The sequence below is a fragment of the Pangasianodon hypophthalmus genome, chromosome 26 (assembly GCF_027358585.1).
Source record: "Pangasianodon hypophthalmus isolate fPanHyp1 chromosome 26, fPanHyp1.pri, whole genome shotgun sequence".
Lineage (NCBI taxonomy): Eukaryota > Metazoa > Chordata > Actinopteri > Siluriformes > Pangasiidae > Pangasianodon > Pangasianodon hypophthalmus.
In genome coordinates this window covers 10896411-10967841 of record NC_069735.1, presented here as the reverse complement: position 1 = coordinate 10967841, position 71431 = coordinate 10896411, and the positions used below count along the sequence as shown (strand labels likewise).

The 71431-nt window shown below is 38.9% G+C and overlaps 4 protein-coding genes across 5 annotated transcripts in view; 3 read left to right on the top strand and 1 right to left on the bottom strand.

Moving 5' to 3' along the window:
* The window catches only part of lipt1 (lipoyltransferase 1), a 1357-nt gene extending 1053 nt beyond the window's left edge, over positions 1-304 (top strand). Inside the window, exon 1 of the mRNA XM_026932101.3 lies at positions 1-304. This exon is cut by the window's left edge and continues 1053 nt beyond it. Within this exon, the coding sequence (XP_026787902.3) occupies positions 1-242 (242 nt within the window). The 3' untranslated portion in view covers positions 243-304.
* A 1037-nt stretch (positions 305-1341) lies between these two features.
* eif5b (eukaryotic translation initiation factor 5B) lies at positions 1342-21665 on the top strand. Its single transcript, XM_026931840.3, has 24 exons — positions 1342-1484; positions 6027-6149; positions 7007-7082; positions 7700-8345; positions 8544-8755; positions 8960-9110; positions 9938-10030; positions 10121-10207; positions 10312-10380; positions 11546-11847; positions 12132-12239; positions 12353-12463; positions 12590-12657; positions 12878-13019; positions 14152-14283; positions 14698-14880; positions 15149-15310; positions 15410-15541; positions 15928-16059; positions 16452-16528; positions 16689-16853; positions 17576-17714; positions 17813-17974; positions 18933-21665. The coding sequence occupies exons 1-24, from the start codon at positions 1450-1452 to the stop codon at positions 19038-19040; spliced, it is 3615 nt and encodes a 1204-aa protein (XP_026787641.2). The 5' UTR covers positions 1342-1449; the 3' UTR covers positions 19041-21665.
* An 809-nt stretch (positions 21666-22474) lies between these two features.
* On the bottom strand, positions 22475-28398 carry LOC113537595 (uncharacterized). The gene is made up of 7 exons (XM_026932163.3): positions 28225-28398; positions 27473-27608; positions 27341-27377; positions 27015-27220; positions 23683-26104; positions 23480-23542; positions 22475-23406 (listed from the first exon to the last, which is right to left on the bottom strand). The coding sequence occupies exons 2-7, from the start codon at positions 27604-27606 to the stop codon at positions 23314-23316; spliced, it is 2955 nt and encodes a 984-aa protein (XP_026787964.3). The 5' UTR covers positions 27607-27608; positions 28225-28398; the 3' UTR covers positions 22475-23313.
* A 4185-nt stretch (positions 28399-32583) lies between these two features.
* Positions 32584-65278, top strand: arhgef7b (Rho guanine nucleotide exchange factor (GEF) 7b). Of its 2 annotated transcripts, XM_026932043.3 has the most exons (22): positions 32584-33045; positions 36937-37020; positions 45188-45272; positions 45415-45545; positions 45925-46126; positions 49022-49110; positions 52336-52430; positions 53771-53866; positions 54286-54408; positions 55094-55232; positions 55436-55495; positions 57530-57676; positions 58012-58098; positions 58196-58265; positions 58398-58525; positions 59004-59210; positions 60290-60380; positions 60507-60596; positions 62746-62925; positions 63624-63723; positions 64174-64228; positions 64848-65278. In XM_026932043.3, the coding sequence occupies exons 1-22, from the start codon at positions 32881-32883 to the stop codon at positions 64968-64970; spliced, it is 2547 nt and encodes an 848-aa protein (XP_026787844.2). In that variant the 5' UTR covers positions 32584-32880; the 3' UTR covers positions 64971-65278. The 2 variants fall into 2 exon arrangements, with proteins under 2 accessions (XP_026787844.2, XP_026787845.2); XM_026932044.3 differs by lacking the exon at positions 62746-62925 and having other exon boundaries at positions 32591-33045.
* The last annotated feature ends 6153 nt before the right edge of the window (positions 65279-71431 follow it).

The following is a 71431-nucleotide window of genomic DNA, read 5'->3' as shown; positions in this document are numbered from 1 at the left end:
CCAACGTTGGACTGGAGATAGACATCAAGAATGGGGTTGTAGAAACATGCGTGATGGATGTACCCCATGACTGGCTGCCTGCAGACTTCGTGAAAGAGTTCTGCTCCAGTTTGACAGGCGTCCGGTTCTGTCCGAATGAGTTCGCTGTGTCTGTAGCAGCTTTCCTGAGAACTATCTCATCTTCACCTCAGCATGCCCAAAACACACTCAGCCTCTATGAGAACATTGTATCAGTAATGTAAATAAAATAATATAATATAAAAATAAAATAATATTTGAGTTGTTGCACATGATGTGTTTATGCATTCTCACTTATTTGTGTTGTGTGCCAAACAGTGCAAAGTACCAAACCGCACACAACGATCAGCTTCAGACTGTAAAACTCACACCATCAGCACTAACCACTTGAAATCCAAGCACCCGAGACACATGTTAATACTTGAGCCATGGATAAATCAATTAATATATATAACACACACAATATATTTTAGATAATAGACAGTACATACCTGTGGTCTGATATAATCCAATAGTCTTGTTGAGTCGAGTGCAAAAGTTTACACCCCCTTTGATGGAACATAGGCTTCTTTTATATAGTTAATCCACAAAGCATTTACTTAATGTTGAAACCCCACAATTACAGTAACTGGGTTTGTGGCATCAGTAATTAGAGAGCTTAAAAGTCTGACATGCTCAAGTAGATTTTTTTAAATGGACCTCATTATAATGGAAGGCCAGTGGGATCAGGAAAAAGCTATTATCTATTTTTTTTAGTCTTTATTAAGATCTAAACCAAAGTATATAAAAACACATCTCATATCAGGCATATCATTACCAAAGGTGAAAACCATCATTCATAAATAGGAATAAATACTGCAGAGGAGGAAGAGAGATTCACTAAAATCCTAGAAGATATGTGGAATGAAATATGATTTGATAAATTAGCAAATTAACAAAAGGTATTTATTTATTTATTTAATATTTACTTATTTAGTAATTAATTAATCAATTAATTATTTAATTAATTAATAAATTTTTATGTTATCATTATTTAATTTATTTTATTTAACATTTATTTATGTAATTATTTATTTTATGTAACATTTATTTATCTATTTATTTATTTATTTACTTACTTAATATTTACTTATTATTTATTCATTTAGTTATTTATTTAGTTACTTGGTCTCCTGTGGTTCTGTATAGCCCAGAACCGCTATTATAATCGGTCAAATCCCAAATCGCTCACTAGCTAGCGCACTGCTTTACTCGTAGCACTCACTAACATTTCCTACACTATGTAGTGCACTATGGTAGGGAAAAGGCAGTGATTTGGGGTTGTGCAACCCTTCAATGGGCGCATGCGCAGTGCTGCTCCAATCGACCATATGCGCTAAGCAGTGACTACACACAGCGGTGCTAAAGTGGGGAAATAATTACAGAGTAATCATGGGAAAGAAACAGAAAAATAAAGGAGATGACGGGTAATGTATATTTTAGTGAAGGACAGCAGTGTGATGCGCTCGTTGTGGAAGTGAAAGCTTTGTAAGAGCTGTATGAGACACGGTTAGATAATGTGATAATGTTAGCGCTCTGAGCCATGGGCTTCATGTGGCGGTAGCTAGTTAGCTTAGCCTCTGTAGCTAGGCCTGTGCTCTGACTTGACCAGCTGACGTTATACCGGCTTTAGGGTGTTTCTGTAAAGATGCAGGCGAGGAGTTTGAGATAGTATTTGACCTCTGAGAGTGTGTGTGTGTGTGTGTGTGTGTGTGTGTGGTTCAGTTATATGTCAGTGCTGTAGTAGGAGTGAGGAAAAGCATCTGCTCTGGTCACCTGATGTTCTCTCAGCAGTAAAGAGTAACACTAATATGAGTGCAGCATCATCAGTTTTCACTGGACTGCTGTATTGTTTGTACACCAACACACTGCTGTCCCTCTGCTGCTCTTCAGCAGCCCCTCAGCTCGTTTTCTGCCTCCATGATGTTGCAGGGACTTGTTTCCAGGACAGTCTCTGTGCTCAGAGAGAGAGGAAGTGCAGTTCACATGTTAAAGCGCTGTGACCTGACGGTAAGGCGTGTAATCTTTCTGTTGTGAGACCCAAAGGCACAGTCAGTACCGCCACCTCTTTTCAGGGGCAAGTAGCTAACGCGTGCTCAGAAGTCGCCAGATTGCGTCACGGACTAATTTGCATATTCATCGATTTCGTCGTGACTATTTGCATATAAGACTGTGTTGATATGAAAAATCAGGATTTTGCGAAGAAAGTAGAGTAGAGATTTATCAGAATCAAATATAATAATTATAACTTGTTATAGAAAGAGGCCGTCTTTGGTCATGAAACCACAAATTGTTTACGTATTTACACATACTATAATTAATATTAAGAAAACAGACAAATGTAAGCAGTGATAATGAGGAGTCAGGAAACAGACATGAAGGAAAACAGTTATGGATGGAATAACACTTATTGTAAATTTAGCCAAGAAGAGAGTTTTGAACCAAGAACTAAGAAATGCGCAGGTGGAACAAACACTGCAGATCAGTGATTGGCTGTCGGGAACACTGCCGATCAGTGATTGGCTGTCGGGAACACTGCCGGTCAGTGATTGGCTGTCGGGAATATTGGCTCATGCATGCACAACTCAGTCAGGCTTTACACACTGGTCATGAGTTGACCAAAGCCACTGTGAATGCAGGACATCTGCATAAAAAATAATCAGATTTGTTGCTAAATGGGTCTAAAAATCTATTGAGAAGACTCAAGTGATATACAGTCATGGGTGTAATGAACATGAATGAGGTGGATTAATGAGAAACTAAAAATAAACAGACTAAGTACACATTGTCCAACCAAATTACACAAAAGCACAAATGACTGAACCATTAGTTTAGTGGGTTTTTGTTTGGACGTCAGGGTTACAACATTTCTGTTTTTTTTGTTTGTTTGTTTGTTTTTGTTTTTTTAAATAGAAATCGTGAACGCTGCTGCCTGTCTGCCTTTATGTGTGTGTGTGTGTGTGTGTGTGTGTGTGTGTGTGTGTGTGAGTGAGTGAGTGAGAGAGAGAGAGAGAGAGAGAGAGAGAGAGAGATAGTTTGCCCCCTACATCATTCATGTTATGCCATCGATGAGAATATGAATTTCATTGTCGAGTAATTGATAGATATTAGATTTTACTGTTAGATATTAGATACTCAGAGTATCTGCTGACACTGATTTCTTTAATAATTATAGAAGGTGATGTGCTTAATATGAGAGTAAACCTGAAACACACATTGATGTCATACATAAAAACTACAGACTGAATTGGAAAATCTAGTCCTCAACATTGTTCATAGTGTGACTGTTTGCTTTTCCTGCTAACTTTCGGTCCCTGTCATTGAGGCAACCTTGTAGTTTTTTAATACAGGACAGCGTGTTACAGTTACTAAGCCGAATCCAGAACTGTCCTCACCCTGCTCGAATGACTGTGCCTTTTTCTTCTTTGGTGCTGGTGATGAAATCACTTACCATGCAACAGCAGTGTAAGAACTGGTAACTTCACTGATAAATCTTTGATAACAGCTAATTACTCCCATAGTCTCCAACGACAGTAAATTCATCTGTAATTTCTCTGCTGTTGCAACAGATTTTTATTTTAATGGACACACACTGATGTCACTAGCTAATTTGTTTCACCTAATTTTTTAAATCTTGCACTGTCTGGTAGGGATGCAGCCTGAAATTCTTAAATAAAAAAAAAAAAGCCCCAACTTTACTTTTATTTCATATTGGATTTGTTTACTATAAATACGGTAACTCAAATAACCACTCTTTACAACCATGTTGGCCAGAAAAGCATCTCAGACACTTGTATATCCTCTTGATGTGAAAAGCTACTTACAGCATGTTTAACTAGTTAAGTGAACGTTTTCCTTATTATACTGCCACACAGTTCGGTTACTTAGTACAAATGATGAGACAAAATCACTTCACATCACGTAAACCACCATTTTTCTATAAAAAGACAGAAAGGATAAAGGATTTTACTCCTTGTCACTATAATGAAATTTGGATCAAACCTAAATTAGACCCTGTTTGCTGCTTCCATTTCAAGCTCAACCACTGAGCCAACAGCTGTATGAGGTGGGGCAAGAAGCACCTCAGTTTGTACACTCATGGAGCAAAAATGAGCTTCGTTTAGCAACATCGAATCATTTCACGTTTACAGACACCGGGCTAAACCACAGTGAGACAGATTATGCCACGATACACCGCTGAGCATTGTTTTTATTTTTATTAAACAATAGCAATGTATGCCTAATTCAGACTTTCTGGAATATGAAATATTTGTAAATGCCACCTCATCCCTAATTAATACTTAATTTCCAGCCAGAGAATAGGCTGGTACTTGAAGAGTTAACCTCCTGGGATAACCATGCAACCATATTTCCCGTACAGTATCAGTCATTTTTATTAAAATATGAACAAATGAACTAAAAAAAAAAGATAGCTAATTTAGCTAATAAAGATAGCTAATTTTCTCTGAAGGTCTTGAAGGCCCTAAGGGTTTCCGTGTGTTTTGCAGCAGGCTGTATTTTTGCTGCTCATTGGAGTGAATAAATGTACAGCACAAATTTGTTTTCCAGCAGACTCGCCTTGCTTATCAAATCCATGTAGGATCCAGTCGCACAATGTGATCAAGCACCCTTCTGTCTGTCATCTTAATCTCACTATTATCCGTCCATTTATTCTTTTACTGGTGTGTGTGAGATTCATCACCCAATACGTGTGTGCTGAAAACAGCAGTTTAGTGTTTGTGTGTGCGTGTGTGTGTGTGTGCGTGTGTGTTCGGGTCCTGCCCTGTCCTGTTGTGTCTCGTGCTCTCCTCGGTGAGGTGCTTTCCATTGCTGATGCAACTGGATGAAAGGCTCCTCTATATAAAGGGCCCTATGTGTCATTTCCTTATTGCTGTAGGAGCTGCTGTAGGTAAGAACCTGTGGAACTTCACCTAGGCTTGACTAGTTTTAATGCTAAGTAAAAGTCTATAACTCTGTTAATCTTTCGGTCAGGTTTAATTGTTATGACTTGGTCTGATTTTGTATAAAGATGCAGTTCTTGAGATTAAAGGTTGTGCAGAATGTTTGCCAGGTGGCTTAAAATTATTATGATTTATACCACAGCGCTGTTGAGTTCTCCAGTCTGAGTGGTGAGAAGGTGTTAATTCATTTTCCCTAACAGAAGCTCTGACAGTAGTGCCAGCTGTAATTCAAACGTTTCGTTTATTTATATTAAAGCACTTGTTCAAATACATTATTGTTTCTAGAACAACCCATTCAAACATTCAAAACTGTGTTGGTATTTAACAAAGGAAAAATGTATAATTGTTCATATGGTGAAGGTTTCTGTAAGTACATGTTTATTTCAGACATATGGAAGGAGTCTCCAGCGTCAGCGCTTTGTACCAGTCAGTCGGTTTTCTGAAAGAGGAAAAGGCTTCAGGACAGAGGAGTTTGTGCTTTCTGGTTTCTTAGTAATGTGACAAACTGTGATTTTTGTCTTACTGACTTAGAGAGAGAGAGAGAGAGAGAGAAGAAGGGCTAATGGGGCAATTAATGTATATAGTTGTTATAGGAAAATAATTCACTTCAGGGTGAGAACAGTAACTCTGCGTTGCACTGGGCTGTATCACACCACCCCGTTGTTGATTATTTTATTCCTTACATGATATTGATAATGTGATTAAATCATATCAGAGTGTACTTTCCAGAGTTATCGTGGGTATCATCAGTATTTTTATAAAAAATTACTAAATTAATTTATGTAATTAGTAAAAGTATTGTCTTTTTTAATGCAACACTATTTTTTTGGTGTGTTAGCAAACCTGTGTGTGTGTGTGTGTGCGCGTATATATATAATATTTATATGTATGTCTGTGTGTGTGTATAAATTAATAGGATATAAATGATCATTTTTAAAATTACAAAATGCCCAGTTAGTAGTCTGTTGGTGAATAAATGACATTTCATTTGATATGTTTTGTCTAAAGTGCCAAAGACGACGGTGTTGACATTGATGCCTTAGCAGCTGAGATCGAGGGAGCCGGCGCAGCAAAGGAACAGAGCAAAGGCAAAGGCAAGAAAAAGAAAGGAGGGAAGAAAGATGACTTTGAGTAAGTGTTTCTGAGTCTCTGCTCTCTTCTTTTTTTTAACCCCCTAAAGCACTGTCACTATGGCTACATTCACAATGCAGGCCAAAGTGGCCCAAATCTGTTTTTTTTTCTTCAAATGTGACACAGATTTGTCACTTACACAGTGAATCTGACATTTTCAGTTCTGATTTGGGCCACTTTCATAAGTGGTTCTGAAAACCGATACATATCCCAAACATGGCAGTGCGACCTCGGTTTGAACAGGCAGATTGGAATTCATGTGACTTTTACGTCAGTCCACTCGATGTTCGTCATAATTTCATGCTACTGGTAGGGAACGCTGGAGGATAACAGTGAAGGAGGATTTCAGTGGCGGGATAGCGAGGTAATGGACCTCATAAACATTTGGGGTAATGTTGCTGTATGAGCAAAATTAGAAGGCGCAAATCGCAATCGCTCCGTGTTTGAAGAGATCTCGAAAGAAAGAAAGAAGGAAAGAAAGAACCTGGCTGCGGTGCCAAAGGAAAGTTAAAAGTTTAAAGAAACCAGTGACACCAGTCAAGTGGCAGTGGCTGAATAACATAACTTTTTTTTTTACAGCAAGCTTGAACGCATCACATAACACATTGTTCCTTTGCACATGAGGTTTAAATAAATAAAAGTTTAGGAGCATGATCTGTTTAGACTACTGTCAGATACAGGCCACCATGAAAACATAGTGGGAGCAGCCTAACAAAAAAAAAAAAAAAATCAAAATGGTCAGTAAATTGGATTTGGGCTACTTTTGCCCGCTGTGTGACTGTAGCCTATGTTTACTAATCCAAACCAGAGACAGGTGTTAGTCTAGTGCGCTGATGGTTGATGGTGGTGTTTTGCAGTGAGGATGACATCCTGAAAGAACTGGAGGAATTATCACTTGAAGCCCAGGGTGGAAAAGCAAAAGAACCAGCAAAGGTAACTCACAGAGTGTATAATATGCTGTGAAACTGACATAATGATCTCTGATGTTACAGGACATGGGTATTCAACTAAGATTTAAGGTCCAGTTGCCTAAAATTCCATGCCTCTAAAGAGCTAGATTATGTAACTAACATGACTGAAAGGTGACAGCAGTTACATATAAGTGCTTAAGACAGTTTGATTGTGTTTTGTAGTGTACTTTTTTTTTCTTCCAAAAATAAACAAGCCATGTTGTCAGATTGCTAAACAGAGGGAGCTGTGCTGTGTTGAACTATTGGCTTTTTTTTTTTTTTTTTTTTTTTTTTTTTTTTTTTTTTTTTTTTTTTTAAATAATATATACATCCTCTGCTCTGTTTTTTTCATGTATTTGTATTCTGCCAGTTGAAGACTGCGGTGTAGGAGATAAGTGTTCATTCCAGTAAAGCAGTCATATAACGTATATAAATAACACAATATTTAAGCCTACAGGTAGCATGGGGTGGATTGGAGAGCTTAGCTAATTAATTACAGTCATAGTGTTGTTATATGTTTTCACATAAACTCTTTTAGCCAGTCAGAAAGCCACAGGCTTGTCCCTAATGATCTCATCATCTTCCTCCCGCTCTGTCCAGAAATCCGACTCCATAGAGGACACCGAGGCCGAGCCAGCACCAACCAAGGCGGACAAGAAGAAGGCCAAGAAGGGCAAGCGTGAAGACGATGAGGGTGAAGAAGCTCCGGGTAAAGACGACATGGAGAACGAGAGCAGGACGAAAGGCAAAAAGGCACTTGCGGCTCCCGTTGCTGCTTCTGCTGCTTCAGAGTCTGACGACGAGTCGCAATCCCGACGCAAAGCCAAGGCCATCAAGAAGGGCGGGCGGAAGGGCGTGTCTGACTCTGAGGATGACGACGAGGAAGAACGTGCAAAGAAGGGCGGAGGAGGTGAAGAAGAGCAGTCAGATGACGACTCTCAGGCCGCACGCAAACAGAAGAAGAAGGCAAAAGCGAAAGCAAAGGCCGACAGTGACAACGACGATCCAGAAGACGACAGCTCCTTCAAGATGAAGACGGCGGCACAGAAGAAGGCAGAGAAGAAGGAGAGAGAAAGAAAGAAGAAGGAGGAAGAGAGGGCCAAAATGAAAGCAAAAAAGGAGAAGGAGGAAGAGACCGTTAAGAAGGATGCAGCCAAGCCTGCAGGAAAAGGTGCAGCCGCTCCACCCTCGGATGCAAAAAAGACTGAGGTGGAGGAGCTAGACGGGGCGGAAGACCAGGGCGAAGGTAAGGCTTCTTGTAATGCTTACTCACAAAACACGGTAGACATTCTTATCTTCATTGTTGTATATACCTACTATTAAACATTTCTCTTGCCAAATTTGCTTTGAGTGTGTTAATACAGATGTTTAATAGTTTTCTTGCCATTTAAGTTCAACTCCATGCCTAGGATTTAGAGCATGTAAAAAATTGCCTTTTCCTCAGATGAGGGCGAGGGTGAGAAGAAGAAGAAGGACAAGAAGAAGAAGAAAGGAGAAAAGGAAGAAAAGGAGAAGAAGAAAGGGCCGAGTAAAGCTGCAGTGAAGGCCATGCAGGAAGCCCTGGCTCGGTTGAAGGAGGAGGAGGAGCGAGCCAAGAGGGAGGAAGAGGAGAGGGAGAGACGCCTGGCCGAGCTGGAGGCGCAGAGGCTCGAGCAGGTTAGTCAAACACAGCTCTGTGTGAGAGCCAGATTTTGGAGAAAGCTGGATACACTATACATGTTCCACAAGCTCCACAAGCCTACCCATGTGTTTAAACCATACATCAGTCATATTTCAGAAAGTTTTTCTCCAGTTGTTCAAATGTCACTGGTCTTGCACAGAGATAATGACTGCCGCTCCCAAATGTTTCCTCTCTCACAGGAGCGACTGGAAGCAGAGAGGAAAGAGAAGAAGAAGCAGAAGGACAAGGAAAGGAAGGAGAGGCTGAAGAAGGAGGGCAAGCTCCTGACCAAGTCCCAGAAAGAGGCTCGAGCCAGAGCTGAGGCCACGCTCCGCGCGCTGCAGGCCCAGGGTGAGAAAGAAAGGCACAGAAACAAAGAATGAGCAGTAACAGGAGTGCATTTTGTACACGAACATCTCTCACATTTTAGCTGATAACAGTGTATTTGTCAGCATATTTACATGTATAGTATTTTTATCCAAATGCAGTCTCTGCACGAAAAAATCGCCTTAGCTCTGGGTGTTTCTCTAATGAGGTCAGTTGTGCTGATCCAATTTAGTAGAAGTTATCTTGGACCTTGGTGTCTGCTGAGAACGTTCTAGGAGACCTGGTTATGAAAATGTTGCAAATAATAGTAATGTTTTAGTATTATTTAATCAGATAATGCATCTCAGAAACATTTCAAATGAGTAGTCTCGAAGCTCTGAAATTCAGAAAGTCATGGACAGCATTCCAAAACTTTTTCAAAGTTTTTTTTTTAACCAAACACTTTGTTAAGCATGCTGTAAGCTTGTTAGTGAACAGCTTGGTGTCAGCTAAATAACTTAACGCTCAGTAGTGTCACATACACAGCAGTTTGATGAAAAGTAACATTTTGCAGCACATATATAGTATTCGAACATGTATTTTTTCCTGGATAATTCCCGTCACCACCATATAGCCCTGTGATCTTTATTTTATATATTATTACTATTATTAGTAGTAGTAGTATTGGTATTATTATTTTATATATGCAAAATAGGCAATATTCTGCACTTCAAAAGTTTTGTACTGCTTAAAATGATCTGTATCGTGCAGTCCTGGTGCTACACATTATAGCTTTTTGTATGCATGTTTCCTTTTTTTCTTTGGTGTGATAAATATGTCTTTATGCTCATTCTCCTTGCTCATTGTTTAAGGTGTTGAAGTGCCATCCAAAGACTCTATGCCAAAGAAGAAGCCTGTTTACTCTGACAAAAGAAAAAAGAAGCCAACAGCACACACTCCTGAAGGTAATGTTTCCTAAAACTGTACAGTTGTGTTCAAACCCTTGCCTCGTTATATAGTGGAATATAGCTGTTTATTCCTGTTTGTTCTGCCAGAGACCTCAGAAGTAGCTTCACCCACGTCGGAAGTGGCTGAGCCGATCGCCATGGCGATGGACGTGGACGCTTCCAAAGAGGAGCCAGGTAGTTTTGCACACTTACTCTTTTTCATTCCCGGGCTGATGAGTGCAGTATTTCAATATTTCACACAAGGGCAGGTTGTGAATATTTTCGGTTTCTTTTTGCAGAGGCTGAAACTAAGGCTGACAGTGCAGACCTAGATGACTGGGAGGCCATGGCCAGTGATGAAGAAAGAGGTAAGACCACAGACAACTAGATACACTTCCAGGGTGCTTTCACATGTGCGCCGTTTAGACCGTTTAATCTATCCTTTGTTTTACACTGTGCAGACCAAAACAACTGATATGAGATTGCCTGAGCGAGGTAGTCCAAGCGAACTCTAAGAAAACAGTTCAACCCTGAATTGACCCAAGTGCAGGAAGTTAGCCAAATATCCTGTGTATTATGTGTTATAGGCAGCATTTAAAAAAAATTTTTTTAATAGATATTACCTATTCACTCACCCGCCAAGTGCAAACTGAACCGAATACCAGTGCCGAAGTACTGCAGCAAAATGGCATGGACTGGACATGCGAGCCAAAACAAACGAGATACAAAACACAATAATTTATGCTAGTTATTTATTATTTAATCACATATTTAGTACCAGCACTGTTCTCCATTTCGTAATATTTCTACATGTATTTGTGAAAGATTTGTTTACCTTGTCCTTGTCACTTTATTTTTAACCGATGAATGGAAGAGTACATTTTTCAGCCCTTTCATTTTTTTTTTTCTTTTGCTTTTTGGTTTGGTTTGTTTAATTATGTGCAGTGTAAAACTAAATGCATAGCAAACGAACCAAAAAACTATCCATATTGCTCTGAGTTGAACTCTGACTAATAGGTGTGAGAGATTTGTCTTGAATGTTTCTTACTCACAACAGTCCCATTTTAATACTTTTCCTCGATTCAGGCTTAAAAATCTGTATTGAATATGTGATTTGTGATGGGTAGGTGGGTGAGTAGGTAGGTAGGTAGGTATGCCAGGCTTTCTTCACTGTCTTCACTATAAAAATAGTCCAAAAAAGTGATTCTTGGATTGTTGAAAGGTTTTTAATCCAACAAACTGCACTGTACCATAATTATAAATGTGGACTGTTTTAATTTTAACCTATTGTTGGAGAAACTCAAAATTACGAAACTCAAAAATAACATTGTAAGGGCATTATTAACACCCTTAAACCTTCTGAAGTGGAGCTGCGATTTTTGGTGCTGGAGCAGTGACCAGTAGAATCAGCAAAGCTCCAGTTTGCTAGTGCCGAATGTTCTGTGAAAAAGACCTTAAGCATATGGAAAAAAAATCTGCCAACATTTATTCCCAGTAAGATTAATGTATCATTGTTTTTCATGTCTGTCTCAGAGTTGAAGAAAGTGCACATCGAAGTGAAGGAGACAGCAGCCACTCAGCCAACCCACAAACCTTCTGCTCCTGCCGAACAGGAGAACGGTAGTGAAGAAGAGGAGGAGGACGACGAGGATGATGAAGAGGAGGATGAAGAGGACGAGAGCGAGGAAGATGAGGAAGAGGAAGAGAAGGACAGCCAGACAGCAAAGGACAAGAGTGGGAAAGAAGAGAGCTCGGAGTCGAGCAGCGAGAGCGATTCAGATGACGAGCGCACCAAAGAGGAGAGGATGTACGATAAGGCCAAGAGACGCATAGAGGTACAAACATAAAAAAGTGTAATGACTACACACACAAGGCCAAAGAGATTAAAAATATATATATATATATATATATAGATATATATATATATATATATATATATATATATATATATATATATATATATATATATATATATATATATTTATTTATTTATTTTTTGGTATGCTCATTATATTGAGGAATAAAAAGTGGATGGAACTGAGACTACTGGCAAATGTCACTGGTTTTTCTACCTGATTCTAGCTTGTTTATTTTTTTTTTTTGTATGTCTGTGTTGCAGAAACGGAGACAGGAGAACCTAAAGAACATTAACGTGGACAAACTGAGAGCTCCTGTGGTCTGTGTCTTGGGGCATGTAGATACAGGGAAGACAAAAATCCTTGACAAGGTAGGTGTGTGTGTGCGCGCACATGCTGTATCTACCAATTCCATTCTTGGTTCCCACAGTGTACAGTGTGAGTTTATCAATACAACTCAGCTCTGCTGTTTTTATATCTCCAGCTGCGACACACACACGTACAGGATGGCGAGGCAGGTGGAATCACTCAACAGATTGGTGCCACCAACGTTCCCTTGGAAACCATCATTGAGCAAACCAAGATGGTGAAAAATGTGAGTACCTCATGACACACTCATGTACAGTACTGAGGAATATTTGCACTATGTGAACACTTTCTAGACAAATGTTTAAGATATTTTCGTGTCCCTGGTTTGTGTAGTGATTTTTTTTTTCTTCAGTTTGACAGAGATAATATAAAAGTTCCAGGAATGCTGATTATCGACACACCAGGACACGAGTCTTTCAGGTGAGCACCAGTCGACAGCTTTGTGGATTCCTGATTGGTCTGATCATTTGTTGTGTATATGAGGTTAGTCTGCCTCTGATCTGCCTTTCTTTCTATCTTTCTGATTTTTTGTTGCGGTCTTCGTTTCTGCTTTTCTGCTTTGTCTTCCTTCTTCCTTCCTCTTCCTATTTCCTCCTCTCCTTCATCCCGTTTCCCTTTTTTGCGCTGTTCATCTCTGCAGTAATCTGAGAAACAGAGGCAGCTCCCTGTGTGACATCGCGATCCTGGTGGTGGACATAATGCATGGACTGGAACCACAAACCCTTGAGTCCATCAACCTGCTGAAGGAAAAGAAGTGTCCCTTTATTGTGGCTCTGAACAAGGTGGGTCTCTGGTGATCTGAGATCAGACGATCACAGAGCAACCTTTGCCTAAAGCCCTATTCAGATCAGACTAGTTTTACATGAAGAGGTGGGGTAATATAATTATTCCTGGAGTGTATTGGGGATTCTTTTTTGTACGGATTGCACTTGCATGTGTCTGGAAAGGTTACGCCAAAGTATACCTTCTGCAAAATGACCAGTAGAAATAACTCCAGATCATATACTGTATATCCTGTCCGAATGGACATGTTGGTAAAGATTCAGTTATATCCTGTACAGAAGGAGGTTTTGCGCTTTTTTTTGTCAGTATAAATAAACTTCAGGAGGGTGCCGGAGGACTAGTGGTTAGTCCTCGGCACTACCTGCACTACACTGCCATGGCCCGGGTTCGATTCCCGGCCAGGGAACTGACCCCAGCTACTGGGGATGCTCAGGACAGTGCAATCCCAATGCCGGTCCCAAGCCTGGATAAAATTGGGAAGGGGTTGTGTAAGGAAGAGGATCCAGTGTAAAAATTGGTCGAAATCAAATATGCAGACCAATAACGGGACGAATAACGGGAGCAGCCAAAAAAGAAGAAGAAGAAACAAAATTCAGGAGCTGCGCACTCTTTTCTGTTGTTTCTCACCAAAACGAACTCGAGTATTGGAGTTTATTGGAGAACAATAAAATATAGATAATATTTAAAAGGAGAGACAGATACAGCCTACAGACAAGTTATAGTCATGTGACCTACTAATGATCACAAGTTGAGGCCACAAGTCCTAAAATAAGTGGTTATAACAAAACTCAAAACGGTCTGATTGTATTAAAATGTATGTAGTACGCATGGAATTTTTAGGGTGGTGACCATACATACATTGTGAAGATCATATCCGTGATTTATATGAATTACTTAGAATTCCTCTGCGTTACACTGATTAATGTAGTGGGTGGCTGAAAGGGATGACGATTAAGTCTTGGTACTAAATATTGACTGACTATGAGAAGTGGTTAGGCATTATCTCCACTACACAGGATGAAATCTGTGTTGTCCTGCTTGCTAGAGAAAAGTGCAATGCATGTGTTAGTATGGCATGAAACAAAGTCTACTTCCTTTTTCTTAATGCCTTTCTCTCTCTCTCTTTCTTAGATCGACCGTCTCTATGACTGGAAGAAGAGTCCGGACACAGATGTGGTGGCTACTCTGAAGAAGCAGAAGAAGAACACTAAGGATGAGTTTGATGAGCGAGCCAAGGCTGTCATGCTCGAGTTTGCCCAGCAGGTTTGTGCGCACTCCACGTCCTCCCATAGCTGGCAAATTCTCCTTCCTTTTCTTCAGCACCGTATTGCTGTAAATGCAAACAATGTCATTCATGCCTCATTTATACCTTAATGATTAAGTAAGTGATTCTGAGAAGATTCTTCATTGGTATCTTGTAATATTACACCACCTGATATTATCACTTACACATTTTCACAATTCTGCTATATACAATACATGATTTGTTCAAAATGGGATGTAAACACAGCACAAGTGCATGTCTGTAATCAGAGTTGACTGAAGATGAATCTCCAGATGAATCTCCACATCGCAGTAGAGCAGAATGTGTGTGTCTAAAAACACTATTTTAAGTTATATAAAAAATATCATTTATAAGTTGAGATGACTTGTGTGTTTTTGTATGTATGTGCACAGGGTTTGAATGCAGCTCTGTTCTTTGAGAATAAGGACCCTCGTACTTTTGTCTCTCTGGTGCCCACCTCTGCGCATTCAGGCGATGGCATGGGCAACCTGATCGCCCTGCTGGTAGAGCTCACCCAGACCATGCTGGCACGCAGGCTGGCCCACTGCGACGAGCTCCGAGCACAGGTCATGGAGGTGAGCTTGAAATATCATTCCATCGGAAAATGCCAGCCTCCATGCCAATTATACTGCATCTGCATATGATAGTATGAGAACTAATACTAGTGATTTGATTGGGTAAAAGCACAAAGGTGTCGAATGAACCGCAATATAATGAATGGTATAGTCATGCAGCAAATGCTCAGGCTAATATTTGGGAAGTAGGAAAGTGTTTGTGTTGTAAATGTTTTGTAATCAGCAGCAGAATTACAACAGAATATGCTTCCTGCTGTTTGTTGGCCAGGTAAAAGCTCTGCCTGGTATGGGCACAACGATAGACGTGATCCTGATCAACGGGTGCTTGCGTGAGGGCGAGACCATCATCGTGCCGGGCGTGGAGGGGCCTATCGTCACTCAGATCAGAGGACTGCTGTTGCCACCGCCTCTCAAGGAGCTCCGTGTCAAGGTCTGGCTCTGGCTTTCCACAACTACCAGCCTACATGCTATACAGTGCCATAAGTTCCTACAGATATGTAACAGCTTCCTGTTGAATATCTTTGTTCAGAATCAGTATGAGAAGCACAAGGAGGTGAATACGTCTCAGGGAGTGAAGATCCTGGGGAAGGATCTGGAGAAGGCTCTGGCAGGCCTGCCGCTGCTTGTGGCTCATAAAGAGGATGAGGTTCCTGTACTTAAGGTGAGTTTTATCCACTTAGGAACATATGCTTCATATGCATATGCTTGTTTGGGAACTTGGTGACACACTAACAGTGACAATGCATTAAATGGTTAAATAGCAACATTTGCCAAAATCTTATTCTAGGCCATGGCAAATATTTCATATTTAATTTTAGAACTGTCAACTTCATCATAATACAGTTGGTAATGAGAAAAAATAATTATATAAAAAACAAAACTGCATATTGACCCTTCATCTCAATCGTTATGGCATAAATTTTACTTTTCTGCCTCACCTTTCCATACACAAACTTATTTATACTGAGATAGCACAAATTTTTCTATGACCGGGATTATGAAAAATCCTATTTCATATCATATTTGTTTTTGTGTATGTCTGTGTAGGACGAGCTGATCAGGGAGCTGAAGCAGACGCTGAACGCAATAAAGCTGGAGGAGAAGGGTGTGTATGTACAGGCATCGACACTGGGCTCACTAGAAGCTCTGCTCGAATTTTTGCGCACATCCAAAGTGCCTGTAAGTACAAAGATCAATCCTGAATCTAACCTTAAACTATCTGCATTCACTGATTTTTATTATTATTATTTTAACTTTAATTTAATTTTTTAAATCGTAGCGTAGTAAAATGCCCATTTAAATTGAAAGTAGTGTTTTTTGGCTCTACTCATACATGTGTTTTCTCATATGGGTAGAAATGACTACTTGCAATTCTTTGTAACTGAGCCATAAGCTTCCAATAATTATCAGTGAAGCGTTTGTAATATATTTACCTATGCCTCTGAGGCTATGGAAATGTTTGTAGTGTGTTGACTAGTGTATTGTATAGATTGACCTGAAAATCCCCAAAACCCGTCCAGTGATTGGATTTGTTTGTTTCGTTTTTATTTATTTATTTATTTTAATTTCAGTATGCTGGCATTAATATCGGTCCTGTTCACAAGAAAGACGTAATGAAGGCATCTACAATGCTGGAGCATGACCCACAGTACGTATTTTATATACATCTCTGTAAATGTCTTCTCTCTTTTTTTTTTTCCCCCCACAGAGCATACAAATAATGTTTAATAATATTTTCCACAATATGGCTTAAGGGTATCTTTCTTTAAACCTCATGAATTGTTGCACTTTTCTCTTGTCCGCTGCAGGTACGCAGTGATACTGGCGTTTGATGTGAAGATTGAAAGAGACTCTCAGGAGATGGCTGACAGTCTGGGTGTGCGGATCTTTAGTGCCGAGATCATTTACCATCTGTTTGACGCCTTCACCAAATACAGGGAAGACTACAAGAAACAGAAGCAGGAGGAGTACAAGTACGTGGTCTTTCTGTCTAGCTCTGTAGCTCCCAACTAATAACTGTGTTGATTTTAATTCTTATCTCCTTTTGGTCAGTGTCTCAAATTACATACTTTGAACCTACCTCTATGTACCATATTAGTACATCAAATGTTCTTAAATGGGTTTGTAGATGAGAGGATTCATTTAAATAAGTATCATTTGGCAATTGAAGGAAATTATATTGAAAATGCATGTGATGTATATAGCATTTAGTTTAGTTAGATATCTAAGCTGATGATTTGCTCTGTGCAGTATTTTAATGTACAGTTCACTAACAAGTATTGCTTTGAGATGGAGATAAAAGGGGCACGTATTACAGACGAGCTCACTCGCTTGGTCGTTATCAGCCAATAGTACAAAAAATTCTCTACCCTTCCCAACCCCCAAAAAAATATTTGTTTAGCAAACATGGTCCGTCGTCCTGGTGACTTTACTATTCTGCATGTGTTTTTATACCTCAGTGTGAACACTATAGTTCTGATTGTTGTATTTTGCTATATTTCCATAATCACTTGACCTTAAACATATCTGTCTGGCTCAGAAATATACAGGTTCAGTTCATGCCATGTTGTACTTTATTAGAAATAAATTAACTGTACAGAATGATTTCCAGAAAAGAAAGACTGTGTTTGTGTGTGAGTGAGAGAGAATAACCTATCTCCGTCCCTGTCTTTTGTTCATCTTGTCTCTCCACTAGGCACATAGCAGTGTTCCCCTGTAAGCTGCGCATCCTGCCTCAGTTCATCTTTAACTCCAGAGACCCTATAGTCATGGGGGTGACTGTGGAGGCAGGTGTACTGAAGACAGGCACCCCGTTGTGTGTACCTAGCAAAGCTGTAAGTGTGTGTGTGCGCGTGTTTGTGGATGATATTGTTAACACACTATTCCAGGCCTCCTTGCATTGATGCCTATACCTTTTATCATCTTTGTTCAGTTCGTGGAGATTGGCATCGTGACCAGTATCGAGGTGAACCACAAGCCAGTAGAGACTGCAAAGAAAGGGCAGGAGATCTGCGTGAAGATCGAGCCGATTCCCGGAGAATCGCCCAAGATGTACGGTCGACATTTCGAGGCCGTAGATATCATCGTTAGCAAGGTGAGACCGTGTTTACATAATGTGTGGCATGACACTAACTGAAAGGATTAGATTATTCAATTAGTTTAGTTTGCTGCTGCTTCCCTTTCAAGCTTTATTTTTCTATGCACATTTAATCAGAAGTCGTATATTACCAGATAAGATGAAACCATGCCTACAAGTTTTTCTTCCATTGTTGTGTCTTATATAGTAAAAGGGAATTAATTACAGGTAGGAACTAAATTTGGGAGTTAATAAATGTCGGACCACACGGACATTGAGTCAGTTATCTGGATTTGTCACTTTACCGCATCATATCTGATGTGCATAGAATTGATCAAATCTCAATTTGAATGTTGCTTGCCACTGTCACTGAAGTCACGGCTACGTGTTACAGAAATACTTACTGTACACATGCTAGTTACAGAGGTGATGACACCAAGACATTAACAATCGGAACGGTCAGAACTCAGAATTACATCTTTTTCGACCTCTGTCTTTTATTAGCAAAAAACTAGCCAGCTAACTGTGATGAGTGATGTTTGTTTACCTGCTCAAAACACTGAACTGTATAGTCAGGGTTATACATTAAACAAGCGAATATGTCTGTATGTTGATTGCTGTAAAGCAAATACTTGTGTGTGTGTGTGTGTGTGTGTGTGTGTGTGTGTGTGTGTGTGTGTGTGTGTGTGTCAACTCAACATGGCTGCTCACAGCATGTTGCATTTAAAGGTAATTAGATGGTGTGAGCAGCCATGTTGAGTTGATGTCGCTTGCTGAAATCAGGATTGAGGGGTAGGAATTCTATTGGGGGGCATTTTCTTTGGTTTTTCCTAGTCAGGGGTTGGAAATTCTGGGTTATGGCCTTCAGCCGAATGCAGCATTAGTCCTGATAGTGAATCCTGGTCAATAAACAGTAAGAAACTGGTGATTGTCTCGTTGACTATGCTTTATTTATTTACTTATTTTTACCCCGCAGATTACCCGTCAGTCCATCGACGCTCTGAAGAACTGGTTCAGAGACGAGATGCAGAAGTCGGACTGGCAGCTAATCATGGAGCTGAAGAAAACTTTTGAAATCATCTGAGCACACACAATGACTTTCAAACTGACCTACATGCTGAGACCACACACACACACACATACACACACACTTTTGCACACTCCCGAGTTCATCTGACTACTTCAGTCTAAGTGTTGCTGTTTTTACACACACACACACACACACACACACACATTCTCTCTGACACACTCTGACACGCAGAGGGTAAGTGTGGGTGTGTACAGGGTCGAAACATGCTCCTCCCTGTTTTCCCTCCATCTCCTCCTTTATGAGTGGTGGAGACAACAGAAAAAGACGAAAAGAGAGGAAAAAAAAAAGTTTTTCTGTGAGAAACTGAAACTATTACCACTGTTTTTAACAGTGACTGTTAGAGAAACATTTACACACTATTCCAAACGTGCCTGTTATTTCTGATCGACCTGTTTAGTTTCCCTGGAGCGTGGCGCTGATTTTACAGAAGCATTAGAGGAATAGGGCACCCAAAAATGCTAACGTGGTTAATGACCTATGAAAGCGAACGAGAAGCCGTTAGTACAGCTGTTATTGAATGCTAACAGGCTCCTGCTGGCTTTTGTGAATTAATAGCAATGTTAACATGTTTGGGTTAAGGTGTAGTGCCAGTTTTGCAGGCTCAGTTTCTGCCGGTCTTTGTGTGAACCTTAGTGTCAGTGGTGATGACGCTCCATCAAATCACACACGATACATGTGTTCATTACACCATATAGTGTCAGAGAGGGGAAATGAAGGCAAGTGGGGATTTCACTTGTCAGACTTGAAATTGAAAACATTAAACAAGGATTTTAGACATTGAGTAATTATGCCTGGTCAGTGTTTTCTTTTTTTTTTTCTTTTTTTTTTTTTTTAAATAAAGTTCCCCTCATGGCCCTGCAATGCAAGTCTTTTATGGTCCTTTGTGAACTAAACCCACGTTATGCGGTATTTGTCGCAAGGCCTTTGCTACTACCCTTGATGCTGCCTTGTGCCTGTCTTTACTGGGATTTGTTCAGTTAGTATAAATTCCCCCCGAATGAAAGGAAAAATCATTGGTGATTTAATTACCAATAAAGAGATGGCATATTTATAGGAGTTGTATGTGAAACATGATGTGAGTTTGTCTAGATGTTTCTCATTGTGTTTATCTTCACCTGTTGAAGGGAAAAGCTTTCTGAAACACTGCATAAATTTCCAAGGTGGAGAGCATGGGTTTGAAATGGTATACTGGACCAGTGCATACTGTATACTACACACTGTTCCTCTCTATTAATGTCATTTATAGTATGCAGTATGAAAGATTTAAAGGAAACCTCCACCCTGAAACATGTTTATATTGAAATAACTGTGATGTGCTTAGTGATTCTGCAGCTAAATTCTTGGTGGTGTATTTTCGTTTTTCTTGTGAGAAGTTACCAGTTTGTCTGCTGTGCTAATGTCAACAAATGAACAAGAGCTTCTTTCACCACTCACTATTCACCAGAGATGGATTACCCAGTGGCACTACTGTCAGTGGGCAGTTGAACAGCATTGTGGGCAAAAAAAAAAGGGGCCAAGTTCAAAATGGCAAAATATTCAGCTTTTAATGGTCTTAAATTAAGTTTAATTGGTCAGACAATTGTCAAGAATGAAGCAAATGCACTCTGAGACTTCCTGTGCCACCATTTGCTCGTTTACCTTTGCTGCAGTGAACTGTTTGTTTGGGGAAAAGCTAGAAACAGGGAAATTCATTCAATTTATTTCATCTTCCTGTATGCAAAGGTAAAATCATGACAATGATTAAAATGTTTGATGTAAAATTCAAACTAATACATGTCTGGGTTTACAAAACATTCCAACCGTATCTTCTGGGATGATTTTTTTTTTTTTGTCATTATTTGGTTATCTGCCACACCTTATCCATCAAGGGCCACAAGGCTTAAACATTTAAAGAAATCAAAAGAAAAGCTCCCATACGAAGTTCCTTTATCTATTTGTTTAATTCTTGCTAATTTCCTGACCAGTGATTTGTTGTTAAGACCATTAAAAGCTTAATGTTTTGTCATTTTGGGCTTGGCCCATTTTTTTGGCCAGGAGTGTAGGAAAATGTTAACCAAAGGGGAAAATAGACCAACATGTTGATGGAAAAAAAAAAAAAAGTTTAAACTTCATTGAGAATTTAATCAAATCTATTGTACAAACTATTAATGATCAATATTGTAATCAATTTGTTCAGGGTGGATTTTTCCCTTTAACATTTGATATGTTACCTAATAATATGACCATCCAGCTACCAATTATTGGTTCCCAAAACATTGTGGGAACAGATCTTTGTAGTTCCTTTTCAGTTTCCTAGGGAAGTTTTCTTTAACGTTCATGTGTTGTGCATTATGGTTCAGAGAACATTCCCCTAATGTTCTCATAACTTTTAAACAACCTCATGGTACCATGCAATGGTTTGGAGAATGTCCTCCTACCATTCTGGAAACATTTGAATTATTTGAACCCCTTGTGAACCTTGCACAAACCTGGGAGTTGTCAAGAACATTCCTGTAACGTTAGGGGAACATGCTCTGAACCATCCCTATACAAGCCTGTCTCTATACTGCTACAAGCCTGATTGGTTGTCATAAGGTTCTTGTTACATATATATCTAATAAAACATGATGGGCACAAAAAGCCTTGTTGATGAGAGAGGTCAGGGGAGAATGGCCAGACTGGTTTGAGCTGAGAGGAAAGGCTACCTCTCTTCCCAACCGTGGTGAGCAGAAAAGCATCTCAGAACTCGAAAACATCAAACATTGTGGTAGATGGGCTACATCAGCAGAAGACACCACCAGGCTCTACTCCTGTCACCCAAGACAGGAATCTGAGGCTGCAGTGGGACGTTCTCTCATCTTCGACTTTAATTTTCAGTATTCTTGTTAACAGTCTGATCACCTGCGCTGACATTCTCAGTCACCTGAAGAACAGTTGCTGTTTTCCCTTACATATCACACTAATACATGAGAATCAGTCACTGAATGTGAGCTTTTTCACTACAATTTCCAATCCTGCCATCAGTTCCTAATAATGACCATCTTTCACTGTCACTTAGACCTTTTCTTCTTGCCATCTTGATCTAAATTCGGAGGTAAACTGGGACTGCTCTGCATTTTATTCATCACACAGCACATAGCATGGAAGGATGTTAATTACTTCGTTATGACGAGCGGTACACCTGTCTCAAAATGTCTGCTCTCCTTCTCCTCATTTATTCAGGATTTTCCTTTCATTTATCACCCATTTGTAAAGAGTGAATAGGAAGCTGTAACTGTAAAGGAAGATGTAATGAAAGAATACATAACTTTCAATGGGAGTTTTCAACAAAATAACAGCAAATGTAAAGACAGACCTTTTTTTAATCATGTGTAATATTAAATGAATATTAAATGAGAAAAGATAATGAAATATATTATTTAATCATATAAAACAGTTTAATATTGAATTATTTACATAACTATATTAATAAAAAAGTACTTGTTTTTAATATTATTTAAATATATATATTTTTATGTTTATATATTCTTTTATATTCATAGATTTTAGCACTCTCATTCCTATTAGAATTTGGATGAATCTCCTTGGGGACATTGAAAAATTGCCATATTAGAAACATATTTTATAAATTTAAAATTACTCACAGCTCAGAAAAACCTATGCTTTATTACAGGAAATATATAATCATGTGTAAGAGATTTTTTCAATTTAGATTTTACATTAAAATGTGCTGCATGGGATTAAAAGACACCAAATTGATATAATGATCATTTTTATTTAATTACAGCCTAATCCAATTCACTAGATTTGTGTCTGAATTTAATCATTTCAACAGAACTGTGGTAGGTTTGAAATGTGATATTCCTCTTTAATATTTCTGAAGTATTGGATAATATTTTATTGTTGTTTAGGGGTAAATATTTTTGTCATAACTGATCATCTGACAATTTCTAGTCCTTCTAGTGAAGGTAAAAATAAGTTACTTGGATAAATTTATTAATATAATCAAAACTACATTTTCTAACTATTTATATACTAGTGAATTGAATTTGAAGAACCCTGAGGATGTCTGTGTGGCCAAATGCAATACACTATTATTGAACTTACTGCACTACATGCACCAAAATCAGTGGATGTACAAATTATTACACAGAGCAATATAGAGAGTGAAATATACATTTTTAGGCTTTCGTTTATTTTCCATTCATATTTAAAGAGAAACACTGCACATTTTTCAGGTCTTCAGCTGCGTTGAATTAGGTTGAACCTCGTTGACTGAAGGGCTGTCTCAGGGCTTTGGAGACTCTTGAGGACGTCCTGGATGGACGGTGACAAACTGCTTTGCCTGCTGGTCCTGAAGATTTTGATTCTCTACATGAATCTGCAAAAGATGAAGACATAGCATTCTATGTATGACTTCACATTAGCAAAGACAAGATTAAAATGTGACTTACCCTCCTGAAGATTTCCAGAAAAGGTCGACTGATATTTGAAGACATAGGGACAATTGGACGTTTCTTGGTGAACAAAAATGTAACAGCAAATGAATAAAACAAATTAGAACAAAACCATACAATAAAAACATTCCTATAAAATGCTTCAGTGTTCAGTGATTTATAATGGGAAATAATGACATGATATGAAATGTCTTCCTCACCTTTTTGTTGATCTCATAAGCTTTCTTCCCAGCAATGAAACGAATCCAGGAAGCTCTCCGTTGCACTTCAGGAGCTGGATCCAAAGAAATGCTGCCATTGTTTGGGATTTGGCAGCAATGGCTCTCCTGTCTCAAAAGACTATCCAGATTCTCGTCTACCAGAGAAGTGGAAGACTTGTTTGAAGGTGTGGTCATGGAGTCAGGAGACTTGGTACCTGGGATCCTCTCAGCAAATGCTTTTGTTAACTTTGCTTCTGATGTCACTTCCACAGTTGAAGTTAAGGATTTTATCACTGAGTCTGTAAGAGTCTCAGTGAACTGGCTTACTGCCTCAGGAACATCATGAGGAAAGCCAGTTAATTTGTTGAAATCTGGCTTGTTTTGGAAAGAGGAAGCTAAAGATGCCAATTGTTCAGCCACTTTTGAAGGTTTAAGGCTGTGGAAGTGGACAAACAGGTGCTTAACTGTCTCCTCTGCCAGTATCTTTAACGCTTGTAAAAGAACAGGATTGTTCAGCTGCCACTTCTTCCCACATGGTGCCACTGGCTTTGAATCCCATGAACTGCCTATAGTGTGTGACGGTCCTGCTACAAAATCCATCTTAATGTTTGATGCTAAATTTGGAGGACCATAAGCATCAGATGCCATGTTCTCCAATCGGGCTCTGTCAGAGCCTGACCTTTGAAACTGATCAGGAACTGAATAAGGCTTCTCAAAGATGGTGCCATTCTCACTGATGTAGATTTGCATGACCTGGTCACTGCTCATTTCTGGCACAGTGGAGGAACATTCAGTGACATCAGTTGAATGTAAAGCTTTTGTAGAAACACCAATGTGTGATGTGCTTGGCATTTCTGATTCAACCTTGCACAGTTCAGGATGTTCACTAGAAGCGGTTTCCTCTCCTGCTGTTTGGTCAAATTTATCCTGGAGTTTTGGTGATACCAGATGGGGAGAAGGTGTACTAACTGACAGATTCTCAGGATCTGCTCTTTGTGCACTCGTCTCCTCCTGGAAAACCTGTGGGGTTTTTTGGAGCCTCAGGAGAAATCCAAACACCTTCTTCTCCATCCTTTTGTAAAATCTTTGATCAGCAAAATGCTGTGAAGGTGTTGGTTCAGTCACACTTTGGTTTTGCCCATGGTTCATTTGATTAGATGAGGGCATTTTCTCTAAATCTTTAACAAAATCTTCCATAATGTCGGACGCTACTGACTCTACCGTGACGAAAGTTGCGCTCTCAAGCCGATCTACGGCTTCTTTCCCTGGTTTGAGGAGGATATCACTCACTGTCTGGACTGTCTTGTGATTAAACTGCTTACTGGAAACATCTACAGTTTGGTGAGTTGAAGGAACACCAGATGCTCTTTCATCAGTAGCAATCCCTGATCCAGGACGTGAGATGTACCTGTCCTCCTCCTGCTTTGCTCTGCTTACTTCACTCATTTGAGAGTTACTGCTGTGATTAACAAGGTTTTCCAGTGCCTGCATGACCCCTTGTATTATCTGATGGGATCTCAGAGAAACTTCTGAATCTAGCTGGGAAAGATGGCTTGATGTTCTTTTCTCTGACTTGGCAGCACGGTCAGGTTTGTCCACCAAAGTCTCACTGCTAGTTGTGGATGTAGCTGTGGAACTTTTTTGTTGCACCGTATCAAAATTCTCTGTGACATTTTCTTTCACAGGTTTCCTGGACACTTTAAAAAACATCTTCACCTTCTCATGTACAGTGTGGAACATGTGGTGTATCACTGAAATAAATCCAGCACCTTTAGCCTCAGAGTAACCAGATGATGCCAAAATGTCCAGGTGACTTTTAACTGTTTCTACAATGTCCCTAGATGTTGAGTCTACTTGAACGAGCAAGGCATCGGAGAGCTCTGCCTGACAAGTATGGCTGTGTGGCAAGTCAGAGTCACTGGTGTCCATCTCCAAGACTCCAGTGTTTATGAGAAGCACTTGGCTTACAGCCCTGTGAGCTTCAGTCTGGAAGTGTTGATGGGACAGTTGAGCCTTTTCTTTCTTATTAAGACTTTCCACCGAGCTAGATAACGAAGCCAGGTGTTTTATCTGCTCTGAAGCAGCAATTAGCAAATCCCTGCTTTGTTTAAGATCAAGTCTTCCCACTCTGGTGCCTTCCATGTCTTCTAACACAACCAAAACAACTTTCCCAGCAATAGCTTCAGTGTTTAAACTTACCTGTGCCTCTGACCTTAACTGTGCCTCTGTGCGAGACGGTTTCAATTTGGCCAACAGGATATGTAACATCTCTCTAGTGACGTGACTGCATGTCTTCCAGTTTTCAGCAAATAGCAAGGTTTTTCCAGAGGCAGTCTTCCAGATCGCCTCTTGCATTGCCATTTTCACACTGTTGACAAAACTGTCCAGACTGTCACAGATGAAATCAGACAGGTCCACTGATCTTGATTGATGCATGACAAAAATGTATAAAATGAAGCACATTAGAATTTGTTTGTTATGAATTTTCAAAGCAACAATGTTCCTAATAAATCATGTCTTTGGACACAGCATCATGACAGTACTTGTTATGTTTTAATTTTATAACACAGCTTTATTCTAAATTATAATGTGTATGGAAATTATGTATCAGCACTAGTTTTAAAAACAGAAATACATATTCCTTTGTGGTAAGTGGTAAGATTTATTGAATAAAAGTAGAACATGGGATGTATTTAAAAAACAGGTAAATATCTTGCTAAGCGACGGTATTACTAATCATTTAGTTAGTTACATGCTAAGTACTTGATTAGCTGACTGCTCATGCGCACCACCATTATTATTTATAACTAGGGCTGGGTGATATGACAATGTAACATCAATATCATTATTAATTAAATATCATAATATGTTTTTCTCAGATATTGTGAAAATCACCAGTACTTCGCCTGGCCATTAGAAAACTATAACTCATATTTAGTAGCTGAAATACAGCACAGCTTTTTTTTCTGAGGTCCTGTTGGCAAAATGAAAAATATCCTGATACAGTATATAGCATGGATTGTGAGAATGTTTTCAAGTATTTTTAATTTTTTTGGATACTACATGTATTTGTTTTAATAGTTTAATACTATTCTGCCCATGCCCTATTTATAATCTATATCTAAACATATATCATTAATCTCTGTGTATAGTTGGGTGGGTTTCTTGTCTAAAACACATACAAAAACATCTCTGTAGATTTTTATACAGATATAAAATGAAAATGATTAGAAATGGATAAAATGGATATATCGGACAGCCTTATTTTGTATATTTGCCTGCATACTTTTTAACAGTAAGGAGTCAGGTCCTGATTTTTTTTTTTAACTTACCTTTCCTCTGATGAAGATCTGCTGTCTGGGGTAGCAGCTGCACCCTTTGACACATTTTCCCCCTTTTCCTTCAGCTTTTCTTGGGCAATGAGAAGCGATTCAATTCCCATGACCTCAATCACTATTGTCAGGTATCTTTCAATTGCAGATTTCAAAACCGATATCACGATTCTTGTACAAAGACCTGCATACTCCATTCTTGTGCCCTGTTTAATACATAATGACAGCTAAATTGAAGAAGCAGTTATGTGGTATATCTACTTTCACACTGACCTACAGTATATTACCAACTGATAAATTCATCTCATTAGAGTTTGTGTTCTTACCACATTTGGCATATCCTTCGTCAATGCCTTCCATTCCCTGGAATACATATTCACAATGGTTAGTATGTTAAATTAGATTCTACTTTGCATAAGCGCAATATCATGAGAATAAAATCCAAAGAATGTACTTACTCATCATTTAGATTGAGGACAACGTCCAGGATGTCTCTGAAGCACCTGAGCTCCTGCCAGGACATTCCAGCATTTTCTCCTCCGATTACTTCTGTTTCCAGATTATTCATCTTTGACGTACATTTTGCTTCCATCTCTAGAGCCCACAATTTAACACTGTCTTAGGTGCTTTAAATTTATCCACTGAACATACAAACATATTTTAGAGTCTTACGAATCATTATCATGAAAATAAACATACTGAACAATTACTTAAAAAACTGTTGAGGTAGTTTGTAGTTTTGTGTGGTAGTTTACATATAAACTGAGCTCAAAACCAGTCTTCTGCACAGGTACAGGATGTTGGATGAACACATTCCTGCTCACAAAAAAATGTTTAACTCTCCTGTAAGAGTTGAACTCTCTTGTAGCAGTAGCAAATGTTACACTCAAAATCAATTCACTTGCATTAATATTGAAACCCGGTTTAAAAACTACCTGTTTGTATGTATATATATATATATATATATATATATATATATATATATATATATATTATAATATACAGCATATATATATATATATATATATATATATATATATATATATATATATATATATATATATATATATATATATATTATTTTGTCCAATAATTTTCGCCTTAATTTGTCTCTAATTCCTCACACAGTCAGCAGGCTGCTCTCCATTTAAGATGTAACAATATTAAGATGTAAAAAGATATTTTACAATATTTTTACAGTAGAGCTTACTTGATGTGAATGATCGCTGGTAGAAGTACTAACTGAACAACTCCAAACGAAATTCTGTGCTTTATAAGAAATTGTTGCCATGGCAACATTAATACTCAGAGAAGTCGCGTGCGTTCAGTTTTTCCTCCACAAATATAACAAAATGTAACAAACATAAAATGAAATGACTATAAGTCCTGTTAACTGACACTGAATGGATCCAGGCATGACTTTAATAAAAATCATAATTTAATGACGGTGTGTGTGTGGGGGGGGGGGGACAGACTGCGTTTTGAGAGAGAGAGAGAGAGGTATAAGCGGAATAACACACTTATTATTCCGTCGCCATCTTGTTTAGTAACAAAACTGGGTCGTTATATTTTATTTGGTTTAACATGGCGCTTAAGGCACAGCACCAATCATATTATTTTATATGAAGAATGAACAGAATGAATACTTCATTATCGTGGATGAGGCAACAGGCTAGTGTTGTCGTAGCTAGCAGTAACGAGCTAACAACTTGACGTGTGTTAGCCCAGCAGTCTTCCTCCAGATACTAGCTAGCTAGTTAGCCGCTAACTATTTCCATTTCAATTACATACACAAGCATTAGCACAAATTAGCATTTGTTTCTTACAGGTGTTTTATGTCCGTTTTTTCCCCAGATAGATATGAACATTTCATTATCGCCCATTCTTCGTGACTTTATTTACCCTGTTTAATGAGTAAACTGTATTTTTTTTTGCATATGTATTTTAAAAATCATGCCTCATTGAGGTCTGGGTTCCCTAAGGCACCGCTTCTACATTAACAAGCGGCTCAGATCTGAAGATTAACAGCACAATAAGATGTGTGTCAGGGATAAACACACACTTGTGGATACACTCTTTAATCTCTCACACAAAATGACACAAAGTCATGGGTTTAATAATTGAATAAATCATTATTTAAAGACTTGTGCGTGTTTGTGTGCTGCAGTAGCGTCTGAATGCTGTACAGTGGTTATTGTGTCCTCTAGCGCCATCTTGCTTATTGTATATATTTTACATTATTGTGTTTAACATGGCGGTTAAGACACACTGCAGGATGCATGAGCAAGGAGCAGGATGTTTTAAATCCCTCAAGATAACACAAAAAACAATTCCAGCCTTTCTGGTAATGCTGTTAATGTACAATAGGACACTGTACAGTACTTATATATTGTATAAATTCTAGATTAGTATAATTAACAACAACAACAATATTATTATTATATATTATTATTAAGGTAACATGGTAGGGCTTGATGGTTAGCATGCTTGCCTCACACCTCTGGGGTTGGGGTTCGAATCCTACCTCCACCCTGCATGTGCTGAGCTTGCATGATCTCCCTGTGCTTTTGGGGTTTCCTCTGGGTACTCCAGTTTCCTCCCCCAGGCCAAAGACATGCGTTGTAGGCTGACTGGCATTTCTAAATTGTCCATGGTGTGTGAATGTATGTGTGATTGGGCCCTGCGATGGTTTGTGTGCCCCAAACCCCTTGGGATAGGCTCCAGGCTCCCCGACAGTCCTGTGTAGTACAGAAAATGGATGGAGGTAATATAGTCTTCCAATATTACAGACTTAAATTTACCAAAAACACTGGGTAGGCGTGTTTTTTTCTTTTTTTCTTTTTTTTTTTTAAGAAAGCCTATAGGTCTTTTTGTAATGTTTGCCATTCTGTAATCTTAGTGGTTAAAACAAACAAAAGTTGCATGTCCACCTCATCTGCAAGTAAGCATGTTCTAAACCGATTGTAACAGCCCTTACAAAAAAACCCCATACATTTTAAATGTGATCATAAGCCTTTCCGCATGTGATTATTATAAGGAATGGACATGGAAAGTGCATTTTAACATGATCTTCCCCTGAGAATTGCACATAATTCAAGTAAACACATCATGTGATATCATGTGAACACTATGTTTTCACATGTGACAAAGAATTATTTGCATAAATAAAATAAATCATGTCATAAAAATCACATGCAAAAATAGAAAAAATGCACTACATATGAAAAGTATACTACATGTGAAAACTACACTACATGGTCAAAAGTCTGTGGACACCTGACCATGATACGCATATGTGCTTTCTGAACATCCCTTTCCAGATTTAGTTCCACCTTTGCTGTTTAATAACCTTCACTCTTCTGGGAAGGCTTTACTCTAGATTTTGGAGCATGACTGTAGGGATTTGTGCTCATTCAACCACAAGAGCTTTAGTCAAGTCAGACACTGATGTCGGGTGAGGAGGCCTGGGGTGCAGTCGGCATTCCAGTTCATTCAACACAAAAGTGTTCAGTAGGCTTGAGGTCAGGGCTCTGTACAGGCCACTTGAGTTCTTTTACACCAAGTTTGGCAAACCATGTTTTCATGGAGCTCACATTGTGCACAGGGGCATTGTCATGCTGGAACAGGTTTCGTTCCTTTAGTTCTAGTGAAGGAAAATTGTAATGCTACAGCATACAAAGACATCCTATATAATTGTGTGTTTCCAACTTTGTGGCAACAGTTTTTGGAAGACCCACATATGGGTGTAATGGTCAGGTGTCCACATATCTTTGCCCATATAGTGTATGTGAAACATAACGTCCAAGTTGGGGGAACACCAGCCTCCAGCAGGGGGCGCTGTAAACCAACATCTGCCTCAGAATATTGCTGGATTATTAGTTTCATCAAGCAGCAACTTGTCAGTAAGATCATTCCCCGCTAGTAGAGGAATCAGGAGTAAATATGGGTGAGTTTAGACACAAGTGTTAGGTAAGGCAAATGTATTGTGGTCCAAAAGTGACTCAATGTTGACCAGCGACGTTTAAAGTTTTAATGGTATTTGGAATCAGCTGCAGCAAATGATTGTGTGGCATTAAAGTTTTGGGCTGAAAGTGGCCCAGTTGTAAACATACGGTCTCATCAAGACTGAGATGCACTGAGTTCTTGCAGCCAGGTTGCTCAGGTGATGTGGTAAGTGTGTGCAATATCCTGGGAAAGTCATATTAGATGTCATATTTCACACAATTTTCACATGATTTTATCATGATTCATTTATTTTCACATTTTTCATGCATGATTTTCTCACAATATTTTCCCCCCACATATATAATCACATGATGTTTACTTGAGTTCAACTTCAGGGCATAACAGGGTCAGTTGCACTCTCCCATATTTTTTATGTGATCAAATATTACTTGCATAATCACATGTGAAATGTAGCTATATGATTTTCCCATGAGGGAATTCATCACCCTCATTCCATAATGATCTGTGGGCTAGATGATGTGCAATCACTGGGCCATTACTCATATCTCATCAGGGTTTATTACAGTAAAACTCAATCCTAAACACCTTAGGACTAGACCTTGGATTTGTTTGCACAACACCCACACCCCCTCCATTCCTGTTATTATACACGGCATATCCCATATTTACAAATATTTATTATATGTTAGCTTTTTCACTGCAACTTTTCACTGCAACTACCTCAACTCGATGTTGCACAGCATTGTACTGCAAATACATCTGCACATATCTGCACTTTATTCCACATAGTCCATACTTTTTCTACCATTTTTTATATTATATTTTTATATTTTTCTTTTTTCCTTTATGTAAGTAAATTCTGTTTTTATGTAAATTCTCTTTGATGGTACCAAACAGTCGTAAACAGCATTTCACTGCACTTCGTACTGTGTATGGTTGTCTGTGTGACCAATAAAATTTGAATTTGAAGCCTGTGGGTGGTGTATTTTTGGGCTAATGGCCACCAAGATCTAGTTGTTCAAGCAAATATTCAGAATTAAACCAATTAATTTCAAAAACATGGGCTGTGCCAAACAAAGGGAAAGTGTAAGTGCAGACAGTGTATATATAACGTACAGAACTATTTCTGTGTTAAGATATATTGCAAAGATTGGGAGAGGGAAAACAGGTTTATGGGGTTTTTATAAAGAGGTGTATTGCAGATACTGCAGATCAGAAATGCGTGCACACCACGGTGAACAGTTTCCCATCTGTTTTCCCTTGTCCGCTTTCTAAAATCTGTGGTCTAGTTTCAGGTCTTTAGTGCGGTTTTTGAAATGCACTTAGGATAGACATTTTGCCGAGACCTTGCAACACTGATCCCAATCATTTTTGGGACAGTGTGGAGAGATGGGATTGCTTTTTTTTTTTTTTTTTGCTTTAGTAGCAGAATTGTGTGTATATAGTTTTTTTTTTAAACAATGCTTTCTTTTGTATTTTTAACTCCAGCCACTTGTAATCAGCAGCAGTGAAAACAGATCTACACTTGCACGCGCTGTCAGTCTCTCCATATGCGTGTTACTTTTCGTCTGTTGATTTCAGTTACAGGAAAGGAAGGAAAGGAGAGGAGAGGAGAGGAGAGGAAAGGAAAGGAGAGGGGGGTCACTCTGACATCCTGCCAAGCAGTTGGAAAAAGCATCGGCGCACGAAACCAGACCCCTACTAGACAAATCGAGGCAGATCGTCATGCACACAGCAGCCAGAAAGAAGGAGGGATCACATCCACGAGCTACCCCTCAACTGTCTCGCGCTGGAGAGAAAAACAACAGGATGTGTATGATCTGACGCGACCGCGCGCTCCGGTTTATATATATATATATTTATATATATTTTCCAAATTCGAGGACGCACGTTTGCGATCATGAATCCGGCCGAGCAGACGGTTACGTGGCTCATCGCGCTCGGTGTGCTGGAGTCGCCGAAAAAGCGCGTGTCGGATCCCGAGAGCTTTCTGCAGAGCTCGCTGAGAGACGGCGTGGTGCTGTGCAGGCTGCTCGAGCGACTGCGCCCCGGGTCGCTCCTCACGGTAAACTGCCTTACAGCTGCTTTCCTACGCTCGCGCACCCTAACCCTGCGTTTTGTCTGACTCGAACCTCTAGGAGGCTGCGCGCGCTTTAAGCGGGACACATTGCCGCCACACGCTTGGTGATTTTTGGCTCGACCGCGCGAGCTCTTATTGTCCGATCCGGCGGAGAGGGAGCGCGCGCACACGGGGTCAACGCGCGAGGGGCTTTTAGCGCCGCGGTGTAGCGCGTGCTGCGCCTATATACCGAGTTTTACGGCTTTGCAAGAATACAGGCTACCTTTTATTTATGGGAGACCAAACACTTATGCACACACATATACACTACTCGCGCATATACACTCACCGACCACTTTATTAGGCACACAGAATGTTTACACAGAATGGTGAGAAAAACAACAACAACAACAAACAGCAGTTGTATGAGTAGTAAAGCCTTGTTGAAGAGAGAGGTCAGAGGAGAATGGCCAGACTGGTTCAAGCTGACAGGAAGGCTACAGTAACTCAAATAACCACTCTTTACAACCGTGGTGAGCAGAAAAGCATCTCACAACATGCTGAACCTTGAGCCGGATGGGCTAGACCAGCAGAAGAGCACCACGGTTCCGCTCCTGGAACAGGAATCCGTGCCTACAATGGACAGATTGTAACTAAAATTGGACATTTTTTAAAAAAAAACATCACTTGGTACATTTTACAGTGTTCTTCTGTACAGTTTCAGTGATTTTGTGTCCACTGTAGCCTCAGATTCCTGTTCTTGGCGGACAGGAGTGGAACACCACGTGGTCTTCTGCTGTTGTAGCTCTTCCACCTCAAGGTTCAGCATGTTGTGCGTTTGAAGATGCTTTTTTTCCTCACTACAGTTGTAAAGGGTGGTAATTTGAGTTACTGTAGCCTTGCTGTCAACTCAAACCAGTCTGGCCCTGTATATATAAGACACTACTTGCACACACATACTACTTATATATATTTACAAAACACTTGCACATACATGCGCTTTGTCATATTTTCATGTTTGAACACATACTGAATGCTTGCATGAGCATGTGTGGGAGTACAAAAAATTTCCAGTGCGTCCAGAAGTCATTTCATCATAAAATTGTTCCTGTTGATTTTAATTGGTAATTTCTGTTTGATCGCACATTATGAAATACTGATATTTTTTATTTTTGTATATTCTCAACTTTTTATATACTGATGAGAATGCGCTGTACATAAAAAAATACTTTGCTTTCCTAAATGCTAAAATTGAGATGTTCATTATTTTGTATATTATATTTACATAAAATAGATTGTTCTCATTGAACGAACGTATGCAAAACAACCATTCTATTATAGGAAAAAGATGTTACATGCATTAATTAATAAGAAAGTGGCCATGTAAACCTGTCTAAGGTATATACTTCATTTTATCTAAAACAGATGAGTGGCAGCTTCTCGCCCCCCCAAGCACCCGGGGTTGCTGTAACACCCCTTATATAAACTACATCAGCTGCCTTGACTGTGGTCTTTTACCGAAACTGTTCATCACACAAGATGAATCACCCACAAACAGTAATATTTCCTAAATAACAATAGTAACTTGCTCATAGGACAGCAATTAGATAGGTCATTTGTGTAATCACTGAATTGGGATAATGCACATATAGCCTATTGATTAATAGGGTTATGTTAGAGAGGTACTATGTGTACCTAAAAGCTCTGCTGGGCTTCAGTATGGATGATCTTTATGTTTATGGGGTTAACACCCATTAGCAAAGCAGCCACTGAGAAGAAAGCAAGGAAAGGATTCCCCTCAGTGCAATGTTTTTAATAGCTATTGTTTTCTGTTAAATAAATAAATTATTTCTTTATTACAGACACAGCCTTATTCATTAGACACAAAGACTGCAAGCTATATTAAGATCTGCTGAGAATATCCCAGTCACTTAATAGACCCCGGTCTGGTTCATGTCATCTCTTTTACAATGATTGTAATAATTAGATGTTAAAGAAAGCGTTTAGTCAAAAATGAAATGTATGCAATTTTCCCTTTAGCCCAAATGTGGTCAATCAGACAAGACACATATGGTGTCCTAAACGTCTTTATTTTTATTTTTTTTGCACTCGATCTATGAGTATAATGTTACTAACAAGTAAGGAAGTTTATGGCTACCAGTTTAGCATTGTGCAAATGATATACATACAGTGTATAAAGTTATTAAGCAATCTCAGAGTAATCTCTGCATGACACACTGTTGTCTGGATGAAATACATGTGATACAATGTTTGCACAATGAGAAACGTGTAGCTGTAAGCTTTCTTTGTACTTGAAATGGTGAAAATTTCATTTTTGGACAAAATATACCCTTAACCTATAACACGAAAAGCTGTGATTGATGAAATCCCACTGGTACGACTATCAGCAGGTAGTCAAAGAGCAGCGTGGAAACTGTTAACCAGTAGACCAACATGTTAAAGAAGTTTGAACGAAAAATAAGTCAACTCAAAATTTAATCATAAAGTAAATCTTTTGCACATATTGATCATAATATCGGTACGCAAGTAATTCAGGGTTGATTTTTTTCTTTTAAGAACATGAATAAAGTGTCTTAGAGCAGGTGAAAATGTGCAGGAAAATGTCCAATGGAGGACAAAAAATCTTTTTTTTTTTATATATATAACTTGATATTGATATAGCACTTCCCTGCTGAAAAAAAAACAATAGAAACCATCACAGAAATTCTAAAAAAATCTTTTTTTTTTTATATATATAACTTGATATTGATATAGCACTTCCCTGCTGAAAAAAAAACAATAGAAACCATCACAGAAATTCTATTTCCACTACAAATATCATTACAAACCATCAGCTAACCATTAATTCCATTACCATTACTGGTTCTTAATGGTATCCGCTAGACATAACATGGCACCAAAAGAAGGCAACACATTACCAGTAGAGATCCACAGGGACCATTACAGTTTCCATTAAAACCAATACAATTCCCATTATAACCATTAAAACAAATACAATTCCCATTATAGAGATTAAAACCAATACAATTCCCATTATAACCATTAAAACCAATACAATTCCCATTATAGAGATTAAAACCAATACAATTCCCATTATAACCATCAAAACCAATACAATTCCCATTATAACCATCAAAACCAATACAATTCCCATTATAACCATTAAAACCAATACAATTCCCATTATAACCATTAAAACCAATACAATTCCCATTATAGAGATTAAAACCAATACAATTCCCATTATAACCATCAAAACCAATACAATTCCCATTATAACCATCAAAACCAATACAATTCCCATTATAACCATTAAAACCAATACAATTCCCATTATAACCATCAAAACCAATACAATTCCCATTATAACCATCAAAACCAATACAATTCCCATTATAACCATTAAAACCAATACAATTCCCATTATAACCATTAAAACCAATACAATTCCCATTATAACCATTAAAACCAATACAAATTCTATGAGGGTTTCTATTGTTTTTTGTTTTTTTTAGCAGGGTTTTCATTACACTCCCAATTCTTCAAGTGCTTCATTTAATAGACTAAAAAATACATAAACGAATTTAAAAAACTGAAAATAAAACATGTCTTTGAAAAAAGTAAACAGTTTTAGCCCATAGCTCTGCATTCGGTTGTAAACACTCCTCCACTCACTGCGTGTCGCCGTCATCTTGCGTCACTTCCGCTTCTTTAACGCCTACTCGGTGGATAGGTAGCGTTTTCGTGCTACAGTGGAGATGTTCATAAATGTTGCTTGTTCACTGTGTATGGTTTAGCGGAAGAGTGTGAAGTGAATAGCCGGGGTTTAAAGCACGGAGCCGGGAGTCTGAAGCATTTTTCCTCTCATGCACGCAGGTCTTTCAGGAGCCGAAGAGCGACGGTGAGAGCTTGAGCAACATCAGGGAGTTCCTCAAAGCCTGTGCTTCATATCGAGTGGAGGTGAGCAGCCTGCTGTTGCCTTGTTTATGTTTACTGTTTACTGTTTCTTTCAGCTCGGGCGCTGTTTCTTTGTTGTTGTTGTTGTTGTTTTGTAAGATCCGTAAATACAGCTCTGTTTGAGCTTGTGGCATTTGAGGCAGCTCGGGTAAGGCAGCTTGGTGCTCAGTAGGAAGCTGGGAATCACATTAGACTAATCCTTTATAAAGCCAATCAAACCGCAGTGCACGCTGTGACTTGTACTTCAGCAGGCTGAGGGAAGAACTATGGCTTAACTTTCAGTTTACAATAAATATGAGCATAGTGCAGTACTAAATAGTATATCAGAGCATTGCAAAACAATCCTGACAGCTTATTTACTCCCAGAAATACTGGAGTCTCTAAATGACTCCAAATATTTGATTCGAATTTGATTCAGTGCCATTTTTTTTAAATGAATCTTTTCTGATCATCTGGATTTCTGATTCCTATAGCCGATATTATGACTTTTCTCAATTATTATGCCTCAAATTCTCAATTGTTATGCCTTTTTTTAATTGCTGCTTTTAAAATACAATGTTTTGTGTAAGGATTATGTATATGATGCTGTTATGCATGCAGTTATAGGAAAATAATCAGTGACAGGGTTGGTATGATGCAGATTGATGTAAAGCAGAGTAACAGTTACCACCCCAAAACTGATTATCTTATCTATCTGACTGCATGTACTGAAGTTGTTCTATTCCTCTTATACCACAGCAGTTTGCCAGTGATTTATTTTGGTTTTACAAAGTTCATGCTTTTTATCCATTTATAGTTGCATTTAATATTGTGGAACATCCACAGAGCAAGGTAGTTCCCGTTATAACAGCTATAAACAGCCGTTCCCTTTTCTCTTTCTCCTGAAGTTAATAAGACAAAAAAAACATGGCTTGTCATGATCTTAAGAAACCGGAAAGTGCAAACTCCTCTGTCCTGAAGAATTTCCCGTGGTGGCAAATGTACTGAGACCTGAGACTTCTTCCTTAAATGTTATATATACATCTTCTTACAGAAAACCTCACCATATCAACAATAATATATTTTTCTTTGTTAAATAACAGGATCTGTTTTTTTTTTTTTAATTAATCTTAGATTACTTGGAATGGACAATACACAAGCTTCTGTGAATGAACTATTAATTACAATGCAAGCATTAATATAAACTATTGTCAGAACTGCTGCTGTAGAAAATTATCCAACACATTCCCCTTCTGACCAATCAGATTTGAGAATTCAAAAGCGCTCTGGTACATATAGTTTAAATACGTCATGAAAAACCTGAGCTTTGGAGTAGCACAATACGTGCTTTTATTTATTATCATAATAATACTGAAGTTGTAGAAGCTTGCAATATGGAACTGATTGCTTTAACAAGCCACAGTGTTTCTTATTGTGTATCCTAAACATCCTCACCTCGTCAGGGTTCCAGATAACGGTTCTGTGGGGGTTTTGCCAAATCGTGGGATTGGCACAGCTTCAATCGACCGATCAGTCACAAAGTTTTTTCTTTGCTGAACTCGATCGTTAAGTGTGAAACACATTTGCTGGTTTTGTTTTAAATACATTGCGATGCACATCATGGTCACAATGTGTAGTTGCATTATTGTTGTCTATATTGTGCAAAGAGGGCTTCTCAAGTGTTCCATAGTTAAAGGTTCTTAGCTTTCTTAAGAGGTTTTACTGAAAGGGAAACCCTCTGCGTAGGGTCCTACATAATATTTTCCCCGGAGAGACAAGCATTTCATCAGAAATTTTGGATTGCATTGACTTTTTTTATAGTATAAAATTAGAGCTGCATATTATATCGAAATTACAGAAATATCGCAAATGTAAATATCGCGATATGCGTATCGCAAGGGCTTGTGATAACTGAATGATTTTAATACTTCAAAAAGTTACGAAAAGTTTTAGGGCTACACAGAAAAGCAAGAGAATGCTTTCTTTTCCTCAAAAGAACATGAAACATGTATGTCATTGGTTATGTCATTTTCAAGTTTTAAATATATATACATATAAAATCAAAATTGATTGTACACACTTCTAGCATTATCGTATCGCGTATCGCATTATTTAACAAGTTATCGCATATTGCATTTTTCTTCAATTTTGTGCAGCACTAAATAAAATTTAGATTTTGTACTGGACTTGAACAATCTTTTACCAATTATCTGAAAGGCTCAATTTATTCAACAACTCGGATAATTAAAAACCTTCAAAGGTGGTCATGAATGGTAGACTTCTATAGATGGCTGTTACTTGGAGGCACTAGAGTAGCATACGATGTCACAACACATGCCTTCAGTCACTTCTCAATGACAGAAGACTAAAAGCCTTTCAAATACGGCCTACATTTTTACTTTTTCCTTACTGATCACCCTGATAAAGTATGTGCCACCAATTTTTCTGTGCAAAAAAAAAAAAAGCTTCACCATTTCTGCATTGACGCTGGTTTTATCTGTAGCGCTGGCCCATGGTCAGCCTCAAGACAAGCCCTCTATTGTAGTGAATGGAGCTGTGTGTCTGAATGAGCCTGGCTTGCAGTTCATTAATGGCTTTCAGGGACAGGCACACTCCAGCCCAGTGAGAGGCTCTCCAGAGAATAAGAAAAGGGGGAACCCCAAGAAAGGAAAACAGTTCCTCTTTTATAAGCGAAGTAAAGGTTAGACAGTGACAGTGCAATCACTGGTAGATTAGCGACATCACAGTTGTGATTTTGCTACACACCGCATGTAGACATATGTCGCGTTGTGAACACTTAAAGATATTTATTACAGTTGACAGATTCTTGTGCGAGCCTTAATGGCAGTGCAGCTTTACGGTCGGAGAATCATAACATCATTGTGTCACCAGTGGAAGAGGTGAAACGTTAGTCTAGTTCCTGTTAAACTGGTATATAGTGAACATGATGGATCTAAACTGCCATTTGTGAAGTTCATCATGTACTGCCATTATACCACAGAGCTGGTGAATTTTCACATCTGGTTGGTCAGCTAATATGAGTCACAGGTTTATATTAGTGCATTTGTTCTAATATTTGATTGTGTCTACAGGAACAACTCACTTGCAGGAATTTGTGTTGCAGATGCTCTATATAATTTAAGTTGAGCAATAAACAGACTAAAAAGTATGGTGTTATTTAACAACAAAAAAGTAGAAACATTGCATTAGTGAAGCAATGCTGTAATAAGACCTTTATTTTTTTAATCATTTACGAAAGACGACTTTGCAGTTTATCCCTTATGCGTCAAGCTGCTTTTTTCTTATTCTTTTTTCTTTTTTGCGACTGGATTTTCCCCATTTTCTCCCCAGTTTGTTCACCTGCCGATTCCCACCCGCAAGTCAGCTCTCCCCATCACATGGCAGCTACTAGTTCAGAAGGGTGAAGGCTGTTATGTTGTGCGAGACATGGTGAAGCCAACAGAAAACGCATCTTTTCTGCTGCGCATGCTGCCGCATTAGGCAGAGTAACACACTCTGAGGAAAGAGCCATCTGCTCTCTTTCCCATACAGGAGCTCACATACACCCATGATTTCTAGTGTTTCAGGAGCCCCTTTTTCCCTCCTTATTAGCTTCGAGAGAGAGAGAGAGAGAGAGAGAGAGAGAGAGAGAGAGAGAAGGCTGATGAGGGAACGACTGTTTACAGCTGTTATAATGAAAGTGTTAACAGGAACTAAATTGGCACATTAGATGTAACTATAAACAGAAAAAAGCACATTGTATAGTTGTTTACTAAATTAAACATGTTAATTGTTTGCAAATTATTTTGGTAGAAGAGGAATAAAACATTCAATGTGCTGTTATAAGAAAAGTGGGGCCAACTTTGGGGTGGTAACGGTGACTCCGTTGGGCCGTGTCACACCACCTTGTTGTTGATTATTTTCCTATATCAGCACTCCATGACATGTTTTATTTCTTATCCTTGATCAATTATTCATTATACCATAATTTTCAGGGTTTTTCAAAATGTAACTTCTCGTATGTTTCTTTGGAGAGGATGCTGCCCAGGTAGGCAGACCTTTTGGGTAGAGATTGTGTTCCCAAGGTTTAGAAAGTTGCCTGTCATCTACAGTTTCCTATTTTTGGACCAGTTTGAAGGCTACAAATGAGAGTCTCATGAAAACTAGTGATGCAATGAAATAAAGGTCATTTAGTCTAGTTCGTTTTAAGTTTATGGGTGAAAGTGTAGCCTCTTTGTCATTTTTGTGTGAAAGTGCTGAAAAATAGAAAAAGTGACAGTGTTTCACTCAAGCACTACTTGATACACCACCTGAAAACATCATGGTCAATATGCAGATCACATATTATTATATTATTATGTTATTTATATTATTTTATGTAATTGGATTTCTGTGTCATTTAGGTGTCATGTTCTCAGAATTTCAGCTGCACCAACAGACGAAACCTTTGTAGGGATGGTTAACTACAATACAGTTGTTTCAACCTAATACCCTCATAATGTAATACTGTGACACATCTATGACAGATTGTGTAATTTTGGAAGAAGTAAAAATGGTATTTATCGCTATTTTTCAATCAGGGAAGTGGGCTAAAGTGTAAAGGATGTGGTGTTTTTTTTGAGGTGATTCACCTCGGCTCTATTTCAGACCCAGCTAAAAAGAAAGCAGGAGAAAAAGACATAAGATAAACAATGGGTTGAGAGATCCGGTGATTAAGTTTCCTTTCACGTGTACCATGTCAAAGACTGATTATCTTTTGCTGATAGCTTTCCAGGTTAAGGCTCTTTCCTGATTATCGTAACGCACTCCAAAAATCTGTCATCAGCATACCTCGATGCCTCTCAGTGTGATTTTAGCAACTCTGTCAATCATTCCTAATTGGTTTGGATTTAAACAGAGTGCAGCTGCCAGTGGTTTGAAATTCAACATTGGCTTGTTCAGCTACAAAACTGGACTTTGCACATTCAGACCAAAAAGCATTAATGAGATGCAAAAAAAGATTAACAAACCTAAAAATGCAACCGCAAATGAGAAAACACAACAGCAAAATATAGCTGCAAGCAGCGATTAGTGGGTCCAAGCACCAAGGGGGCACCAGTGCCTGTTTCATGAGCAAGTGTTGGTATTTGGATGTTGTTATGTGACATCACTGAACATACATGCAAATTTTGCACCACATCACATGACATACAGTGGAATTACACAACACGTCCAGAAGGTGTATGAATGTGTTAATGATTTCTGTTGGATGGAGTTGACAGTTTGATTACTGAAAACATGCTCTGTTTGAGCAGCACCTTTCTTTGCATGATGTGCAGTGGAATTATGCCACACTTCCTGTTTGAGTGTCATCACACGTTAAATTATCGCCTCACCGTGGCAATACCGTTTAAGATATGAAAAATTCTGTTGCAGCTTAGATCATGGATATCTCAATATGTTTGATCAAATTTGGCATGAATCCGCTGAACCCTCTTGAAGGTGTGTATGTAGAGTGTTGTATAAGCATCCCTTGCTGTTGCCACTTGGCGGTGCTGTGACGGTGAATCACAATTGGCATGTTTGTGACTCTGTCCGATCATTGAATGCAAATGTGAACTTTGTGCCATGTTGCATTATGTACATTGGAATCATGCCACATTTCCTGTTTATGCGGCATAGTATGTTGATTGATTGCCTCGCCATGACAACACCATTTAGGATAGCAATAATAATGTAATTTAGCATCGTGGACATCTTTTCATCATGCTGACCAAATTTGGTTTGACTCTGACAAATCCTCTAGGAGGACTATTTAAAAGTTTGATACCTGTCAAAATGCACAAAATCCAAAATGCCTGACTTCCTGTTGGGTGGAGTTAATGGGGGTGATTTTGAAATGTTTATCGTAAGAAGACCCATATGCTTAACATGTTGGTGAAACTGGATGCTCATATTAAAGAAAATGTTCGGCCACAAATCTGTGGCTCAGAAGGGACTCAGAGGATGGGGTGAGCCGAGCTTATCAGGCCAGCACGAGGGCTCTGAAGAACTGCAGGAGCAACAGAGAGTCTGGAGTCTGAAAAACCAGACAGATACGAATACACACATTCTCCCACTAGTGCACATAGGTGGCTGAAAATGCTCAAGTTTCTGTGTGTATGTGTGTCACAAGGGAGGGAATGTGTGAGAGAGATTAATAATAAGAACGCATATGTTACAAATGCTTGTTGTTTTCCTTTTCAGCTGTAGTCATCAACCATCAGAGGTGTCCCAGCACTAATATTGTGGTGCTCATCCAAATGTAGAAGTGTCTGTCTCCTGTGTGTGATTGTGTGAGAGATTCATGGCGAAACTAGTGAATAACAGACTCTGTGTGACATTTTGCATGCCGTTGCTGTGTTTGCATAAGCTATTCTAAGCGCTGTTCAGAGGTGCTATCATTCGGCTTAGCTGTAGCATTTACGATTTTTGATCCCTTGCTATGGTGCTACAAGAGACACCGGAAACCTATGCTCTTCTGCTTTCTCAGCTGAACAGCTATTAGAACAAACGCAAATAAATTTTACCTGGCGGAAAAGGGAAGCGGAAGGGACACGGTATGTGTAAGAGGCATCTGCTTCTGGTAGTAGTTACTTTCGCTTCACACCCACTTTATCAAGGTGAACTTTGACCTGTGAATTCACAAACCTCAGTCTTGTGAGCTAGTAGAAATCTAGAGACTGTGGTTCCAGCTCTTTTCAGTGAATCAGAGCGATCAGCTCAGTTCATCAGTAAGAGTCGACTCTTTTAACTCTCAGATGGCTCCTTGATGTTTTTTTCCTCCAAAGCTGGCCAAAGTCATCGATCATTGCCTGTTGCCTAACTCTACATCCTACACACAAATGAGTCATTTCTGTAACAGCACACATAATGTCGAATGAATACACAGCCCACTATGATTGCTAGCAGTTTGCCAAACCTTATTTTAGCTTCTTTCACTGGTTTGTTTAAAAATTGTCAGCTGAATGCTACGTGGTAAAAAGCCTAATTTTTATTGAATCATGTACAGAGTTGAATCAAGTTAAATCTTGTCATTACCCTCAGCTGTGGAAGCTATTTTTCAGCCATATTTGTTTATGATGTGACGTCCAGGGGTCCAGTAAAGACAGCAAGGATGGGGATGGTTCCACAGGTTCCAAAGAAATGCTAGAAAATGAAACATGTCCAGCATAATATCTGGGGCCAGTAATTAGTTTTGTTTTTCCAAGTCGGAAATGTGTCATAATCATTCCATCATTGTGTAGTCCTGCATTAACGTATGCACCGAATATATTTATTTGATATAATTGTTGTGCTGTAGCTAAAACGACACTTCAGAAACTGCTATTGTAGTAGTGTGGTTTAGTTTTTGTATTGTTAGTGTTGCTGTGGTTCAACACCTTGTTTTCTGTGACCTTTAAAGATTTTGCAATAGTGCTTATCCTAATCCCTCTGTCAGGCCTGGATAATATCTGTGGAAAAATTTACATCTTTCTATTTACAACCGCAACTTTCTTAGTACTTCCGTATGTGACTGATTTGGAGAATGATACATAAGAGCTCAATTTGTGATGCAAAATACAAAATAAGCTCCACTGTTTTGAAACTGTCACATCTGATATGCAAATTATTCGAGGATAATAATCAGAACCTTTTAGCTGCTGATACTGCATGCTAAGCTAGCTGTTCGGGGAGACAGATTGTGGATTTTAGGTTGTATTTTGACAGGTTCTTTGCTGTTGAACAGAGAACTGAGAACATGAGTATGTAAATCGAGACTTGGGTACTGAATCTCACTCATATCTACCTGTGATAAATGTGAGCTGTTTAGCTAGCATGCATTTGTATTGAGGTGTAGAGAAGGTTGTAGATCAGTTTAGAGGTTCTTAAAAAAATTGTTAATCTATATAGATTATTTAAAATGGTATAGTATTACAATTGCAGGACTCATTAAAAGTTGAGATTTATAACTGAACACTAAAGTCATAACCTCTAAAATTGAACTACTTGGGATCAAGTCTGTGCTAAATTCAGGATCAGAAAATGGAGAAGTGGTTGCTCTGACCTGAAGTGTGGCTTTTGTCACATCCTTGATTTTTGGTCTTGTCATACAGGTTTAGCTGGAATAAATATGGGTAAATGAGTGATTTAAGTGAGTTGTTGTGCTGTTTTTTTTTTTCTCTGCGTGCAGACATTCGAAGCTGATGACCTGTTTCAGGGCCAGAACTTCACCAAGGTGCTGAATTCCTTGGTTGCTCTCAACAAAGCGACAGCAGGTAAGAGGTGTGTGTGTGTGTGTGTGTGAGTGTGTAAGCGTGTTTGCTGAAATGAAGTCTACGGAGCCTATTTGCAAACAGCTGTAAAATGTGCTTGTGTATATTATTGTAATATAAGCTTGACGTTTCTTCGGATATATAGATACTGGATCCGGCAGTGACTCCATATGTGTTCAACACTCCTCTCTGCGAATCAAGTCGTTTGACTCCCTGAACTGTCAGCCTTCCCGCAGGAGATCATCCAAACGAGTGCACAGCCAGTATTGCATTCTGGTGAGTACGAAAACTGTTACCAACAAAAAAAAAAAGTAAAAAAAAAAAAAAAGAAAGAAAAAATAAACAACAAAAAAAAAGTATCACAATGTTCTGACTGCAAGAACTAATTTTGCATTTTGTTGAGGTAAAAGCTAAAAACGATTACTAAAGCTAGTACCAGGTAAAAAAACATCCTAAACCTAGTACCAGGTTTAAAAAAAAATAAAAAGTCTATATTAAACTTGTAAAGTCGTGTTAAACTTGTGGGTTAAGCTGTTTGAGGATATCTGAGTGAAACATAAGAAACATAAGAATTAGATTTTTCTAGCATTTATGTATCACATCTTTCTCGTTTGTTCTCTTACTTTTCTCTCTCTCTCTCTCTTTTACAAATCAGGACATGTCTGAGAACAGTTCAGCTCAGCTGTTGGTGAAGGCGCGGTTTAATTTCCAGCAGACGAATGAAGATGAATTGTGCTTCCACAAGGGTGACATCATCCAGGTGACTCGGCAGGAGGAGGGAGGCTGGTGGGAAGGCACGATCAGCGGCAAGACCGGCTGGTTCCCTAGCAACTACGTCAAAGAGATCAAAGGAAGTGGTGAGTTTTTGGCTTACACAGTGTTTCCAATGATCTTTCCAAAGATGTGTTGAATAAACTCCATATTCCTTTTGTAGTTCTCCATATAGGACATGGGATTATAGCTGGTAAAGGTGAGGTTAGGGATTCTTAAGTCAGAACATTATGGGGAAAAAAACTTATAATGAAACAAAATGAAGTGTTTCCCGTTCATAGTATCACAGTGTTAATCGACCACAAGCCGGTGGTGAAAATTAAAGGAAATATTTATTATGAAATCTTTGTACAAAAGTCTCTTTGCATGTCCTTGTATATATAAATAAAAAGGAAAGGAAACAAAAAGATTGACTAATAGTTCCTCTTTCTTAGAAAGGTATTTTGAGAATGACTTTTCCATCTCTTCCACTGTCAGTATTTATCACGTTGTCATTATAAACTGTAAGAGAAAGTGGCTGTGAGGAAAGGTGGCACTTGGATGCAATGATGTTTTTGTGCATTCAATAGATAGTTGTGTATGATCATGTTAGGAACATGCTAGGAACATGCTAGGAGTAGCAGCAGGGTTGCATAGTTTTTTTGAGGAGTCACAGCAAGAAGGATTTGAGTTGAGTAAGAATCGTTGAGCAAGGCACTTGATTGAGTAAAAAAAATAATAGATGGAAATGCATTTTAATCTGATTATAGACCGTGACTATCTATGATGCTGTAAAAACGGTGCCAACATCTAACTGATTAGCAGAAGGAGGCATTTCTACTTGCCTGCCAACCAGAAAGCTCCACCTCGTCACTAGCATTCGAGCCCAGTCATGTATGGAGTGTGGAGGGAGCACTTAGGGGAGGAGATTGAGTTTTTAATATAAAACATTCATTTACGGCTAACGGGAAGGGAAAAAAAATTACTGATTATACCTTTAAACCAGGTGTAATAGTACACGTCAGAATTGAAAGACTGGGATTCCACCAATGTTTTCAAACCCTTTTGTATTATATGTTTATTCCCAAAGATAGAACCTCACAATCCTGATAATCATTAATACATGGATTATTATCTTACTAATAGAATAATAACTTTATCTGTTGTATGTTACGTTAAGTATGTTTTGTTTGCTAAAGATTTTAAGAGTTGTGTGCATCAAATCCGGCCTTGTGATGCCACCAAAAGTTGTTTTAAAACCCCATTTGGTTTGGCGATCGTGAGTCAAGCATCATAAAGCTTCCTCCGAGCACAGTGTTGGCTATTAAAATGACGATTATCCTTTACATAGAGTAAAGAGCATACATAGAGTAAATGGAAAGAGCAACAGCACAGAGGTTATGAGACTCTGGATTGGGTTGCAGGAAGCGATGTGTCCCCAATTTGATTATCAAAAATGCTTCTGTTAAGGGAACATATTAACCACCAAAACCACCAGACTGAATGAAGTAGCTAGTGGAGAGCTGACGGACTGCTAGCGTTAAGTTATTATTAGCCATGTGAATTTTTGGGTGAGGTTTTCCTGTGTATGTTCCTGCATTCTAGCCCATGTGTCATTGTCGGCTTCACCTTCTGCTCTGTTTGGAATATTGATTTTTCTGTAATAAATGATCATTTATCGTGCTTACTCAGCCAGCTGTTTCGGTTCCCCCTGTATTTCACTACCATATTGGTTCCTTTCTTTTTATTTAGCAGACGTGTTAGCATTAATGCGAGTGAAACTTTTAGTTCTTCCCACACACTCACACCCACAGCCATTTGGGTTAACCTCAGCGCTCCATATGCCTCTGCGGTTTCAAATCACTGCATAGTGCAGATGAATGGGGATTCTTTAGGATGACATCACAGCACGGACTAACGTCCCGATCAGGAAGGAAACCGTGTCCTCAGACAAAGGCAGGAAGTGGTGCAGGCAGTGAGTGCTGTTTCCCTTCAGTTAAACACAGCAGCGTTCTGCTGCCTCTGTTCACTCAGCTGCCTGGCTCTGTGCTCACCTGTATTACACACTTATACACACAAACGCCTGTAGCTGTGTGTGTGTGCGTGTGTGCGTGTGTGCGTGTGTGCGTGTGTGCGTGTGTGCGTGTGTGTGTGTGTGTGAGTGAGTGAGGGATGTGCTGGTATTCAGGCCAGTCATCAGCTCAATCACACAGTGTAGGTGCACACTGTAGAGCCCTCCTCTCCCTCTCTCTCTCTTCTCTTCATATACACTGTCTCCATTTTTCCTTTTTCCTCATTCTCTATTTTCCTTCATTTTTCTTTCCTTCTTTTTCTTTTTTCTTATCTGTCTGTCTTACCTTTTCCTTTATTTCTTTTTGTTCTTTCTTTCTTTCTTTCTTTCTTTCTTTCTTTCTTTCTTTCTTTCATTTTGTTCTTTATTTTTCCTTGTACTCCCCCCCCGCTTCTTTCCTTCCACCATCCGTCTTTTTCTTTGTGTTCCTTTCTATCTTTTTTCTTACATTTTGTTACTTCTTTTTGTTCTTCCCCTTCATCCTTCTTCCCAAATTTCTTTCTTTCTCTTGTGTTTTCTCTCTTTCTTTTTTTGTTCTACCGTTTAAATTTCCTGTGAACACAGACAGTACATTGGGTTCCTATATTTGATCTCTTTCAGGTGTTGTTTTATGAAAGTCTCAGGACGTCGCTCTATCCTCCACAGCTACATTTCTCATTTCCCTCTTCACACGTGAAGTGTTTGATACTGCACCCCACAGTGCCTGAGACAAGCACACACACTTGCTTTTTCTTGGTATCCCTCACACTGAGCTGAAAGAGATACACAGAGCGCTGTGAACTGATCTGCCCCTGATGGTTAATGCTTTATCTCCTTCATCTTGCCCTTCAGGAGCAGCTCACGTCTATCTAATAGAAACAAAAGGTCTCCACATGCTGCCTGGAGCATGTAACCTGTTTGTTTATCTCTCTCTCCTCTCTTTGTTTTGCAGACAAGCCCATCTCCCCCAAGCCCGGGACGCTGAAGAGTCCTCCCAAAGCGTTCGAGACCAGCGCTGTTACTAAGACCTACTATAACCTGGTACGAGTGAAGCAGCTCTAATGCTGAGAGATGAGCACACATACACACACACACACACACACACACACACACACACACACACACCCAGACCAGGAGGCTTCTATACAAGCCTGTCATTCAGCCCAATCAGCATCTCTGCTGTAAACTCACACAACACAGCACACAGACGCACACTCTAGGGCCTTTCCCATTTTCCTTTTTTCTTTCTTTTTTCCTCTTTTTCTCTTTTCCTGTATTTCTCATTTTTCTGTCTCATTCTCTCTTTTTCTCTTTTCTTTTTGTTTCTGCTTTTTCTGTATTCTCTCTTTCTATTTACCTAAAATCTTCTTTCTTTCTTTCTTTCTTTCTTTCTCCCGTTTGTTTTTCTTTCTTTTGTTCTTTCTTTCTCTCTCCCCCCCTTTGGTTGTTTTTCTTTCTTTCTTTCTTTCTTTCTTTCTTTTTGATCTATCTCCTATCCATCTTTATTTAGCTCCTTGTGTATTTCCTCCATGAATTGCTAATCGAGTTGGATATTATTACAGATTATAACAGTTTCTAGCAGTACAAATTCGCTGCACTTGAACCTCCACTTCAGCTGGATGCATCGTGATTACACTCCAGCTATTCATTATAAACATTTCATCATTCAGCATGTCTCTCACCACCAACACCACCACCTCTGGCTCTGGACACACTGCAGATGTTGGACAGATACAGGTGTAGTTGAATAGGCTAAATGGTAGCACTGATTGCGTTACAGCTGCCAGCTACTCGTAGGATTGTGTCAACTGATATCTGTAGGACCTAACGTAGACATTTTACAGAAGTAGTGCCGTACACATGAAGTCAATGATTGGATTTAAGTCTAGGGTTAATTTGTTACAGCATCATTGCAGTTAATGTACAACTTCATGTCATCATGTTGATTAGTGAGTGAGTGTTTGTGTGTGTCTGTGTGTGTGCGTGCGTGTGTGTGTGTGTGTGTGTGTGGTGTGTCTGAGTGAGTTTGAGTTCATGACCTGTAGTTTTGGTGAACTCTCGTCTCCCGCTGTTTAACCGTTAGAGTGTCAGGTCAGAGTGATGTTTCTGTGTCTGTGAGTCAACCAGGCTGAGTTTAAATTGGTGTGTTACAGTGTTAGTGGTTTGTGTGTATGTGTGTCTGTGTGTTTTTGTCTGAGTGTGGAGCTGAAATGTAGGTCATTGTTTCCTTCTCACTGATCTTTGGGACAGCTGTGCCTGGGGCCCATAGCTGTGTGTGAGTGTGTGTGTGTGCACGCGTGTGGATTTATGAGTCGGGTCCTGTTTCATGGTTAAAGAGTTCAGAGGTTTAAGTAAATTTGATTTAGTCCAGTGTGTGTGTTGTTGCATGGCGTGGCATTGAATTAAGTTAATGGTGAGATGTCAAGGCATAATGTGCAGAATTATTGGCACCCTTCAAGAGAATAGGCAAACATCGACTTGTGTAACTACTTCCTATAGAAATAAAAATCATTAAAAAATATATACGTTCACTCAGTAACAAGTAAAAATAGCATTTGAAGGAAATCCAAGAAGATTGCCATCCTTGAATTGTCTTTTTCTGCGTGCCCAACTACTGTTGCCTTTGACCATTTCCTGTTTCTCTTGGTATAAATATAAGGTTGCACACATGTGGAATCCCTATGTCACCCAATCTAAAAACGCTTTCAAAACAAAAGAGATAGATGGTTGTTAATGTTGTTTAATGGATCTAAAATACATAAGCAGTAAATAAAAAAACAAAACAAAACAAAATGACCAGAAATGATGACCTCAAATGTACATCTGCATCCAGACAGAAATGATGGATTGAAAACCTGTGATCTGAATTGAAGAGTGCTTGCAAATGTGCAAACCTGAGAATGTAAGACAGAGTGAGATAGATGAATCGGGTCAGCGGCAGCAGTGTTTGCGTCTCTGTGTAGGGGCTCAGTTTGCTCACTTATGGTCAGGAGCTGTGGGAAAGAATATGGAGTGAGGAGTTTGACAGTCGAGCCTTTGCTCCTCCAGAATCCTGAATCAAGAGGAGTCAGTTGAGGAGGTCTGGGCACCTTACAAGGACTCCTGCTCGTGTGCTCCTGGTAGAGCTGTGTCAGGCACGTCCCACTGAACAGAGACCCCAGGGGAGACTCTGGACCTGCTGGACAGATATGTCTCATAGTTGGCATGGGAACGTCTGGGGATCCCCCAGGAAGAGCTGGAATCTGTGGCTGGTGTTAGAGAAGTCTGGACTGAAGGAAAGAAGGAAAATGAACAAAATGTTCTGCATGGAGGAAAATTCTCATACATGTTTTACATCCTTGGTAGACTGTACAGCATGCACATATTATCCTTGCACATTTTCATTACGTGTGCCAATAATTTTGTAGTTGAAGGTACTCTCTTGTGTTATGTTTCACTCTCAAAGATGAAATGCTTTTTAAATGTCAAGCTGCGCCTCAATTACTCTGAAAGCGACGTGGCTTCTCCCAGTCTGCCTTCCTCGTATTGTAGGTTCTTCATTAGAGAAGGTGGCTTTCAGACTTATTTGCACTGTGACTGGCCTGATTCTGTCATCCCTCTTTCATCTCTTTTTCTCTCTTGGTTGTGGTAAAAAAGAGGATGAGTCCTTTCTCTGTGTGTTGTAATTGCTTTAGAGATACTGGCCTCTGTGCACTCAGAGATGAGGGCATGAGTCTGAGGCTGTATTAAACCGTCAGTCCAAGCTGTCATCTGTCAATGGGAAAGCTTTTATATGTGAAATGTATGGTGTTTTGAAGTAGTGTGTATGTGAGTGCAATTCTACATTCAGGCTGCCAGGCTAATTAATCAAATTGCTTGGGCCACTGGGCCGGCTAATTTTATTTTCAGGCCAAAATAAATGAATTACAGATGCGATCTCTGCTCACTCATTCTCTCTCTCTCTGCTCGGTTTTGGCCATTTAGTGCTGCTTTCCAGTGTTTTTAATGTGTTAATCCAACCGAGCCTTCAGCAGTATGTGACAGTAAATAAATGGCAGCATCAGAATCTAATGACTTAATGTATTTCCGGAAACATGATACCATTTGATAGCCAAAGGTATTTTTTATTTTTTTTGCTTCACTTCACCACCACAAATTTGAAATATAGATTCCTAGTTTCATAGTATTGTCTGTGTCTCTGTATATGTATTTGTAAAATGTCTTTCTTTGTGTGTGTGTTTTTTTTTTTTTTTTTTTTTTAATTTTTAAAATTTATTTTTTTTTTAGGTGATCCAGAATATTGTGCAGACAGAAACAGAATATGGCAAAGAGCTCCAAACACTGCTTTCGACATACTTGAGACTACTGCAGCCCACAGACAGGTAGCTATTGTATAAGTGGTGGTTCATCCACAGGCGCTGTATATACAACCAATTTCAATCTTCACAAAGTCCTCATTCACAAAAATACATCTTAAATTCCATTCAAATTCTGTTTATTTCTTTTGAGTGACCAGTGATAAAAAAATTTTTTTGCTATTTGACAGATATATGCAGATGTTCCATTGATCTGGTCATGTTATAGCTCCATAGAGTTATTATTGAGAGTTATTACACTAGTGGTCAAAAATGGAACTCCAGCAAGCGCTAATAGAGGCCCATTGGGGCAGGAATCACGTTGCCCCATGCTTGCTCTATGAACATTTTTATTGGAGGAGGAGCAGCACACAGGACGGTTAAGTACAGGGTAACCAGGGTCATCGAATTTATGCCAAATTGGGCTAGTTTAAAAACAGTGTTTAAAAATGTGTGGCCTCCAAGATCTTGATTAAAGCAAATAATCAGAGTTTAATCTAATAAAGTTTCACAAACAAAGACCAAAGTTTAAGTGCAGACAGTGCATCTATGATGGACAGAACCATTTCTGTTATAAGATATACTGCAAAGATTGAGAGAGAGAGAGAGAGAGAGAAAGGGGGTTATGGAGTGGATAATGTCCGTACAGTAGAAATGCGTGTGCACCACAGTGACCCAGACACAAAGACTGAGGAAAAAATGTCTCCGTTTTCCAATGTTCAAATTTGTGGGCTAGTTTCAGCTCTTTTGTGTGGTTTTTGAGATATAGTTGGGGTGGAAATTTTGCTGAAACTCTGATTAATATTAGCACTTCTATGTGCTCCTCTATTATGGGGTTACTCAAAAAATTCAGATCATAGCCTATAGCATAATTCACTTGTGATATCCTATCGACTTCATTTTGTTTGAAGCTGTTAACCTGTTAACCTTGTTCTGCCACACCAACATCTATGGTCATGAGTTATTTTTATATTTTATATTCTCTAAGAAGAAGCTGGCATGCAAATCTAGGAATCATTAAATGCAAATATAGCTGTATATCCAGTGTAGACTTCCTACACAGACTTCCTCACTGCAGCAAATCAGCATTTAGTGTCACTGGAAAAAGTGTTTTTATTCTTTTTTTTAACATGCGTACTACCCAGTATGCCAGTAATCTAACAGAAATATACTGTTAACTATTAAGAGTTGATAATGCGTAAATGTTCCTGTTATTTTTGTGCAGTCATACTTTTGTTAATGATCAGTAAAATCAAAGATAAAAATATTGTGCTTGACAAGTTTAATAATCCTTTGTCAACAAGCATTTTCTTTGCTAATTTCGTTCACTAGATTAACACTTCTATGTCTCTCACGCTCTTTCTCAGACTGACCGTGACGGATATCGCTCACATTCTGGGCAATCTAGAAGAGATCAGCTCCTTCCAGCAGACTCTGGTACAGTCACTAGAGGAATGCACCAAGTAAGGCTAAGTTAATGTGAGCATGCTTGTACCATTTCATGTATTAAAGTTAAAGTTAGACATTTTTGGCTGAGAGACCTGCAGCAGTATATAAGGGGGGTTTACGTGAAGCATGCCATATGAGATTCTTCCTGTGAGCTTCTGAGGCCATCTGCTGGTGGCTTTCAGTGTTTCATCAAGCACCTCAACATCAATTGTGTATAAATCCATATTCCTTTTTCTTGATTAACTAATACATTCCTATTTCTGGTATTTTAGTGCATGTACTTGACACACTCAAAGACTGCATGATAGCACAATAGTCAAAATAGTGCAGGAGTTCATGTTATTAGAGAGACTAACTGTAATATATTTAATACTGTTTTATACCTGAAATAAATAACTAACTAACTCATTCTATTCATGTGTTGTGTGTGTAGATTTCCAGAGAGCCAGCAGAGGATCGGGAGCTTCTTCCTGTCCCTCATGCCCCAGATGAAGAGTCTTTATGTAGCTTACTGCTCCAACCACCCTTCTGCTGTCGATGTTCTCACACAACACGGGTATATACATGTGTACACGCTAGTGTCTATAGATATACATGCAATCAAATTCTATGTGTATGTACATATAGAATTTTATTGCATGTATATCTATAGACACTGCATTTTAAATTTTAATTACTTAAAATGTATTTAAATGCATATCCTAAAATGTTATACTGACAGACAAAATGAACATTAACAGTCTGTATCTCTTAAATTACAGAAGATGAAAATGGTCGCGTTATGTACGAATAAATACATGCAATATTAGAATTTTGTCATTTCAATATTTAAAATTTTTATATTGCGTTCTATATTTTAGACTCAACACAAATCCGAAATGGCTTCCATAATTACTATATATGCTCGCTACACAGAGTTTAACATAATAATGTCATAAACCCTATATAGTTTACTGTGTGCCTTCAGAGGCTTGCACAGTCCCCACAATCTTATTCCTGTTTAATATTCCGAAGCTTGCACCCAGAAAGGTGTATAAAACATATCAAATGCTCTGAGTCTGAGAAAAAATGGGGTACAATATGTCACTAGATAGTTGTGTGTAATAAGCAGAAGTAATGTATATGTTTATGTTGCAGATATGATCATTTCTTCGTGTTTGTGTGTAATTTAATCTGTGAGAAAGTTTGGAGAGCAAATAGACATGTTCTTAGACTGTGTGTGTTTGGGTGTGTGTGTACAGAGAGGAGCTGGGTGAGTTTATGGAGAGTAAAGGTGCAAGCAGTCCTGGGATTCTCACCCTCACCACCAACCTTAGTAAACCCTTCATGAGACTGGACAAATACCCTACACTGCTCAAAGAGCTGGAGAGACACATGGAGGTGCTGCTGTTTGTATATATATATATGTGTGTGTGTGTGGGTTAAGAATTGAAACCACAATATATTTATTTGCTTCTAGAGAACAGTGATCAGTATTCAGATAGAGGATTTCTACATGTCATAATATTTTGTCTCGCTGTGTGTCTGTGTGTGTGTGTGTGTGTGTGTGTGCATTTCCTGTTTTGTTCTTGTGCTCTCCTCAGGATTTTCACCCGGACCGCCCAGACATTCAGAAAAGCTTGACTGCTTTCAAGAATCTTTCTGTAAGTCTCCTCTGTTTGATTCGGGTCTAAGAAATATCTCTCTTTGAAACAGTTCAAACATGCCGTTTGTCGTAGCTGTTAGTGTCTAGTAGTGACATGAAGAGGTCGGAGTTGGCAGGAAATAAGACTCTGCTCTACAAAATGAATGCTTTTGAGGAGAGGCTGTGGAGATGCAGTGTTGGACAATAATTAGTTTAACTAATAATTTAACTCTATTTCCCAGTAGGAATTATGTAGCTTCATTTCATTTGCTCCACATACACATATTTTAAATCATATTTTGGCTGGAGTCCATGCAGTGGAGCTGTTTCTGTCAGTAACATTAACTTCTTTTGATTATTTTTTGTAACTAGCAGAACAAGTGATGTCAGTCATGGATGTAGCTTCATAAGTTAAACTACTTTGGTTATGTAGTTTGTAGTGTAGCAAAGGGTTTTATTAGAAGTCCTTCCAACAACAAAGGTTTTCCCTATTGTGAAAACTATAAAACTATAAAACCATTAACCATTCGAATTCTCAGGTGTTGATTAATTTTCCATGACAGCAGCTCTGACAGTAGTAACATGTATTATCGTTTCTATAGTAACAGCTAATTCGCAGGGGCTTGTAGAGCGGACCCTCCACCACCCACATGGCGTATAATTGTTGATTGATTGTAGCCTTCTGTTATGAGATGCATTTATGTTTTAGCATTTATGGAAGGAGTCTCCAGTGTCGGTATTTTGTAACAGTCAGAGGTAAAGCCGCAAATGTAAGTTTTCTGAGAGAGGAAAGTGATAACAGAAAGCTAACATGTTTTGTGGACATTCTGTACCATTAAATTTAGCTACAAATGGATAAATAGTATGACAGAAAAATTGGTAGATTGTTGTGGTATAAGAGGAAACATGTTGGAATATGCTGTTATTGGAATATAACTTTTTTCCCTATAACAACAGGGCCCGTTGTGTTTTATTCTTTGCAAAGAACCCTTAAGCAACCATGTTTTAAATCATGTACCTGCATTTCTCTGAAAAGGAGCTTTGCTGTAGTTTTTTGTAAAGTAGCATAAGTTGTAGCTTGCTTAACTACATTTTTAAGTATGTTGCTCAAAACTCAGAGTCATTGCATCATTCTAACAAAGTCCGTAGCATCCATCGTTTTTTTCTTTTAGCAGGCAAAAAATGCACACTTTCACTGATTTTGCTATTTACTGCCCCTCCTCCTGGTATTTTAGACAACCAGAAAGTAGCTGTGAACCTTCTATTGTTCTGAAAAACCATGAATGTGTTATTTTTTTCCCCCCAGAAACATTTATGGCAAAGTATAAACCAGGCTATAGTGTGATGGAAATAAATGTACTTTTTGTGCTTAATTATTATTGTTATTAATTATTATTAATTTCCAAAACTGTACAGAATTAGTAGAGTTAGCCATTTGTGGATTTTCTCAAAACCATCTCCCATGTGCGTTTTCTATTTAAAACAAAATCCAGATTGCATGGGTTAGCTGGAGTCTGGGGTGTTTAGTCTATGTTGGAATAAGACGTGACTATTGTATGGTTTGTTTTGTACAGGGACTGTGTTAAGAGGTTTGCACGCTTGCAAAATCCTTTGCTTGGCATGAGTGTATAAAAATCCTCCATCCCTCTCACACTTTTCTCTTTCTGCATTGTTCTCAGCTGTCTATCACAGCTCAGCTTATCCCCCCAAACACCTCTTATCATTCTGTTACAGAGAATAGAGGGAAACACAGGGATGAAGGGAGAGAAAGTGGACACAGTGTGCTATTTCATTAGGACTGTCCACATATGGTCCACTATTGTCCTCAATTTTTATTTTCACTTGCCGTCGTCTCGTACGTTATTGTCAAACGATGAATTGGTGGAATAGTTGGAATACGGCTTTTGTCTCGCCCATTCGCTTTCACAATAATGACTGCTGGGTAAAAGCCTGTGCGGACCTGGAATACCAATCATAGTAATGTAAGGACATATAGTGCATCCTGTGGGTTGTGTATGTGTATGATATGGGGTGTGTGTGTGCTTGGTCTCAGGCACAGTGTCAGGAGGTGAGGAAGCGGAAGGAGCTAGAACTGCAGATTCTGAACGAGCCGGTGCGTGGTTGGGAAGGGGAGGGCATTAAGACCCTGGGCAACGTCATCTACATGTCTCAGGTCCTCATGCAGAACCATGGCAGCGAGGTGAGTCTACATACACACACCACTGTCCTCAAGCACGTCCTTATTTGTCTCTGCATCAACATGAGCTTAAATTCAATTTGGTCAGCCAAACATGAACTTGATCATGTGACATCACTATGAACCTTTTGTGTTTTTGCTTCAGTGTAGTGACTAGCATAATTAAAATTTTTAGTTTTAATTACACAATATATGTATAGTTAGCAAAATTAATTAAGCTAACTAAGCATAGCTTCTCAAGCAGTAGTTCTCTGATGTTAACCAGCTAGCCAGCATCAAGTAAACTGTTTTATTCTGTATTCAAAACTAGTGAGTTACGTTTGCTTTCATGCTTTCAGGAGAAGAATGAGCGTTACCTGCTGCTCTTCCCCCACGTGCTGCTGGTGCTTTCTGCCAGCCCTCGGATGAGCTGCTTTATCTACCAGGTAATGTATCCAGGAGTGTGTTTTTATTAACCAGTGTGACAGTTTGCTTCTGGACAGTGCCTGCAGGAAGTCACAGCATATTTTTGTTGCTCCATAGGGGAAACTTCCTCTAACAGGGATGTCTGTTAACAAGAGTGACGAAACAAGAAATGCTTTTGAAATATCCGGTGAGTGATAAATTGTAATCATTGCTATTAGATAAGTAGACAAGTACACACTCACAATTAATAATTCAGTACTGTAATATATGGAATGATGTGTGTAGCTTAATGTGCATTGATTGTGTGTTTCGTCTGTAGGGAGTATGATTGACAGGATCCAGGTGATCTGCAATAACCCTCAGGATTTACAGGAGTGGGTGGAGCATCTTCACCGCCAGACCAAACGCACATCAACCAGCATTTCCAGTTTAAAACCATGCCATACGGTCAGCACACACACACACACACACGCATACACACACACACAGAGCATGGACATTCCACATAGTCTAAACCTAACAATAAATGTCTTTTATTAAACATAAAGTGATATTATTTACCATTAAATAAACAAAAAACATAATCATTGATATGATGAATTTTTCTGTAATTTATGGAAGGAGTCTCAGGTGTCAGCACTTGGTCAGTAATGGTCAGTAAATTTTCCACCAAGGGAAAATCTTCAGGACAGAGGACTTTGCACTTTGTAGTTTCTCTGTAACATGACAAGCTGTCTTCTTAATTAACAAAAAGAGAATCTGCTGATGGAACAACAGGAACTAAGTTGTTGAAAGTTCCACAACAATGTATAACTATAAACTGTTATTTAATTAATAGAAAAAATTTAGTCTTTGTAGTGTGCAGATAAGATGGTGTATGTAAATATTTTCAGCTCAGGAACATTGTGTTTGATTCCTCCCCCAGCTCCCCTCTCACCCGCCCACCCCTTCGAGACACTCAGAGAGCAGGGGAGCCTACCACACCCTTCCTCACCCCTCCTCCCACTGCACCCCACACAGCACCATGATGTGGGGACCCTTGGAGCCGCCAAAAACCCAGAAACCCTGGAGCCTGAGCTGTCTGCGACCAGCACCACCACTGAAAGCATCAGCAGCTCTCTGTTATAAAGAGGTTTGGATACTGGAATGGTTGCTACATTGATACTAGAAGTCATATAAACAATTAATGCGCAATTAAAGTGTCACGTGAGCTCAGTATAGATATAGAGTTTCTTAGAGAACATACATAAGCAAAGAGCAGCTACTACCACCATGCTTCATCGGAAGGATGATGTTCTTAGGGTGACGAACAGTGCAGCGATTTGTGCCAAGGGCAGTTTTGGTCTCTTTAGACAAGATTTTTAGGAAAATAAGGATATTATTTTCCTAAAAATAATCTTGGTCACCTGTCACCTGTAACCGTGTCTCTGTGATGTGGATGGTGCTAGAAATTGATTGGCCAAAAAGATTCATTCATAATGGCTAGAATGGCTTTTCTACTGAACAGTACAGCACATCAATTTTGAGTAGTAGTGTAGTGACTGATAAAAAATTTCCCTGTTTTCCCCACAGATTTTTTTAGGAGGCAATATTGCAATAGTAATTTGAGGTTGTTAATATTTAGCTTGAGTCTTACATATAATCCATGTGAAATTTGTAATTTTCAAGTTAGGCCAAATCCCTGTGACTTCCCTGTTCACCGTGTTTGGTCACTACAATGGCTATAGCACAGTAGCTGTGTAGAAAGAATGTCATTATCTAAATGGCAAATAGAACACATTTAAGATTTGTTGACAGAAAAGAATTTTTGCTGGATGGATCCAGCAAAAATGGATCATCCTCCCAGCAGAATTCTTTGTTTGATAAAGTATTGGCACACTTTGTTTGGGACTCCATTACTGCAGATTAACAATCTTCTTGTGTCCCATGCTCTATACTTTGCCCTTTGAGGTAGGCAAGAAGCCATGCATATTTTGATCTGCAGTGTGTGCGTAATCTGTCTATACATACATTTTACACAGCATACATATTCAATACATGTTGATTTTGTGTATTGCAGAAACTGCTATGATGATGGATCTAGATTTATTCAGATATCAGTTCATACATTTACTTAGGGACATGCCCATACTAGCTGTAATGCATTGCTTGAAGAATTTTACATGTAGTTTATGCATAGAATTGCTTTACTATTCTTCTGTCTTTGCACAGGATCTCAGCAAAAGCCCCAAGAGCATGAAGAAGCTTCTGCACAAACGCAAAGAGAGGAAGCCCTCAGACGAGGAATTTTCTATGAGGAAAAGTATGTAGATGCATGTCATGTTGAAGGTTTTGCTTTAGGATTTTTTTGACAGATTCATTATTATACATTGTGTATGTATTATATTATTTTGTGTACTACAAGTTTCTTGTCCCATTTCTCATTCAGGTACTGCAGCCCTGGAGGAGGATGCGCAGATCCTGAAAGTAATAGAGGCATACTGCACAAGTGCCAAGACAAGACAAACACTCAACTCAAGTAAGAGTATGCCATATATGAGCTTGTTAATCAAGTTTTTTTCCTGGTAAAGCACTATCACAAATGCAACGTGATATGATTTATGACAAATAAAAATGGACAATGATAGTCATTACAGAGACTATGTTTCATTCTAGTGAAACCCCAGTAGACATACTGAATGATGCGTTTTTCAGTTGTTTGTTTAGTGTTCAGCATTGTTGAGTATTTTTCCCCCACATAGCCCAGTTGATACCTAATCTAGATGGAGAAATGCACCTCATTTTATTTACTAAGTTCCTCTGACTGTTGGTGGTGTATGGCACGTGGCATTAAATCCACAATTGGAGCAATTGACCAATTATAACAATTTTTAAAATGAATTAATGAACAACACTTTGTACATTGTATCAGTTACATATTGTGGAAAATCTGTGAGACAAGTTAGTTGCTATTAACACTAGTCACGTTTACATGGACACTTTTTGTTTCAGTCGGAATGAAATCAATCAGATTGATTAATCCGATCGCAGTGTTTACAAGAACGCTGAATAAAGTAATCGGGTTGATATGCGCGTTTACATGACACAATCTTCTGACATGCGCACATTGCACGATTACACGTCTCCCGCCGATCCAACACGCAGATACTAGCAGCCACTCTCTTGCCATTGCTTCTTTTTTTCGTTTTAAAAAGCAGACTTAACATTTGCCTATTTCAGCTGCTAATTAGAAGACGATGAGCGCGTGATGTGTTGTACGGTACTGCGTGTATTTATCAAGCAATAAAAATGCCCCTTCCTGAGCCCAGAACAAGGCGTCTGTGGATGAGGGTCCGAAGCAAGGACCGGTGGGACAACGTCGTCTTGCACCACTTCACAGACGAGGAGTGGAAGGAGAATTTTAGGATGACACGACAGTTATTTATGACACTATGCTCCATGTTGGAGGGGAACATGGCACCTGGTGAGGCTACGGTCAGAGCCCCAATACCGCTGACAGCCGTGCGTCATACGTCATTACGTGATTTGTACGTCATTGCACATGCGCAGAACTATCTGGTTTCATTTTCAACCCGATGAAGTGTTTATATGTCCTCTCCATCGGATTAGAAAAGGTTTAAACCACCCCTTACGATCCGAATGAAATTTTAATCGGTTTTGGCCAATTCATTCCGATTGACGTGTTTACATGTGACTTTTTAGATCTGATTGTGCTTCTAGTCCAATTACGATCGGATTATTAGTGTCCATGTAAACGTAGCTACTGTTTGTCTCTTGGTGCATCCACCATACAAGTACCTGTGAATGAGCTGATACTATAGAAGCAATAATATAGTAGAACAAATGCATTAATATCAAACTGATTTGCATTGTAGTCGGCACTACTGTCAGACCTGCTGTTATAGAAAATTAATCAATACCTTCTGACCAATCAGATTGAAGAATTCATCAGCCACTGTGGTATAAAGTATTTTTATGATGATGACTGCTGATGATGGATGATAATGACCCTGTGGAGATGTTACTAGTTGGTCACCCAGTAGTTGGATTTCTGCTGTGCTTGAATTTCCGGTGCCACTCGAACAGCATGCGTTGGACTGGGTTTATTGTGCAGACTCCTGGAAAAACATTTAAACATAGCAATGCTTTTCTGACAATATCAGTCAGAAGTTTTTGATTAGAATGCTCTAAGGAATAATAACATCTTAGTCATCAAACTATTTTCTCCTATCTCAATGTCATTTGAGGCACAACATCTGTTTGGTCTAAAGGAAATCAATGTTGTGCTTCATTCTGTAATCTTCTTTCCACTAATCTTACCTTGAGTCTTGCATTAACTGTTATTTACTGACTATTATTTAGGGATTCTGCTCTTCTTTGTAACACTTCTTCAAATCTGTTTTAACCACTTTCTCTGTTTTCTGTCTCCTTTTTTCCTCATTCACTTCCTTCTTCTGTTTTTCCGTGCTCCATTGCTTGCACTTCCATAAATGTCCCATTATTTCCGTTTGATTTGAACATGCTTTCATTTCAATGTTAAATTGTTTTGGCCCTTTTTGGCCCACCATAACATTACCTTTGCTTCTTGGTTGGTTTACTCCACCCCAAACCCTCCCCCCCACTTCTGTTTGATTGGTTGATCTTTTGACCCGCCCCAAATTCATTAGCATGGCAGGGCACTGATTTGATGCATAATCACGTGCTGGCTGACATTGGCCAGTCGCGTGTGGAGGCTGCCGGTTGCCGTGCCAGTGTGTTGCGCCTGGAACTGTCGTCTGACCAATCAGAAGACTCGGACTATGACAGTATATGGACAACTCATAGTTACAGGATGGGTTCCACCTCTCGTAAGGGCTACTGCAAAAAAAAAAACACGCTTTGAAAATTAGAGAATTCTACTTCCTGTGTTGTGAATACTCCTATCTTGCTTGTGGTTTTTTTAAAAAAATTTATTTATTTATTCGTCATAGTCTTGATGTTAGAGGTCAGTTTCTCTGTTGACTAGCTGCCTCTTCCCTGGCCTTTCTTTTTGTATTCCAGTTTATTTGAATATTATACTTCTGTGACTGTGAATAGTTCAGTATATAGTCGTCTCTGCCACTAGGTTATATTATGCTTTAGATTTAATTATACATCTCATGTACTATGTCAAGCTTCAAGGGCCAAGTTTCCAGCATTTCATATGCAAAGCTGTAGTAACTTTTGTGAAATGTGCAGAAATATATCAACTTCAGTGGTATAAAATGATGTGCTTTTGAGATTTGTGTTGCTTTTTTGGCCATTGGTACAAGAAAGTTAGTGGAATAGTAAGTAAAATCAGATTTATTGGATTAATAACTACTATTTACTGATCTTATGTGTTGTATTTTAATGTAATGTGAAATATATTTGCATGACTGATGTTGTCACTCTTTTGTTCATCTTCTTAAGCATTGTCACCTGAAACAGCAGTAAGTTAATGATCATTATCCAGATGACTTTCTCCAACTGTGACATTTTAAACCTAAGATTTTTTTTTCCCCCTTCCCCTTTTTTTCCGGAACAGGTTCAAGGAAGGATTCGGGGCTGCATATGCTTTTCCCTGAAGAGGAGAAGATCATTGTAGAAGAAGTAAAGAGCAATGGTCAGACAGTGATTGAAGAGAGGTAGGAATAGTATTTAAAGAAACCCTAAATTAAAAAAAAAAAAACACTAAAATGAATTACATCCATTCAGTGATATTCATTTAAGAGTGAGGACTGTTCAAAGTGTGAAAATGATCACTGCAGAGAAACCGGGCCAACTGAAAATCCCATTGGAACATATGAACTAATATTAAACACATTACAGGGAAATAATATCGCATCATAAAATGTAAGAGCCAGTCAGATTCTTATATGTAAATACAGTCCACGCAACACCAGTTTATCAAGGGGTGGGAGTGGGGTTATGTTCAATTTGCATGGAATCTGGATTATATGCCATTTCTGTTGTATAATGACATTTTTGCACTTTAATTTCAACCAGTTTATTATTTAATATAAAAGCATGTTTCTATGACTAGACACTGTCTGTGTTTTAATTATTTTACTGAATTGTAATCACTTTCCTCAAAGGAGTTTGGTGGACACTGTATATGCACTGAGGGATGAAGTTCAGGAACTCAAGCAGGTACATTTTTATGTTTTTTAATGAAAACTTTTTTCGGTGGGTGCGATTTCAAGATGGATTTTTAATAGGATATCATGCACATCATGTATCATCTCTCAGTTCTTTAAATCCTGGAAGTCATGGAGAATTAAATTTTATTTTTCAGGCATGGAAGAGTTTTGTAAAATGATAGAATATTCACTAGGTTTTTGAAAACTATCCACACTTTAACGACACAATTTAAAGAAGCTAATTTTGGCTTACTGGTCTAAAGGACAGATATGCTGGACAGGAGCAATACTTTTGCTCTAAATAATGTAAATGTCATATTTGAAAATGCAGTGATGGAAAGGCCATATTTGTGTGGAAATCCTTCTCGTAGATTTAGGAGTCACACAGATTCCTACAGACCTGAAAACTTTATTTTACAAAATTGTACATGTTCATTACAATTTTTGTGAATTCATCAAGAGTCTATTAAACAGGAAACTTAAAAATATGAGATGTATTTCAAATGGCTAGAATATTTGGAAAAAGTAAACTAATATTGTAAGCATTTAGCAGGAACTGCTGAGCTTCAATTGCTTGTGATTAGTTATCTGGTGCTGTGACCTGGATTATTTTACTTTTCTCTCTCCAGGATAACAAGAGGATGAAGAGCAGTTTGGAGGAGGAGCAGAAAGCAAGGAAAGAGCTGGAGAAGATAGTCAGGAGAGTATTAAAAAACATGAATGACCCTTCATGGGATGAAACAAATCTGTAAAGTTCAATGAAGATTGTTATGCATGTGGTCCATGCCGGCACGGACAGAGGATTTAAAACAAAAAACACTGTAAAACTGAGAACAGCATGATGCAGCTGAAGAACTAGGCATAACTTTGGACCAAGAAAGCCTTTTCAGCTGAGCATAGAGTTGAAGGTAATGGAGATACTAACAGGCTGGAATGGATCCAGTTGCTGAGTAAAGGCTCTTTAAGTTTGCCAGTGCCAAATTTGCTGGTTTTTGCCAAATAGCCTCTGAACTGCAAGAATAAATCAAGGAACAAATATTAAAATAAGTGGCCAAATACAGCTTATGGGTTTGCCTTAATTTTTTTAAGCGTTTTAAGAAAAATATACTAATATATAATTATTGTTAACTATGAGTTACCCTGTCTTAGAAAAAAAGTTTCCTATTCAATGATGTCTTTGCCATCAAATCCTTTCTGTACTTCCACTGACAGCGTGTACCAGCAAGTACCGATTTTGCAAATAATCTGATGTCACATGGTTCTCAGTTTGATAGTAAACTGGGAGTCTCAGGGAGTCCTTGAATAAAGAAAATCTTTCCATCAGGATCATCTTAGTAATCTGTAGCAACACTGTGAAAACGCAGATGCATTTCCAACAAGAAAACACAGCAGGTACAGTACTGTAAACAATCAGAGGAAACTGATTTTTCTAAAACCTTTTTTTTTTTTTTTTTTTTTTTTTGATTTGTAAATGATGTTTTCTTTTTTTCTGACTTTTTTTATTTTAAATTGGTTGTTTTTCTGCTAATGAATTTGTACAAAGAAATCAGGCTATATTTCAAAAGTGCAGATGTGCCTTTTTTTTTTTTGGAAATTCCATTTCCAAAACTTGGCATTTTCTCTGCAATTACAAGACCAATTTAAAGACAAGTACATATGCAACGGATATTTTTAATATGCAGCGCTACTAACTGACAACATTCTTACATGTCGTCTGTCTAATTTATGTATTTAAATGAAATGAAAATGTCTACTGCAAACATTGTTGATTCTGTTCCATTGTCTATATATCATTTTCAGCAGGAATCTTTCTATTAATTCCTTCCTAATGTACTTTCTTGGCTTCTCCTACATTTCTATTCATTATGTTTCGCTCTTTCTATGACTTCTTTCATCTTTATGATAAATTATGTGAATTTAAATAAAACATTGCTTATTTATCCTTTAAATCCTCTGTGATCTGGACATTTGTGCTAATGGCTTCTACCACACTTTAGTACCCTACCACAAAAGTCCCTCCCTCCAAAGACATTTGACAAAATGAAATTCTTTGATTGAATTTGTAGAATTAGCGCTGTGAGCAGCTGATTGGATCAGAAGTCAGCACCCACAATTCAGCCTTAATTAGTAAGGCTAAATAAAGTAAGAAAGACAAGGTTGTAATGTAACTAAGTAAAGTTAGTAAGTAAAAAAAGGTTGGTAAATAAGTGTAAAATAGGATCAATAAAATTGGTAAGAAAAAAAAGGAAAGTACTTTTACTAAGTAAAGTATGTAAGAAAAATAATGGAAGTTTGGTTAGTAAGGGAAATAAAGTTGGTAATTAAGTTAGGTAAGGAATGTAAACTTACTAAGAAAAATCAAAGCCAGCCTAGGATCAGTTTTCAAGCTCTTGAATCTCTCAGGTGTCTCTAGCCCTCTAGACAACCTGTCAAATTTCTTATTGGAGCCTTTCTTTTCTGCCATACTCTGGTGCAGGTTTGTACTGTAAGCCTCTGACAAACGTCAATCTCCTTTGCCATTGCTTTTATGAGACGTATCAATAACTTCCTGGGCTTTTCTTGTACTCGAACACTCTATACTGTTCATTTGTAGTTAAATCTGGAATTCTAAATGGTCTTTTGACTTGTCCCTATGGAGGATCCCTTAATGAGGTCCTGTGTAGAACCAAACAGTGTTTCACTTTAAGACAGGGCACGTTAAAACAGTAGAACGTACGGCCAAAGTTTGTGGACACCCGACCATGACACCCATATGTGCTTTTTGAACATCCCATTCCAGATTTAGTTCCCCTTTGCTGTTATAATAACCTCCAATCTTCTTGGAAGGTTTTCCACTAGATTTTGGAGTGTGGCTGTGAGAATTTGAGCTCATTCAGCCACAAGTGCATTAGTGAGATCAGGCACTGATGTTGGTGACGAGGTCTGGGGTGCAGTCAGTGTTCAAGTTCATCCCAAAGGTGTTCAGTGGGGTTGAGGTCAGGGCTCTGTGCAGGACACTCGAGTTCTTCCACACCAAACTTGGCCAACTACGTCTTAATGGAGCTTGCATTGTGCACAGGGGCATTGCCATGCTGGAACAGGTTTGGGCCTCATAGTTCCTGTGAAGGGAAATTGTAATGCTACAACATACAAAGACATCCAATCCAATACAATTGTGAGCTTCAAACTTTGTGGCAACAGTTTGGAGCAGTACTGCATATGAGTGTGATAGTCAGGTGTCCACAAACATTTGGCCATATAGTGTATTTAGGAAGTGAAGAACCCTTAACAGGAGGAACTGCCTCATGAAGACATAAAAGGTCCACATGTTCAAAAACATTTGAGTGGCAGTGTATATCTATTTCTTGTTGCCCAGGAGACTTTTGGTTCAAGATTGAACCACCTGTTCATCTTTCTTATTTAACCAGGTATTTGAAACTTCTAAAGCAAATATCTATTTTAAAGCTGGTATTTGTCGATTCTGTCCACAATTTGCATTGTAGAATGGAAACCGTTTCCGTGCACACTCCTTATTAGTAATTATTATACAGGAGAGTATTAAAAAGCAGTTTAGCTTAACTTTAGGCAAATCTCATTCTCTGACTGTTCAGGGCCAGCATCAATAAAGCATGTAGCATTAATAGAATCAACATCAATAGAGCATAGACTGCTTTTGAGTCAGATTTAAATAAATGTACAGTGGGGATGATGAGCTGAGATCAGCAGTTCTGGCTGCTTTGTATCTCTAGGTGTTTTTCTGTTCCAAACCCCATATTGTCACATGAACATTTTTGCTCTGCCCAAGAATATTGGCTTGGCATAAGCCTTCCTGAAGCACTTCTTGTTAATTCCTCTATTGTTGCTTCACTAGGCATTGTGTGTGGCTAATCCAGATTTGAGGTGGAAACTGGGGAGCCAACATGGTTTGCATATGGATTTCAGCTTGGAAGAATCCATACACACAAGGAGTGGCCAGCAAATGCAGGAGGACATTGGTGTGATTTGGGAACAGCATTTTATCTACATTTTGTTCTGCAGATTTTTTAAAATTCTTTTGTGGCTCATATTAGTCTATTCAGTGATCAGCCATAACATTAAAACCATCTACCTAATATTGCGTAGGTCCCCTTTGTGCTGCCAAAAAGCTCTGACCCTTCGAGGCATGGACTCCACAAGACCTCTGAAGGTGTGCTGTGGTATCTGGCACCAAGACATTAGCAGCAGATCCTTTAAGTTCTGTAAGTTGCGAGGTAGGGCCTCCATGGATCGGACTTGTTTGTCCAGCACATCCCACAGATGCTTGATTGGATTGAGATCTGTGGAGTTTGGAGGCCAAGTCAACACCTTGAACACTTTGTCATGTTCCTCAAACCGTTCCTCAAACCATTCCTGAACAATTTTTGCAGTGTGGCAGGGTGCATTATACTGGTGAAAGAAACCACAGCCATTAGGGAATATTGTTGCCAGGAAGGGGTGTATGTGGTCTGCAAGAATGTTTAGATAGGTGGTATGTGTCAAAGTAACATCCACATGAATGCCAGAACCCAAGGTTCCCCAGCAGAACATTGCCCAGAGCATCATCTCTTACCCAGGTAAGCGATGCACACGCACCCGGCCGTCCACATGATGTAAAAGAAAACATGATTCATCAGACCAGGCCACCTTCTTCCACTGCTCCCTGCTCCAGTTCTGATGCTCACGTGCCCATTGTAGGTGCTTTCAGCGGTGGACAGGGGTCAGCAAGGGCACTCTGACCGGTATGCAGCTACACAGCCCCATACACAGCAAGCTGTGATGTACTTTGTTCTAACACCTTTCTATCAAAGCCAGCATCAACTTTTTCAGCAATTTGTGCTACAGTAGCTCTTCTGTGGGGTCGGACCAGATGGGCTTGCCTTCACTCCCCACACACATCAATGAACCTTGTGCGCCCATGACCCTGTTGCTAGTTCCCCGGTTTTCCTTCCTTGGACCACTTTTGGTAGATACTAACCACTGAATACTGGGAACACTCCACAACATCTGCCGTTTTGGAGATTGGATTTTCCTGCTTCCAAAACATCAGCTTCGAGAACTGTCTGTTCTCTTGCTGCCTAATATATCACACCCCTTTACAGGTGCTGTTGTAATGAGATAATCAATGGCTATGTTTACATGCACATCAAATTCTGTTTACGGTCTATATTTGGGTTCATGGTTGTTGTAAGTATGCCTGAGTTCCCATTCCTAAATACCTAGCCTACAGTTAAGCATTTGTCCATAGCATGGCACCAAGGACACACACATTGATATCTAGGGGTAATTTAGAATAGCCAATCCAGGCATGTTTTTGGGAAGTGACAAGGAACCGTAGAACCCAGGGCAACCCATGTGGACATGAACATACAAAACTCCACCCCGACTGTAACCCCAAGCTCATGATATGAATTAAGTTATCTGGTATAATTAAACTCTTTCCATTTACCATGTAATCAGAAATGCTTTTATTTAAAAAAATCCCTGTTGTATTAGAGGTTGTCCCAGGAAAAATTCTGTATTGGAACATTTATTACATTAATAATACATTTTTCTCTATTGAACTGCAATTGCTATTTTTGTATTTGCATTGGTTTCTGTGTCTTCCTAGTTGCAGGTGTGACAACTGTTTGTGTGTGGGTGTGAAATGTGAAAAGATGTGTATTCCCTCAAACTGCTACATCCACCTTCTGCCTATTATAACAAACAATGAACAGAATCAAAAGATTCAAACGACACGCGATCCTCAGGGATAGCGAGCCATTGTGCGAGATTTTAATCGCTGGCTATGGCCCAGGCGGGAAGAAGGCAGGTTCTTTTTGTATGGGCACTGAGGCGATGGTGACATTTGGGGGAGAGAATGACGTTCTGAAGACATTTACATGAGGACAAAGCCTGTGGCGGCGAAGGAAAACAAGAAAGTGAAAGAAAATGTTAGCTGTCACTTAATTGGGCCTGGCTGGGTGGCTTCAGCTGCAGGTAGATACTGTGTGCGATGAGTAAAGATTAATGGCTTCTTTTCTTTTCAGAAACTCCTTTAAAGCCAGAATGGGATGTAGGTCTACAAAAGAGGTGTAACCACAGAACCATGAACAGGTGCTTCACTTCTTAACATTAGGGTTAACATTTTTGATTAAATGTTTAAGACGAGAAGGCAGTGTGCATGAGAGCTGACCTGGAAACAGTTTTAACTGGTGCACCTTATATTTGCAGCACAGACACACTGATCCTAAAGCTGTCTGTAACTTCAAAGAGAAATTGTTTCTTTATTCCCCTCACAATAGCAGCGTTTGGTCAAAGCCCGCCTGCCGATAGCTTAGTTCCTATTCATAAGCATACAGAATGAATGACAACAGCCTATTCACTCTCTCTGTCTCTCTCTCTGTCTCTCTCTCTCTCCATACACATACACACCTGAGGATTTGGGATGTATATACCATGCCTTTATTGCAGTGACAAGTCAATTTCATTCTTTTTATGGACGCTGGCCGGCCCTCATTGACTCACAATGGGAAGCATGTAATTTTGCAGATGTTGGTGAAAAGCTCAAATGTCAGCCTCTTTTCAGACGGCCGCTGCTGCCTTTGCCCACAAATGAATAATGTATCATTCACCTTTGTCTAGAGTTTAATATTCGTACATGAGTACAAAGGCGCATAAAAAAACATGCAGAAAGAGCGTCTTAATTTATCGTTGAGCCGCTGCGATAAGAGCAAACTCCATGGTCGGGTTTCTTTAACAAGAACATGAAGGAGGAGGTTTTAGTGTCCTATACTTCTGTCTCTGTTGAGATGAGAACAAAAGGGAATTCTGCTTGACTGATGGCCTCTGGGTCGAAAGTACTACTGTTCATGGCTGAAGTTGAGGAAAAGAGGATAAGGGAGCAGAGTCTACACCTACACCTCTGCTGCTCCGTTGCTGTGCTCTCTCCATTTCCCTCCATTGTCCCAGTCCTGACTCAGAATTTTGTAACTAAAACGCAAAACCTTTTTTAAAATGTAACAAAGTATACTTTAGTGGAAATTTGATGTAACTGATGATTCATTTATTCATTCATCCTTAGTAACTGCTTTATCATGAGTCACATGCTTATGAGTTCATTGGATCATTAATGGTCCCTGTCTTCCTAAAGGGGTTGTAACACCCTTTCTAAATAAAAGCTTTAATGATTTTTGCAGAGGTGCAAATGAAACAACACTTAGGGGTCCTTGAGTAAGTA

What these genes read in the sequence shown, in the direction of transcription:
- eif5b (XM_026931840.3), top strand. Translation starts at nt 1,450, where the DNA reads ATGGGAAAGAAACAGAAAAATAAAGGAGATGACGG. An exon ending in CCGCGCGCTGCAGGCCCAGG is followed by an intron (nt 9,111 to 9,937) that starts GTGAGAAAGAAA and finishes TCATTGTTTAAG; the next exon opens with GTGTTGAAGTGCCATCCAAA. An exon ending in CGCTTCCAAAGAGGAGCCAG is followed by an intron (nt 10,208 to 10,311) that starts GTAGTTTTGCAC and finishes TTCTTTTTGCAG; the next exon opens with AGGCTGAAACTAAGGCTGAC.
- LOC113537595 (XM_026932163.3), bottom strand. Translation starts at nt 27,606, where the DNA reads ATGGAAGCAAAATGTACGTCAAAGATGAATAATCTGGAAACAGAAGTA. An exon ending in GTCCTCAATCTAAATGATGA is followed by an intron (nt 27,378 to 27,472) that starts GTAAGTACATTC and finishes TATGTATTCCAG; the next exon opens with GGAATGGAAGGCATTGACGA. An exon ending in CGAAGGATATGCCAAATGTG is followed by an intron (nt 27,221 to 27,340) that starts GTAAGAACACAA and finishes TGTATTAAACAG; the next exon opens with GGCACAAGAATGGAGTATGC.
- arhgef7b (XM_026932043.3), top strand. Translation starts at nt 32,881, where the DNA reads ATGAATCCGGCCGAGCAGACGGTTACGTGGCTCATCGCGCTCGGTGTG. An exon ending in ACAGCCAGTATTGCATTCTG is followed by an intron (nt 45,546 to 45,924) that starts GTGAGTACGAAA and finishes TTTACAAATCAG; the next exon opens with GACATGTCTGAGAACAGTTC. An exon ending in CTGCTTTCAAGAATCTTTCT is followed by an intron (nt 55,496 to 57,529) that starts GTAAGTCTCCTC and finishes GCTTGGTCTCAG; the next exon opens with GCACAGTGTCAGGAGGTGAG.